Raw genomic sequence first — 60948 nt, forward strand, 5'->3', positions numbered from 1 at the left:
TTTATTAGATTACAGGCGCAGAAAAAGATATTCAAATACCGCAGGAAACAAAATGAAGTGCTTTTCGACTAAGTGGTTTTATTTATATGAGTTTTTAAAGTTTGTTGTCATTTAATTTGAATATTCTTATCTATCAGGCTCTCTGATCAAACATTTATTGTCCACAGCTTCGGATAACTGTAAACACAGCATTATGATGAGGCGAACACTGATTTCTGCTGGAAAAAATAACAACAATTTGCTTTAATTATCACACTTCACGTTACTTTTCTTGGCATCGCTGTAAATTAAGCTGCTTAATTAATGAAAATTATGTTTCTGTCAGATGCAGACTGTTCAGCCCGTTCCAAGAAGAAGAAAAAAAATCACCCGCTCGAGCATCAATTATAAATTCATCTGCTCTTAAGTGACTCGTGCTCGCGGTGTCCAGACAGCCGGTCTGCACGCGCCCCGGTGTAATGAGCGCGGCGGGTGCGCAGTCACGCTCGTGACCGCGAGAGAACGACCCTCAGAGCAACTCGATCCTCTCACAAACACCACTTATACCAGCTCTATCTATCTATCTATCTATCTATCTATCTATCTATCATATTCAGGCCTCGAGGCTCACAGTCAGTCACTCTTAAAATAATTAGATACAAAAAAAGTGGTTCAAAGTCTAATATCTCATTAAAACCTCTCTTTTTTTTGCTTTAAACGACCAAGTATCAGATTTTTATTTCCGATCATCTCAAACACACTCCGTTCACGTCCAATAATTCAACTCGAATTCATTTCGAATCTGAACAATTATTTGAAATCGATTTGAAACACAAAAGAAGGTCTGATATATCATATATCCAATCCACCTTATTTGTACATTGAATGTTCCAGTTATTTTTAGCTCGTTATGCTGCTTAATATTGCATTTCCTACCATATTATTTTAATATATTGTCGTAATTATAAACGCATGGTTTGAAGCGCAAACAGTTTTATCGTTTAGGCCTAATGCACTTTGTAATAATCAATAGAATAGAATAGAATAGAATTTGTTCTGCCACATTCAGTGTTTTTTAAGCCAAGTTTATAGCGCTTTTTTAATAGCTACACATCGCTTGAATGCACTGTATGTATATATATATATATATATAAATTAATGTGACAGAAAATGAATAATGTCGTGCTAGTCCATATTTTTAGCGCGTGTTTCTCAGACAGAAACACATAATTTAGGCCTAACAAAAAAAGATAAAATAATAGAAAACAGAAGAATTTACTATGTTTTTTTCCCCCTTCTGACTCTGATATTATATTGAAACATCATGAACTTTTTTCCTAAGAAATATAGAGAACCGGCGTAAAAAAATTTCCTTATTATTATTAATTATTCAGAGCGCGCTCTTAAAAATAAATGTTCCAAACGGGTGTGTGACGTAGAAGAACCTTTCAGTGATCATTTTTGTTTCTTAGTGTTAATGATAATAATATTTTTTGCACTAGCTATAAATAAAAAATCTTCTGTGGAATGGAATGTTAAAGGTTCTTTATTTTTTAGCGCGTAAACCCAGCATGTTTAATTAGTGAATGAGTGTTAATGAGGGGATCTGACCTTGCGGGAACACCAGTCGCATCTTCAGGTAGCTGCTGGTCAGGCGGATGATGGACGCTTTGTCCAGCTGAGACGTGATCGCGGACGGTAACGGCAGCATTTTGGCGAGCTCGTAGAACTCGCTGTTCTCCTTCTCCCTGCGCGTCCTCGCCGCTGTCTTCGATTTCTCCTTCATCGTGCCGTTTAATTGAGTTCAAATCCCTTTAAAAGTCTCGATACATCCAGCGAGAGAGACGCGGAGCTCACCGGACAGGTGTACAAGAGACGCGTGGACGCGCATCTGACCCGCGCAGGCCTCAGACAGCAGCGAAACTTTACGAATCTGCTTCCGTTTCCCCAAATCTAAACAGATGCAGATGGATAATATTCCGCGTGATTTATTTATTATCAGCCTACACAATTACACAAGATGTTACTACACCAAAATATTTAATTTAGCATTCTGTTATGATAATAAAAAATACTATAGCAGGCCTAAAAAAATAACACTATTATTCAACAGTAAAGCTCACAAAAACATTAATATTAACGTATAGCTACTCACCAGCTTTTGTTTGGGATCAATATTTCCACAACATTCTATTCTATTCTATTCTGTTCTGTTCTATTCTATTCTACAGCTTGGAATCTCCTCCGGTGATTGTTCATCATCAGGTACCGGGTGTATGTGTCTGAAACGGTCCCGTGCTGTCCGGTCCTACCGTCACTCACGCGCTCATTGGTCAGAGCTTCTGAAGGCGCGCGCGTGTGTGTGTGAGAGAGAAGACAAACTTGTGAACTCTCTAATCATCTGTGTCGACAGACAGACCAATTAAAGCCTTTAATACAAAACAAGTGTATAAAAATTAGAGTTTCGATTTCTATAATAGACCTTTAGATATTTCATAGTATAGCCTATATTTAATGTTTGTTTAAATGTAATGTAATCTATCTAGATTCGAATTAGATCTAGATTATGCGCATGCACATTTTGCCTCTGGAAAGCAATCAATTCATTTACAAAATAACGATAGAAATTTACTGCATTAGGATTTAAAAATGTTCGGATTTCATTTGCTCTGTGCAATTCTATGCATTTTTCAGACTTTTTTGAAATGAGAACAAAGGTCAGAATTCATAATAAATGAGGGGAAATAGAGAAAACTAAGGAGAAGAAGAAGGGTTTTCGTAAAATTAGGATTATATTGTGGACAGCACAGGCTGTTTTGGTTTAGGCTGGAGAAATGAATCCTGATAGAGAGAGAGAGAGAGAGAGAGAGAGAGAGAGAGAGAGAGAGAGAGAGAAAATCACGCGCAGCAGCTCCAGATCACGCTCGCGCTGACACTTTAACCTCACAGGAACTATTTATCACCAACAAAAGCCTTTTACTTTCACAAGAAAACATCAGGTTTTTCTTTTCCTTTTTTTCCCTGGACGTGCATGACAAAATCCCTCTCAGAACTGTTTTTACATGCAGGAAATGATCGGGATATTTTTGGAAAGTAACCTGACAAACACCTGGACGTGCAAAAATACTGCATATAAAAACACTGGGTTAAAAAAAAACATTTTGGCTTGTTTTCAGCCCAAGGGCTGGGTAAATATAGGACAGAACACATGTTGGGTTAATTTTACCCAGCTAATTGGGTTGTTTATTTAACCCAGTATAATGGGTTGATTCATTTTTACTATAATACTAGTTTTTTTATTTTTCTTTCATACATGAATTAATGTTTAGGGATTAACTTAAATCCTCTCAACTTTTTTTAAATACTCCACACAACCACTGGTTTACAAGATAATTCCTTTAATTTAGATCATATTGTATAGTATAGCATATTTTATATACTTTTTAATACATATACATACATATTCTGGGTAACACAAAAACTACCCAACCGCTGGGTTGTTACGTCCGACCCAGGGTCTGGGTAACACAAAAACTACCCAACCGCTGGGTTGTTACGTCCGACCCAGGGTCTGGGTAACACAAAAACTACCCAACCGCTGGGTTGTTACGTCCGACCCAGGGTCTGGGTAACACAAAAACTACCCAACCGCTGGGTTGTTACGTCCGACCCAGGGTCTGGGTAACACAAAAACTACCCAACCGCTGGGTTGTTACGTCCGACCCAGGATCTGGGTAACACAAAAACTACCCAACCGCTGGGTTGTTACGTCCGACCCAGGGTCTGGGTAACACAAAAACTACCCAACCGCTGGGTTGTTACGTCCGACCCAGGGTCTGGGTAACACAAAAACTACCCAACCGCTGGGTTGTTACGTCCGACCCAGGGTCTGGGTAACACAAAAACTACCCAAACGCTGAAAAAAATAACCCAAAAAAATGACCCAAAAGGCTCAACCCAGGACTTAGGTAGAAAAAATAACCCAAGATTTTTTAGAGTATATAAATAGATAATTATTAATATACTATTTATTTATTGTAGGCTAATTAATATCATGTTATTTATTTTTATAACTAATTATAGTTAGGCCTAATTAAAATGATCGCTTGTGGGAAAAATAAAACATTTGGTACTGCATATGAAGACTTAATTTAACATAAAACATAATTTAATATAATAATAATTCGTGGTGATTGTAAATATGTGTATTGTCGCTCGTGATGTTTTGCACACATTACACGCGTGTTTGAAAGGAGAGGGTTTGAAGATGTGGAAACAGCTCATAATCTGTCGATCATATTAATCATCACATTAATCTGTGTGTGTTTGATGGGAGCGCGGCCGCGCATACGCTCGTGTCATTAGCAGGCCGCGTGCGGTGGGCGAGAACGCGCACCCCCCAGAACGCGCCGCGGTTAACACAGAAACATGTGCGTCTTTTCATTTAAAGGCACATGTGATCCATTTCGGAGCATTTCTGCTGATTTCAGACCAGTGTTTAAGAGTGAACTTCGCGTATAGAAACATATTGTCCGTTTTTAGACGGCTGGGAAATGTGATGTAGTACCGGGGCTAGTTGTCACATGTTGTCTCAAGGTCTGATCTCAGTTAAAAATCCAATTACACAAATGCATGTTGTCTCCAGCATGTTTTTCCATAATCAAAACTAAAATCTTAATGTCAGATGTGTAGTATTTTCTAATTTCATCTAATCGATTAATTACAGTGTATGTTAGCTAAATATTTTTCAATACAAAGTCATGTAATTGCAGACTGACATTGTTTATATGGTGTGACAACATGCCCCATTTGCAAAAAGCCTGTGACAACTAGCCCCGGTCTCCTCACAGCATTATCAGTGATGTTCATTAACCCTTTATGAGCCACTCAGGCTGCAGATCTCACCGTTACCATGGTAATGCAGTGACCATTAATGTGTTCAGACCCTGAACCACAGACCAGAGAGAGAGAGAGAAATAAGAAGCGAGTGTGAGTTTCTCTGTGGCTTTGAGGGTGAAATGAGAGACATGCAGTCGATTACACTGAAGTTCAACATCAAGGCTGATCTAGGAATGTGAAATGTTACTGATATGAAAAGCTGGATTTGGTCTCTCTGAAGATCTAAAGATTGAAGTTAAACTCATTTTTCAGGACTTTCTCCTGGATAAAATCTCGGTTTCATTTGAGCTATAAGGCCTATAGTGAATGTCTAATGCAGTAAAAGCTTCTTTACCGTGTTCACTTCTCTTCACGGCTCATTAATTTGAGCTCGTAGATGAAATGCAGTGGATTTGATCATGGTTTGTTTCAGTTCGGACAGGTGTGTATCAGGTCTCACGGTGTCTAGACGTCAGAATGAACTCATATATGAAGGATCTCTGGTGTCGTGGTGTGTGTGAGCTCTGGTTATTTAACGCTCAGAGTTCAGAGAGGTTGTGTTGAGTTGCATTCGCAGCTGTTTGTGTGTTTATAAACTCTGTGTTTTCTGATTGGTTCATTTCAGGGCCTGTCAGTCACGGTATTGGGGCCGTGTGATTGGATGTTTGGAGAATGTGGGTGGAGTTTCAGGGTGTGCCACAAATGTGGTCAGTCATGTTGTTTATGTGGTCAGTCAGTTTTCTTCATGTTTTTTAGTGCATCATGTGACTAGATTGAATGTGTTTTTCTTCTAACTAGACATTCGTTTGCATCTCTGGCCGCCATGAAAAAAATCCCTGTTATTTTCAAAATGAATAACTATATATATTCATTCCACCACGTCCCTTCAGCATTGACTTCATGTCCTTTTATGACAGTAAAACTGAACTTTTTAAATGTAGTCTTTAGTCTGTTCTCAAAAATTGCGATATTTCATAACATGGTGCCCTTCAGTGTTATCATGCAATTTAATATTTGATAATTAATGTGATTATGTATTATGTGTTATTTTGTTCATTTTTAAGGTACATTACAAAACAAATTATTTTATAGATATTAAACATAATAATATAAAATATAATACATTTTTTAGTGCTGTCAAATCAATTAATCACGATTAATCACATCTAACAAGTTTGTGTGTATATGTATAGATATATATAATGTATATATGTATATATATGCACACATAGTATATTTACAAACTTTTGTTAGATGCGATTAATTGCAATTAATCGATTTGTTAGCACTTGAGTATGTGTTGAGGTTGAGTGTGTGTGTGTGCAAGTGTGTGTGTGCGAGTGTGTGTGTGTGTGTGTGCGCAAGTGTGTGTCTACCTGTGTGTGTGTGTGTGTGTGTGTGTGTGTGAGTGCAAGTGTGTGTGTGTGTATGTGCGTGCAAGTGTGCGTTTTTGTGATTTATGAGGACACAAATTTGTATAATGACATGGGTATTACACTGGTATTACGACGTAAATATGAAATATGTCCTCATATTTAAAAAAGCTTTAAAAACATACTAAACAATGTTTTATTAAAAATGTAAAAATGCAGACAGTTTCCTGTGATGGGTAGGTTTAGTGGTAGAGTTAGTGTAGGGGGAGAGAATGTACAGTTTGTACAGTATAAAAACCATTACGCCTATGGAGAGTCCTCACTAAGATAGCAAAACAAACCTGTGTGTGTGTGTGTGTGTGTGTGTGTGTGTGTGTGTGTGTGTGTGTGTGATTCAGGTGAAGGGTCACGCTGGCTCTCCTGTGTCTCCTCCATTAGTGAGTCTGAGGGTGTGAACTGAAATCATCCTGAGCGCGTTTATCAGCACACACGCTTTAAACAGGAGGTCATCACAGGGCATGCGCCGCAGGAAGTCACAGCGCACAGCCATTTCCTGTTTGAGCCCCAGATGATTGGTGATGCAGAGAGAGCTGCCCGGCATACAGGAGACTCATTAACAGAGAGAGAGAGAGAGAGAGACGAGCTGCGGCTTCTGCTGATAAAGATCATCCCAGCGAACAGTTTCTACTCTGACAGAAGTTATGAACAGTAACATTGATAGAACGTTCATTCAACGTTATCTGGTCTTTAATAATTTTATCGTAACGTTAATTAATTAATAATTAATTATTTTTTTAAACGTTTCAGTTGGACGTTCGTCTAACGTTTTTTAAATGTTTCTACTTGTTTCAGAACGTTCAGAGAACATTCAGAAGTAACGTTCACATAATGTTTGAAGAATGATACAATGGAATGTTCCATTAACGTTCCTATGAGCAAGAAAAAAAAGTTTTTAAAACATTTTTTAAAAAAACTTAACGTTCAGAAATAACGTTTTCTCCCACATATAGAGATCGATAAAGGGTGCTCGTGTGGACAAAGGCAAGCAGAAGCAGAAATATTCACAGTCAGAGATCAGTGCAGTGATTTTAACAGTCATGAATAATGAGTGTGAAACATAAAGCAGCGGCGCCCTCTAGTGGCCGCTCGCGGGAAACACAGAAACAATATCGACTATAAAGCTCTTGTAACGAATTGCTTTGAAATTAATATACATGACTTTGAAGGAATTTAATTATTTATTAATTATTAAATATAATAATATATAAAATAAATAATGTATAGCTGAATAATATTTATTAAAATATTTATATTCTTTTTTATTTATTATAATATATTTTTGAACATTGTTTATTGTTTGTTCAAGTCAGTTTTTACTGTATTTTTGAGGACATTTTGGTTTAAAACGTGAAAGTAACCTGTGAGACTGAAATGACATTTATATCTACTTTGCCTTATTATTGTGATCATTTATCTGTATAGTTATGGAAAATGCTGTAGTAGAAACATGTGTGTAATTCACCTGTTTGTCACATAGAGGGCGCCACAAACTTTCTCGATTCTGTGTGTGTTTGGCAGAGACAAATGAAGACTCTTCTGGGCATTATAATTAAAATCTGGCAATTTTCCTGATGAGTGTTTTGTAGCTGGTTAGTGTTTGTTTGTGCCTAAAAGTGCAGTCAGTCATATGACGTGCCAGTGTGTCTTTTTGGGCAGACAGAAGCAAACCCCGAGCCAACCGGCTGAAGGGGCCGCAGTGGCTGTCAGCGGGAACGGATGAGTTCCGAGCTCATTACGCTGCTGTCTGTCGAGAGCCAGCCGGAGATGAGAGCGGCCGTCAGCACGGAAACACATCCATCAATATCTCACGCGTCCATTTATAACTGCCACAGACAACACTGACCGAGCAAAACTGACACTCAACAACTCACACACACACGGTTTAACCCTTCACACGCTGAACTTATACACATTTCATTGAATTAGCATGACTGTGCACAAAACATCTTTTTTTAAATGCCGTAAAAACGTTTTTCTTGGATATGCGAACGTTAAAGAAACAATCCTTTTGATAATTCTTCTCCTTACTTTTGAACGTTCTGAAACAAGAAGTAACATTTAAAAAACAGATGAACATCCAACCATTGTTGCCAAGTCCGTGATTTTCCGGAATTTTTGCTGCGGGTTGTTTTTTTTTTTAGTCTGCGAGTTGGTTTTGGCCGTGATTGGGTGGGTTTTGAATAGCAATTGGACTGATTTTGTTACACAAACCTGGCAACCCTGCATCCAACTAAACTGTTTCAGAAAAAAAGTTTGTGCTAACATTTTAAAGACCAGAGAACTTTTAAAGGTAGGGTAGGCAATTTCACAGAGGCTAGCAATAGCAAGCTAGCTTTGAAATCAGAAGATCCCACCCCTTCAGAGCATCTCCAAAGCCACGCCTCCTTCAAAACACATGAACGCACACAGCAGAGTCTGCAAAGCATCACGAGATGAGAGATGCGTTAAATTACCTCATGTCTCAAAGCACATAGCATAAATGTAAACAACTTACAGGGTTCTTACTTGTACCACCTGACTGCTGCAGATTCATTTCGGCATAGTGTTGAAATAGAAATGCATAAATCCAGTCTGAAGAGCTCCAGGTAGAACATCACGGGTTGTAATTACGTAATTGGGGTTATGACATGGCATGAACAGAGCATACTCTCAGTTTCAAACAGTATAATAAAAAGTGTATATTAAAAAATTGCCTACCCTACCTTTAAGACATTTTCCCTTATATAGAATAATTTTGGAATTAAGTGCTCTTTAAAACTGAGGCAAGAACCCTAGAGTTCTATGTAGAAACTCATTGAACCTTTATAAGAGCAGTGAGGGATGTAGGAACGGGAAACAGGAGACAGAACGAACAGATCTGCGAGTTAATCCTCTTGAGAGCGGAGCAGAAATGAAGACGCCACTTCTGACCTGCGAAATCTCATTATCTGAGCCTCACCGGCACACCTTGAACTAAATACCTGAAGAGCACCTTCACGATCAGAGACGCGCCGCTCGGGGAATTCCGCGCGTTCGTTAAGGCCAAAACCACAGGAGTGAGTTTAAATCAATGAGCGCGGCGCCCAGGGACGACTTTAACGGTTCTTCCGGTTCTGGTAATTAGGCTGCGAGCGTCTCCATGGGAAAGCTGTCATTAGAATGACAACGAGAAAATACTTCCTCTAATTATAGGATCCAAAGCAGAGGCTGCCCGCTGTCGCCAAACCCCATCCGGCATTGGGCATTGTTTACAGGGATTCTGTTGATCACTTTCATATTGACAGAATGCTTAAAGAAATAATTAATATAAGATTCTGTCATCATTTACTCACCCTCGTGTTGTTTCGAACCTGCAGTGCAGCACAAAGCAGATGTTTAGCAGCATGTTTAACCCAGCTAACAGGGTTCTCTCAAGGTTATGAACAAACGTTCTTCCAGTAACGTTAATAGAACGTTCGTTTAAAGTTATCTGGTCTTTGATAATGTTCTCAGAATGTTCTGGCAAGGTTCTCTCAATGTTATGAGCAAACGTTCTTCCAGTAACGTTAATAGAACGTTCGTTCAACGTTATCTGGTCTTTGATAATGTTCTCAGAATGTTCTGGCAAGGTTTTCTCAACATTATGAACAAACGTCGTTATCTGGTCTTTGATAATGTTCTCAGAATGTTCTGGCAAGGTTTTCTCAACATTATGAACAAACGTTCTTCCAGTAACTTTATAAGAACCTTTGTTAAACGTTATCTGGTCTTTAATAATGTTCTCAGAACGTTGTGGCAAGGTTTTCTCAACGTTATGAACAAACGTTCTTCCAGTAACGTTAATAGAACGTTCTTTTAAAGTTATCTGATCTTTAATAATGTTCTCTAAATGTCAGAACAATACATCATTCAGGGTGAGTTTTTTTCTGAAACGTTTTGGTTGCATGTTCATCTAACATTTTTTAAGTCACTGATTTCTCCTTCACTCTTAAATCTTGTTCACATTCTGATTCAGATTCAAAAAGGCCTGGTTGAATCAGGTTTCAGATTGTTTTTTATTTCCAGCTTGATGTTTGTGGTCACTATAAACTGAAGAAAGACATGAGTGTGAGTAAACGATGACAGAATTTTCTTTATCTGTGTGGACTGATGTGCTGCTTCACAAACAAACAGATGATCAGTCATGAAAGAAAGGCGTGTCGGTAACGGCGGCACACGCTCTCCTGCGTACAGATCATTGTTTTCTCTCTCTGATTGGGTGTCGTGCTGCCGGGGTTTCCGTGGTAACAGCTGTCCATTTGTGGAGTCTCGTCACAGGGTTCCGGCGGCCGGATTTGATTGATTGCTTGTCAAGATGTGAAATGGATGTTGAGTGGAGGAACACCTGCAAAAATGACCAACTCTCTCTCTCTCTCTCTCTCTCTCTGTTTCAGTGTTTCAGTGTTGGCCAGAGAGAGAGAGACACGGTTATAATACAAAAAATAAACAGATCAACAAACAAGTACAAATATTACATAATAAAATATAATATTTCCTTTAATACACAGGAGAATTGATCACCATGTAAGCTAACTATTTTTTAGGGTTTATTTTAATCTCTGTAATTCAGTTCAGTTGAATTTCAATTTAATTTCAATGTGGAAAAGTGAACTAACAATTATGCCAATAGAGTAAAAGGGTAAAATCCTCTCTTCATCTTCATTTTATCATGTTTTGAATGTTTTATCATTCTTTGTTAAACCAGCCTTGCTGCTCACCAAACTACTTATACTGTATATACTTGAACTCCATTGAGTGAAGTCACCTGACCTTTGCCCTCTGGTTCAAGGTCAGAAGGTCGCAGTAGTGTGCGCTGTTCCTTTTCATGCAGTACGCATCGGTTTTGCGTGTTTTAATTTGTGCTCTCTCTCTCTCTCTCTGTGTGTGTGTGTGTGTGGAGAGAAATAGCACATATAGAGCTGAATATTCAAAGTCAGCAGCTTTACAGAGAGAGAGATAGAGATAAAGAAAGAGAGCGCAGGATGATGAATGACTGTAGGTCTGCTTGTCATCTCTGTCCTGGAGTCAAGGGCTGAGCGAGTGTGTGTGTGTGTGTGTGTGTGTGTGTGTGTGATATATCCGCTCCGCTGTGGGCACAGACACATTTTAACACTAATGAATGACAGCACAGGGCCTTCGCTGCCAATGAAATGGAGTCACGCTCTTCAAGGGCCAAACCGTGAATCTGCAGCGCTGTGTCCTCGTGTCACACAGTGTTTCAGACACGTTCACTGAGAGAGAAGATCCAGCGTGTAAACATGAGAAATGTGTGTAAAACAAACTGAATTAAATTACTATCAGAAGTGTACTGTACTCAACGCTACAGAAGCTCTCTTCCACCACATCACGCTTTGGTTAATCATAATTATGACATAAAAGTTGGAATTATGTCAAAGACAAAATTGACATAATATGACAACAATTTCATAAAAATAACTTTTTATATAATAATTATTAGTAGTCATATAGTTTTTCATATAATTTCAACTCAAAATGTCAATTTTTACATCATAATTATAACTTCGACTTTTTATGTCATAATGTTGACTTTTTTGTCAATTTTGATTAAATGTCAATTTAAACTTATGTCATAATTATAACGTCATAATTTTGTCATTTTATGTCATAATTATGACTTAATATGTCATCATTTAGACTTATTTCATAATTATGACTTAGTATGTCATAATTTTGACTTTTTGTCAATTTTGACTTGTAATCATAACTTAGTTGTCATCATTTCAACTTTCTGTTATAATTTTGACTTTTTATGTCATAATTTTGACTTTTTGTCATAATATCAACTTTAAATGTCAATTTCAAGTTGTCAATTATAACTTGGTAGTCATAATTTTGTCGTTTTATGTCATAATTAAGACTTAATATGTCATAATTTTGACTTTTTGTCCATTTTGACTTAGTATGTCAAGTTTGTCTTGTCATAATTATATCTTAGTCATAATTTTAACATTTCATGTCATAATCGTAACTTTTCATGTCATAATTTCGACTTGTCATAATCATAACTTCTAGTCATAATTTCTACTTTTTTCATCATTTTGATTTAGTATTTCATAATTTTGATTTTTTTGTCATAATTTGGACTTTGAATGTCAATTTCGACTTGTCATAATCATAACTTAATAGTCATAATTTCAACATTTTATGTCATAATCCTAACTATTCATGTCATAATTTTGACTTTTTGTCATAATTTTTTACTTTAAATGCCAATTTATTTAGACTTTTTATGTCATAATTTCAGAACATTCAGAAATAATGTTTACATAATTTAACGGGAACGTTAAGAAAACGTTCTTACAGCATGTTCCTTAGCTGCGGTACCGTATACTCATATATAAAGTAGTTTGAGCTGTAGGCCGGCTCAGATCACATGACTCTGGTTGTGACTGTGATCAGTGCTGGAGTCTTCTACTCTGCTCTCTTGTTATTGACAGCACGAGTGTCTTTATATTCAGATATTCTCTGAACTGTGTCAGTTTGAGTTTCACTGACACTGAGAGCTGATAATGTTGTTCTCTGTGAAGCAGGTCATCGTGAGTCTGTTTCTTCCTCCTGCTGTGTTCTGAGCTCCTCTTCCTCAGTTATTATCTCTCACTCTGCATTCATACACACACCTCACACAGTCATACGGCACACGCGTGTGTCCTTGAGCCGTCCACAGCTCAGTGAGGGACATTCGGCCCTCGTGAAGGTGGAACAGTGTTAGATTCATCAGAAAAACTGTTCTACTGAATACTGGAGATCTAATAAGATAAATCAATACAAATACATAGTAAATAAATTCATAACTTTTATTTATAATATAATACATTTATTATACACAAAATATTCAACATAAAAAAATAAAATAATAAATAAATAACTTTTATTCATAGCTTCATGGCCTTCATTATATACAAAATATTCAACAAAAAGAAAATGAGCAAAACTACACACACACACACACACACACACACACACACACAGCCTATATAGTGTTATAATCATTTATAATATATAGGGTTTGTTTTTTAATTTAAAGAAATTAATTAAAAAGGAAATTTAGCTCCACACTTTAATGTGTGAAACAGTGACTAGGAAAGTTTTCCAAGAAAGAGTGTTTTTCCTTAATTCCTCAATCAAAACATGTTCTATTTGTTTTTTTGCAGCCCTTGTGTGTTTGTGTTCCCTCCGGTGTGTTTGTGTGCGTGTTTGCCTGTGAATTATGGATAAAAGCATCTGTCAAATCAAAAAACATAAATGAGACTCTAATTATAGAACACTAATTTCCTAGATAACTCTTTTGTGTTCTCGTTAGCGCTACTAAACGTCATTTTCTCAAGGGTTTCTCTTTGAAATGTGTCCTCATGCAGAAGGTTCTCGGTTCTGATGATTAATCCTCTCAGAGAGAGTCGGGTCAGAACCGCAGCTAAATTCTTCTCCATTTTGGGGTTCAGATACAATGCGGAGAGCTTTTCTCTGCCTTAAGACGCTCACAAAAGGGTTTATGAAAATCGTAATTACTGCAATAAGCCCTCGGGGAGCTCGGCAGGATCTTTATTCCAGTGAGTTTGAGTGTGTGAGTACTGCAGATACGGAATTTTCATTAAGTCTTGAACATGAGAGCGGAAAGACGCCCAAGCGCACACTTTACATTAAGAGTCTTGATTTGTTCTAACGCGCGTTATAGGCTATTAATGCACGCCTTTATTGCGTCGTGTTTTAGAAGATGTTTGAAACAGATGACGCTCAGAAACACAGATAGAGGCAGAAAACAGAGGGTTTGTGAAGCGCCTCAGTCGCGCTAGCTGCCAACTCGCTTTGCTACAAGCTGTTAGCGGTTTGCAGTCCAAGCTGTTCTGATCGTTCTCACTCTCTACATGGTGCTTCCCAGAGGAACGTTTCACTGCTCAGAGGCTGCTCTTTAAAAGCTCGAAGTCACCATGAAATCAAAACTGACAATTGTTGTTTTTTATGGAATATTAGAGTAACCTGCCTCATAATCTTCCCTGACATCTCTTCTCTGTAACGAGGGCGGGGCAACCTGTCACTCACATGAGATCCGCCAATAGCAAGCCACAACCATCCAATCAATTCCCCACAGACATAATCAAGCCCCGCCCTACATTTGTTCTTGTTCGCGAGGCCGTTTTACTCGGATATACGGCAGAAAGGGAAGAATCAACTTCCGTTTCATGCCGACTTTTATGGAGATTTCAGTTATGTTAATGTGTAAATAAATAAAAATAGATTAAAATGCAGATTTGATATCAATAAATGTGTGATAAATCGTTGTTTGCCAACATTTAAGCTAATGAATGATGTTCGCAGTAGAACTGTTTACTCTGATTACTGTTATTGGAGTGTGTATTCCGGTTGCCGCAGGAGAAGCAATCAAGATATTAAAGAGATATGTGATTTTTTTTTTTTTTTTTGGGGCACTTTGATGTTGTACAATATACTCAAAGTTTCATGAGAAACTCGTTGTTTTGATCCATATTTAATTATCAGATCTAAGTCGTTTGATCCTAAAAGCAGAACTGAAGCTCTTAATTGGTGAATTATGACCATTGGCTATCAAAGAGAACAAGCTGAAATTTGGCGTTTTCCTCGTGTTATGTTTGGTCTCAGTGGCGCAGCAGGTGCGATCTGATCTCCATGGCTGTTTTTGGGTGTTAAATTAATCATTTCCTCCAGAGAACAGCAGTCTGAGACATCCACATCTGTTGGTGCACTCAGGTGTCTGATACGAGATCTGCGCCAAATCTAGACAGCGTTTTAAAGGTGCAGTAATAACCAAAACAAACACGCCTCTATCCAATAGGCTCACACCCCTATCTTGATAGCTCCGCCCCCAAATTCACAAACAGGCTTTGCAGCGCAGGTACCTCCCCCATCATGAGTGGACACGCTCCTTACAGCTAATTGGCTACAAGTGTGTTTTGGTGCTCGGTCTGATCCACTTTCAACAGAGTTTCTCAGAAATTGCTTTCTGCACCTTTAAGACATCACATTCACACTCAAGACGTAAAGGCGTTTTAGCTAAATTCTAAGCAAGCATCATATTTATCCATTTAGAAGGCAATCCCAGAATGCATTATGCTCATTTGAGAGAAATGTTTAAATGTAAATATTTCATTCAGTTATTTAATTAAAAAGGATAACTTTACCCAATATGTGTGTGATTTGTGTAATTTTATGTTTATTAGAGTATAACGCACACAGAGTTGTTGTATGATGGCTTTATTCCACGTTACACTCAGCTTGTTCAGCAGGACGGTAATGAAAGCTCCGTTAAAGGACAGATGCGCTGAGAATCATGTTTGTGTGTCATTCTCTCGCTCACACCAAATTAGTGTCCTGTTACCATGGTATCCGCATCACTGAGTCAAACACACTGAGAAAGAGGGAGAAGAAGAGCATGACAGTGAAGTTGAGTGAAATTCTGTGGGAATCACAGATCAGATGTCTTTAATATCTCTCAATTATTTCTCCCAGACAGTAACCCAGTGAACAGGGAACATTGTGGCAAGGTTCTCTCAACGTAATGAACAAACGTTCTTCCAGTAACGTTAATAGAATGTTCATTCAATGTTATCTGGTCTTTAATAACGTTCTGAAAACGTTAGCACAAAAACATTATTTATACATGGGACATTTTCTGAAATGTTTCAGTTGGACGTTCGTCTAACGTTTTTGAAATGTTTCTACTTGTTTCAGAAAGTTCAGAGAACATTCAAAAGTAACGTTCACATAATGTTTGAAGAATGATACAATGTTAATGTTCTCTTAAAGCCCGGAACACACCAAGCCGACGGTCAGGCTGTCGGGCAGTTTTTGTTCGTCGGCTGACTAAGTTTTCTCAGTGTATTCCGCACTGTCGGTTGAAGTTGGTCCTCGTCTGCTTTTTTTCGGCCGATTCGACATGTTGAATCGCGGTCGGAGCTCGTCTGTCCGTCGGGCCATCTGATCATTCTGATTGGCTGTGCAGCTACTGCCACCTGCTGGTACGGAAAGGCATTTCATCTTACGCAGGCACAGACCGGACGTGCTACTTGGCCGTCGGGTGTCGAGCGTCGGTTTGGTGTGTCAGGGCAACTTTGGACACAGATGCTGCCGACATGAGCCAACCCCGCAGTCTGCTTTCGTCGCCACTAGTTCGTCGGCGTCGGCTTGGTGTGTTCCAGGCTTAATGTTCAAGAAAAAGCGTTTTTAAAACAATTAAAAAACTGGACAGGAACATGAAGTGTAGCCGAATGAATCGGTTGAATGAATGATTCAGTGATTCACTCATAAAGATTTGTCCCATTTGTCATTTGTTGCCACCTACTGGTGTATTAATGTAACCTGCATGAAATAAATTTTATTTGCAGATAATGACATTAGAAACCAGAACGAGTTACGGAATGAATCAGTGCTTCTGAACAAATGGGTTGAATGAATGATTCAATGACTCATTCACTTGTATCTTTCCCGAATGAATCAGTGTAGCAGAATGAATGATCCAGTGATTCACTCATAAAGATTTGTCACCACCTACTGGTATATCGATGAGTCTGTGTGTGTGTGTGTGTGTGTATATAGTATAGCCATATGGAGCTGTACACTTGTGTATGTGTGTGTGTGTGTGTGTGTGTGTGAGTGTGTGGATTTTTTCCCTTTCAGTCGACCCATAACACCCTCTCTGCCTATTTCCATAATTATGCTAATGCCACAGATGGTGTGTGTCTCAAACAGTCAATTTCTCTGTTTACTGAAGGATTTGTGTGTGTGTGTGTGTGTGTTTGCAGTTATTTGAGTGACAAACTTCATCATCTGCATCTTCACACTGTCAATCCCTCAGGGACCTCCTGTAGATCAGTGTGTGTGTGTGTGTGTGTGTGTGTGTGTGTGACACCCTTCAGAAGCAAAATTAGAATTTATGGGTTGCGTCTTTTACAGTGTATGTTTCAGTTGGACGTTTTTTAAATGTTTCTACTTGTTTCAGAACATTCAGAAGTAACATTCACGTGATGTTTGAAAAATGATACAATGGAATGTTCCATTAACGTTCGAAATAAAGGTTTTTAAAACATTTAAATAATGGACGTTTTTAGAATGTTAGCAAAACGTTCTTGTAACGTTCATGGTGTCACAGTGACATCACATTAAAGTCGTGAAGAATAGATTTCTTAGGTCATGTGATAATAAATAAATAAAGATGAGGATGAGCGTCATGGAGCGGCGGGTCTCTGTCCACGGTGCTGAATCACACTGAAGACCCATTTCAGTCAAACATCATTTTCTTAGTGTGAAGAACATTTGAATTATCTAAAGAACCTTTTGTGATGGAAAGATTAAACGTTCTTCACGGAACCACCGATAAAGGAGCTTTGTTTGACCGTGGTGTTCGACACTTGTTGGCACTTTCGTTCAGTGAAGTGATATTCTGGGTCTGTCTGACGCGTTCGCTCAGGTATGTGACGCGCTCGCGAGCAGCAGCAGCGTCTGAATGAACGCGCCCCCGCCCGCGCGCAGACTCGCAGTCTCCGTGAGATGCCCGTTAGATTCGGTGCGGCAGTGCAGTATCGCGCTCGCGCTCGGGCTCGCTGATGATATCGACCCCACTCATGCGTGGATTTCCCGCTCGCATCCTCGCGCACACACGGATCCGTGGACCGGAGACTCCCGCGCGGACCGGGGACGGTCATGCCGTGATGGTGTCACGCGCACGGACGCGCCAGCCGTGTTTGTGAAGCCGGAGATGATGATGATGATGATGATGGTGGTGGTGGTGATGGTGGTGGTGAGGAGCGGAGCTCTCCTCCGGTTACCGGGGCTCGTGATCAGGCTGACTGTGCTGATGTTTGTCGCCGGTTCGAGCGGGATGCCGCACGTGCTCAGATTCGGTGAGAGTTGATCGATTATTTATTGATGACGTGGAGTCCTTGTGATTGATTCATTGACTCATGAGTACATCTGCATATCTCAGTTTCATGCAGTATTTGACATCAGGCCTCAGAATAACATCTGTCAACTCACTGACATCGTGTTAAACATCAATAATCATAAAGTTTGATGTTGTGAAACGCGTCACGGTGATTATATGAGCTCAAAAGAGTGGAATGCTTTGCAAAATAACCATCACTGTTTCATATGCTTGTGATATAATGTCCATTTTGAGATTATTGGCATTGGCAGAACACAATGTCCACTTTATTTAGTGTTAGTCACTTCCACAATCAATAGTTTAGTAGATTTTTGCTCTTTCCAGTGTTCATATGAATAAATATGATTGCATTGTGTTCATGTAGTGATCATTACTGTGTTTTTCTTTCTTGCATTTGAATCTGCATGTCAGAATCACTGTGCTCTGACCGTATATTATGATCACTACTGTATTTGTCGTCACTCAATCTCACATGATAAACGGCTGAAAATGATGTACAGTCTGCCAAAAAATCTGTGATCCTCATTTCAGGCTCGTCTTCATCAGTCTTCGGCGTCAGAAGGCTTCATTAGTGTGATTCGGTCAGTGTGTGTGTGTGTTTTGAGGGTCTCGTTCTCAGTGAAGCCACAGGCGGATCTCATCAGACTCTCTGAACATTCGGCCTGTGTGTGTGTCTGTTTAAGAGTCAGTCCGCATCCGCTCAACTATGAGCCTCTATGGCAACACAGATGCGCTTCTACCACCGGCGCGGCCGGAGCGCTGCTGCATGAGGCCTCTGTGTGTGTGTGTGTGTGTGAAGCACATCTTTGTTCATCCATCAGCTTCATATCCAGATCTTCTCGTGTCTCCCGGCAGGATTCACAGAGAGACGTCCGCTCGCTTACGCAGAGAATCAGGGTGTTTCTGATTCTTCAGCTGGTGTATATGTTCTAAGAACGTTTTGCTAATGTTCTTTAAACGTTTAAAATGTCCATTTTCAAAATGTTTCTTCTTGGATATGTGAACACTCCATTGTATCATTCTTCAAACATTATGGGAACGTTACTTTTGAATATTCTCTGAAACAAGTAGAAACATTTAAAAAACGTTGGACGAACATTCAGCTACAATGTTCCAGAAAAAGTGTTCCATGATCGATGTATAAATAATGTTTTTGTGCTAACGTTTTGAGAACATTATTAAAGACCAGATAACATTCAATGAACGTTCTATTAATGTTACTGGAAGAACATTTGTTTGACGTTCTGGTGAGGTTCTCTTCAAGTTACAAAGTTATGAAAATGTTACTTCTAAATGTTCTCTGGACGTCCAACGTTGTTTCTTGGTTATGTGAACGTTAAGGAAACATTCCATTGTATCTTTCTTCAAACATTATGGGAATGTTACTTATGAATGTTCTCTGAACATTTAAAAAACGTTAGACGAACGTCCAACTAAAACGTTTCAGAAAAAGTGTTCCATGAACGATGTATAAATAATGTTTTTGTGCTAATGTTTTGAGAACATTATTAAAGACAATGAGATAACAAACTTGAACAAACAAACGTTTGTTCATAACACTGAGAAAACCTTGACAGAACATTAAGAGAATGTTCCTTGTTGGCATCAAACATTTTGATCCTGCACTACAGTGGCTGTTTGGTTCATATGATTCTTCCTCTGATTGAAAAATAAGCTTCTGTTAAACCATTTCGGGATGAATATATAAATATCCATCAGTCCACCTTCTATACAGGTTTTCCTTTGTTGGGGAAAACATTAAATATTGTCTGAAGAATAGTGAGATGTAATGTTTGTAGTCAGTGTGTGATGATCATGCATCTCTGCACACGTATGTTGTGTGTGTAAAATGTGTAATTTCTGGGTGTTTAGGAGGTCAGGCTGTAATATATTGCTGTTTGTTGTGTGTTGGAGCTGTATTCTTGTGTTTTGTGTGTGTGTTAGTCATTATTAGCTGTTTGTCCAGCTTGAGTCAGAGCTCATCTGGAATTCACCACACTCTTTCTCTTTCTCTCTCTCTCTCTCGGTTTATGAATGCATCACAGTGTGTGTCAGTCTGAAGTGACTGTGATGTAGACACACACTGGCCGTCTGTAATCAAACAGAAACAACTCGACACATTTACAGATCCACTTTATCTGCTTGTAGAGAATTCAGTGACATTTTGACTCGTCACTTATGAATACTGAGGCACGAGCTCGTTATTGACTGAAAGAAGATGATGGAGAAAATGAACGAGTACATTGGTTTAAACTGTTGCAGGGGCGTTTCTCTGTGGTTGCTAAGGTGTTGCCATGACGACATGGTGTTGCAAGGGTGATTCTATGTGGTTGCTAAGGTCTTTTTGTATTTGTACATTTTCTGAAGGAAATGTGAGTTCTGTTTACCTGTGCAAGTTCATTGGTATGACGACAGGGTGTTGCAAGAGCATTGTTCTATGGTTGCTAAGGTGTTGCCATGACAATAGGGTGTTGCAAGGCTGTTGCTATGTGGTTGCTAGGGTGTTTTGTATTTGTACATTTTCTGAAGGAAATGTGAGTTCTGTTTACCTGTGCAGGTTCATTGGCATGACAACAGGGTGTTGCATTGGCATTGCTCTGTTGTTGCTAAGGTGTTGCCATGACAATAGGGTGTTGCAAGGATGTTGCTATGTAGTTGCTAAGGTGTTTTTGTACTTGTACATTTTCTGAAGGAAATGTAAGTTCTGTTTACATGTGCAAGTTCATTGGCGTGATGACAGGGTGTTGCAAGGGCATTGCTCTGTGGTTGCTAAGGTGTTGCCATGACCATAGGGTGTTGCTATGTGTTTGCCAAGGTGTTTTTGTATTTGTACATTTTCTAAAGGAAATGTGAGTTCCGTTTGCCTGTGTAAGTTCATTGGCATGACGACAGGGTGTTCCAAGGGCATTGCTCTATGGTTGCTAAGGTGTTGCCATGACAATAGGGTGTTGCAATGTGGTTGCTAGGGTGTTTTGTATTTGTACATTTTCTGAAGGAAATGTGAGTTCTGTTTACCTGTGCAGGTCCATTGGCATGACAACAGGGTGTTGCAAGGGCATTGCTCTGTGGTTGCTAAGGTGTTGCCATGACGATAGGGTGTTGCTATGTGGTTGCTAAGGTGTTTTTGTATTTGTACATTTTCTGAAAGGAAATGTGAGTTCTGTTTACACGTGCAGGTTCATTTGCATGCCGACATGTTGTTGTAAGGGCATTGCTCTGTGATTGCTAAGGTGTTGCCATGACGATAGGGTGTTTTTGTATTTGTACATTTTCTGAAGGAAATCTGAATTCTGTTTACCTGTGCAAGTTCTTTGGCATGACAATAGGGTGTTGCTATGTGGTTGCTAAGGTGTTTCCATAATGACAGGGTGTTGCAAGGACATTGCTCTGTGGTTACTAAGGTGTTGCCATGACGATATGGTGTTGCAAGTGTGTTGCTATGCGTTGCTAAGGTGTTTTTGTATTTGTACATTTTCTGAAGGAAATGTGAATTCTGTTTACCTGTGCAAGTTCTTTGGCATGACAATAGGGTGTTGCTATGCGGTTGCTAAGGTGTTGCTACGACGATAGGGTGTTGCTATGCAGTTGCTAAGGTGTTGCCATGACAAAAGTGTTTCAAGAATGTTACTATGTGGTTGCTAAGGTGTTGCCATGATGACAGGGTGTTGCAAGGGCATTGCTCTGTGGTTGCTACGGTGTTGCCATGATGATATGGTGTTGCAAGTGTGTTGCTATGCGTCGCTAAGGTGTTTTTGTATTTGTACATTTTCTGAAGGAAATGTGAATTCTGTTTACCTGTGCAAATATTTGTGCTGTTTATATTTCAGTCACATTTTGCCATCCAAATAAGAGAAACATAAACACTGCTATCAAATAAGAAATGCTATCGTATTTATATAATTTATATATTATAACTTTTTTTTTTTTTTGTATGTATGTATATAACTATTATTTTCACACCATTAAATTAAATCATATGGGCTTAATTTATATTAATTTTTATAATTATTTTATTCTTTAATTTTTAATAATTTTTATTATCATGTTATATATGATTCCAAGTAAATAAATGATGTATTAGGCTCAGGCTGTAAGTGACATGAACTGGTGTGTTTTTCAGATGTGTCACTGCTGTCACTGCATGTTGCCGTTTATTGGCTTCACATGTCAAATCAAGTCAGTTTTATGTGCACATCACATTTTAACACACTGCATTTCAAAGCAAATAATGGCGTAACAAACGAAAGGAGATGTTCAGATGTAATGAGGAAGGAACAGGAGGGTCGCTGCTTTTTCAGGACAAAACTTGCAATAAACCTCGTTTAAATGGGATCAAACAGACTCAAACCTCCGTGTCAAACATCAGAAATGGGCTCAACTATTTTCTCCAGCAGCAAATTGCACCTTTCACGGTTTAAAAATATAACCACAGCTTTCAAGAGCAAAGAAGAAATCTATTCGCTATTAGCATGCGTGGCACACATGAGTCAGAGAGAGAGAGAGAGAGAGAGAGAGAGAGAGAGAGAGAGAGCGATCTGGTGGAGGGAAGATGGATTGATCGGGTGTTTCAGGGGCCGCAGCTCGCGAAGGTCTCGTCTCATTCATACACACACACACACACACACACACACACAGACAGGAACACACACATCTGCACACACGCATTAACTCCAAAAACATATTTGACTTTATGCATGTTTAGATATGTTTGTGATTAATTTTCATGTATGTAAATGGTGAGACATGTATGTGCATTTCAGTTCATTCACGTCAGAGGAACGCAGTGCTTCTGACGACTTTATTCATTAAAAATGTTAGCGTCTCTGTTGTTGGAAACAGCCTCAGCCTTGAGCGACGCGAGGCCGAGTAAATAATGACAGAACGTTTGCTTTTTCTGTGAAACATTCCTTTAATAGACCCGTGAGATCAGCGGCTGTGATACAGAGAGAGTTTGATGGATCGTGTTCTGAACCCTGGGAGCGCCGCAGGTCAAAGGTCAAGTGAGGCAACTAGATAAAGCTTCCCAGAGAGAGAGGTTGGTTTCTGTTAGATGATTGAGTCAGTGGTTGAATGTGTCGAGACGCTCAAAAGGTCACAAATGAAACAGAACGCTGCGTTTGATGGAAGTCAATGGGGACCAGCAACCGTTTCCTCTCAACGTTACAACAACGTCATAAAGACGTTCCAACAACGTTTCTCTCAACATCATGAAAACGCATATCAAATATTAATAATAATGTTATAGGAGCGTTCGATAAATGTTATCCTTCGTGGAGTTAGACTAGTTTCAAGCATTAATATGTTTTTATTTTTATGTTTGAATTTTACCTTGTGAAGCACTTTGAGCTGTATTTTATGCATGAAAAGTGCCATACAAATAAATGTAAGAATATTTTCATATTTTTCTTTGCTTGGTTTTACCTAGTGTTATTTTAGTCTTTATTACAGTTCTATTGATATTTTAAACTTTTTTGTTTTTTGTTTCATGTTAATATTACTTTCATTTTTAGTCATTTCATCATGTGTACGTTGTCATTTTATTATTTTTTTGTTTTCTTAAAATAGGCTATTGATATTTAGGTTTAATTTATTTCTATTTCAGTTTTAGTTTTTATTTATTTCCAGTTAATAATTTCAGTGCTTCAACTTCAATTTCAGTTTATTGCCAAGGCAACGTTTCTATTTTTCATTTAGTTTAAGTTTTTAAACTAATATTTCATTTTATTTTATTTCAGCTTTATTACAATTAACAGAAATGTTTTTAGTAGTTTTAGTCAATTATAGTAATCCTGGTTTTGCCGTAAACCATGAGATGAGACAGTACACAAGTTGATAAAAAATTAAAGATACAATGTTTATGTTAAAGATTTATTATTTTTATTTTGTTTCATATTTTAATTTATTTTTTTATTTTAATTACATTTATTTTTATTTTCTTATTTATTTTCAAATTAAATTTATTTTCATTTTATTTTTTTATTTTTATTACGTTTTCAATTTATTTTTTATTCAATTTAATTTTTTAATTAATTGATTTTTTATTTTAATTAAATGTATTTTTAAATTATTTTCTTATTTATTTTTAAATTTGTTTTTATTGTAATTTAATTTGTTTTTATTTTGTTATTTTTTATTTAATTAAAAATGATTTCATTTTTTATTATATTTAATTTTTTTAAAAAATAATTATTTTTTATTTTTATTTTTTATTTCAATTTAATTCATTTTATTTCATTTTTTATTTGAATTATTTGAATTTATTTGAATTTTATTTTTTATTTCAATTTTATTTTTATTATATTTTTTAATTTATTTTTTATTTTATTTCATTTTCTAAAAAAAAAATATTTTTTTATTTTTATTTATTTTATTTTATTTTAATTTATTTCATTTTTATTTTATTTTATTTGAATTTTTTTTTTTTTTTTTACATTATTTTCTATTAACATTCGTTAAATGGAAAAGAGCTGAATTACTCCTTTAACTCCCTACAGTACAGTGTCGGTTCACTCAGCCGTAATCAGGACTCTTAATATTCCAACCATTGATCAAAACTAACATTTCATCAATAGTAATATTTTTAATAGCCTTTGATCAGGCAGCGGAGGCAGAAGTCGGCAGCTGAGAATTTAACAAGTTTCTTTTTGTGAAGGAACATCATCCATCAGCCCAGAGGAGCCGTCCTTCACGCACACGTGTTTGTAAGCAGAAGATGTCTGTCATGATGTGTTTGTCAAACAGATGTGATGTTCACACAGTCAGGAGACCTTCAGAAGCCAATCGATATCTCCAGAGTCTCGACGATTTCTCTCAGCCTTCCTCTTCATCCGCTCTGAAATCCTCACTAAACAGATCCGGACTGAAAAAGAAACACGACGGCAGGTCAGCGAGGTCACGATGGCCTAAATGTAGGATTTATGTGTTTGAAATACATCCGTTTGGATTACACAGTTTTAACATAAACTAATAAACTCAACGTGATGCCCATCTGTCAATCATACATCGATGAAGCATCATTAACCTTACGAGAGCGTGAACGCCGAGCGCTCTGAGAGACGAGATGCTTCTCCTCGACAGCAGTGAGATGAAACAGAGCCTCAGATGTTCTCGAGTCTGAGGAGTAAGTGCAGATGAAATGCGACTGTAATATCCTCTGAAAACTGATCTGAGAGCTGCTGCTTTGTGCTGAATAAAAGCGCTCCCCTTCCCCCCGAGCAAAGGCTTGACATTTTACCTTTGGAGGCGGATAACATCTCCAGCTCACGGCACAACTGAGGCCTGTTTTTAGCACCACAAAGACTGAAGTAGGATAACAGATTTATCATAATTACACAGCGATGGAAGACGAGGGAGAGAGAGAGAGAGAGAGAGAGATTGTGCTAAACTCAGGTGGAAAATTCCTGAAAGTCTTTCCGTTACAGTAGTTTTTCCTCCTGAGAACAAACGTCTGATAATTATGCAGAATACGGCAGCAGAAATCATCTTAATGTAACTTTTATTCATCATGTCTGAATCACCTGCTGTTTTTGTGAATCAGTGGATGTACACTTTTGGGAAAATTAGGATTTTTTAATGTTTTTGAAAGAAAGAAGTCTCTTCTGCTCACCAAGGCTGCTTTATTTAATCAAAAATACAGTAAAAACAGTGAAATATTATTCCAATGTAAAACAGCAGTTTTCTATGTGAATATATAGTAAAGTGTAATTTATTCCTGTGATCAAAGCTGAATTTTCAGCATCATTACTCCAGTCTTCAGTGTCACATGATCCTTCAGAAATCATTCTAATATTATGATTTGCTGCTCAAGAAACATTTATGATTATTATCAATGTTATCAAACCACAAAAAAACACTATCTTCATCCTCATCAACTGCATCTAATGATTTAGCAGTTCAAACTTGCTTTTGTTTCAGTTGTGAAACGTTTGTGTGGATTTATTTACAATCAGAGACACCTGATTTGATATTTTGTGATTTAATTAAGGAAGTGTCCGGATAGTTTTTGGCACCGCAGTGACTCTAAATGTGATCCGTAGTTTGATTAAGATGTTTTATGAACAGCAGAAGCAGGTCACCATCTGTTTCCTGCTGGTGTCGCTTTCAGTCACACAGAGACATAAAGAGAGAGATTATCATGTTTACTAAAACTACATTTCTGTTATAAAGTATAGAACACAGCTCTAATCTGATAAAGGCATGAAGATATTAAGATATAAACATTAACATGATTTTCTGTAAAGCTGCTTTGAAAAATGTGTTGTGAAAAACACAAAATAAGTGCATTTGAAAATTTAAATTTAAACAAAAATTGTAATGTTTTAATGGGATGATTTTGTTTTTATCAACTGATTATCGTTTCAGATGTGCTTCAATTAGGGATGCACCGATGTACAATAATCTGTATCGGCCGATAAAAACAATTATTTTAACTATTTTATTGTGTAGAAACAGCCGATGATCAGGGCCGATTATATCCTGTCGATCAAAAAGGGTGGAAAACGTGTCAGACTTTAACTCTCATACTGTGTGTGAAGAAAATCTCTCTTGTGCTGAATTTAGGGCTGTCGAAGTTAACACGACGACAACGAATTAACTGTTAAATATCTCAATTTGACCCTCTGAATCACCCGTAGTTCAAGCCAGGGTTGCCAGTTCCGCAGTTTTTCCCTAAATTAAACATTATTTGTAGTGTCTCCCATCCAATAATCGCAAAAACCTTGGTGCTTTGTTACTTCTGTTAAGAAACAAATTCTCAGCTTTAAAATTATGTCCATTTTAGCACGCAATTCAAACAATAAATGGCGTTTTGGCGCTCTTAAATGTGACGTCACAGGTCGCTTTGCCGCCTCAGTTAAAGCAGCAGCGCGAGTCTTTTCCTTTTTCCTTTAATACAAGATAATATAGCAGGAAAACGCATAAAAAGGTATGTTGAAAGATACAGAACAACTTACTGAAAGGAATCAGGTCTCATATAATCGCTCAATCTGTGTTTTAACCGCGGAAAGATGTCAATAAAACAGCAACGTCACCATCGTCTTATTTACCTCAGGAAAGTTCGTTAGTGAGGCGGGGCTTAGCTATAAAAACACTAGAGATTAGCTTATTTACTGTTAATTATATTTTTGTATGTTTGTTTGAATAAATTTGCCATGTTTATGAAAACTACCTTATGTGCAGCTGAGTTGTAAACAAACAATTCAGTTTTTATTTAAGTGTGATTATTATATCTGAAAATAAATAGAAGTTGAATATGGCTTCTGTTGTTAATTGTAACCTCTAATATTATAGTAATGTGCCAAATAAGTATAATTTACTTTATTAGTTGTGAGGGATTTTTTTCCTTAAAGGGATAGTTCACCCCAAAATGAAAATTATCCCATGATTTAATCACCCTCAAGCCATCCTACGTGTATATGACTATCTTCTTTCAGACGAACACAATCGGAGATATATTTTAAAATATCCTTAATCCTCCTAGGTTTATAATGGTAGTGAATGGCTGCTTAAATTTTTAAGACAAAAAAATACGACTTCAGGGTAAACTTCCGTGACATAGTACACAATTGCCATGACGTTCTATACTATAACGCGTAGTACGTCATGTCATTGTGTACTATGTCGCGGAAGTTAACACTTTTTGGACGTATGTCGAATGCGTATGGCTGTTGCGCCGGAAGTTCGTTATTTTGCTTTATAAAGTTTTAAATAAGGATACTTGTCTTACACAAATGCATCAGTTCGCTTCAGAAGGCCTTTATTAACCCACTGGAGTCGTATGGATTCATTTTTTTATGGATGGATGCATTTTTTTTTTTTTGTCTTCAAAACGTGGCCCCCCCATTCACAACCATTATAAACCTTGGAGGACTAAGGATATTTTTTAAATATGTCTCTGATTGTGTTCGTCTGAAAGAAGATAGTCATAAGAGAAATGATTCAGTGCCTCTAAACGGCGTGTGTGTCATTAACAGTTTCACACGGAGCTGTATGTGATCTCACATTCACACATTAACACCTCAAATTCAGCAGCAGAAGATAATGATCCACTCAGACTGACAGAGAGCAGAAACAAGCTTTGTGTTGCACTTATCGCCATTGTTTTGATTATGGATTTGTGTGCGTTCATGCAAATGGAGGCAGGAGAGAGCGATAAAGAGACCGATATTGGCGATATTCCGTAACTCATTGCATAATTCATTTCCACAATAATTCACCCCCTCATGGACGATCACAGTCCATTACATTCAGATATGGTCAGATGAGATGCATTTTGTTTTATTTATTTATTTTACATTCTTTTAGCAGACGCTTTTATGCAGAGTCAAGTCAGCTTTGTTTGTCCAGCGCTTTATACAACACAGAGTGTTTCAAAGCAGCTTCACGATCATAAACAGAAAAAATAACAGAATAAATGATGCAAACTTCATTATCAAATATGAGACAAATTCAAATTCTGCTGTAAAGCAGCTCTACAGGAGACAATAGCTTCAATGTTGATTCAGTTCAATAACTGCAAAATTCGTCAGTTATAAAATTCGAATAAACTATAAAGCATCATATGTTGAAATGTCATTCAGTTCATATTATAAATAAAATATAATAAATTATTGACTTATTTTAAATTATTAACTTGTTTTAATGACCAAAAACATAATATTTATCTAATATCTATCTCACATTTTGTGTCACTACATGATTTTCCCCTTAATGGAAAAGGACAATTATTTTTTTTTAATTTTATTTTATTATTAATGAATGAATGAATTAAATGTATATTTTTATTTATTTGTTTATGTTTATATGTTTTCTGTTTATTGCTGTAAAATAATTCAATCACATTTTTATTCATTTTTTTAGTTATTTTACTACTTCAAGATGAACTAAATTAAATGGGAAATGTTGCCTGAAATAAAAAAAAATAAGTTTTCTATATTTTATTTTATTGTATTTCAGTTAATGTTTATTTTAATATCATTAACTGAAACTAAAACTGAAATAAAAATAAATTAAACCTAAATAGCAATATTTTAAAAAAAAACAAAAAAAAACTAATAAAATGACAAAAGCACATAATGAAATGACTAAAAATTAAACTAAAATTAACATGAAAACTAAAAATATAAAAATAAAAGCTAATTTGAAATATTCAGTGTAAGCGTGTGTGAAACACTGCAGAGTATCAGTGAAGGTGCAGATGTTTGACTGACGGCGCACTGGGAGTTTCCTCATTAATTCGATGTTTCGGTGTCCAGATGCTGTTTTCGCTCTCTGACGCTGGTGTGTGTAAGCGAGAAGCATGAAGATGAGCCTGTCTGTCTCTGTCTGTCTGTCTGCAGGTGGGATCTTCGAGTCGATAGAGAGCGGCCCGTCTGGACCAGAAGAACTGGCCTTTAAATTCGCGCTGAACACCATCAACAGGAACCGAACGCTTCTGCCCAACACAACCCTCACGTACGACATCCAGAGAATCAACGTCTTCGACAGTTTCGAGGCGTCCAGGAAAGGTGGGAGAGCTTTCTTCTCACCTCAAACGTGTTTAAACGCTCATGTACTTTCCTTTTTTCCTTCCCAGGCTGCCCTATTTTCTGCGCTTTGTCATTTCAAACCCGAAGCTTCGGCACTGGCCTCATTTGTAATTTTAATGACCCTTTTTTCTCAGGCTGCTTTCAGACGCGACGGTTACGGTGGAATGGAAAGTGAAATTGGGCTCAATTTAGAGAAATAGCATGTGAGGTGCTTTTGCTGTCAAAGAACATCCCGTTTAAAACGGAGACTGAGATGAAATGGACAAACAGAAGCGCCTCATTTGAATATGTGCATTAGTGACCTCGACCGCTGTGAAAACTGTTTTTTACCAAAAAATCCAATCGAAGGAGAGGGAGAAGCGTCTCTTTTCTGTGTCTGCTGTTACCATTCAGACAGTATGTTGGAATAAATTCTGCCATCATTTACTCACCAAACCCAAACACAACATCTGTCAAACTCTACAAAGAACAGAAAATTCACCTCAGAATTATATGATCTCTTTGTGTGAGAAACAGACACAAATTTAAAGAACGTTCTGGTTTCAGCACAACTTCACCTGAAACATTAATAAGTAATAAAACACATTAAATGTCAGTAAACAATATATAATACATAAAATAAAATACACACTTTTCAAAATAAAGCCTAAAAATTATGTATTTACTGTAACATGTAAAAATTATGTATTTAATGTACATATTTGTAAATAAAAATCAATAAAATAAAATGTTATGTATATATATATATATATATTTATATATGTATTTAAACAGGAATGTAAATATTTGTAAATGAAAATGTAAACATTTGTAAATAAAACCCAAAATGTAAATAATAATCAAATCATGTTAGTATTTATAAATAATAATCAAGAATCTGAATATTTGTAAATTAAAATAATAATGTAAATAATTATAAATAAAATAAAAATGTAAATATTTATAAATAATGAAGAATGTAAACATTTGTAAATAAAATGTAAATATTTGTAAATAACAATCAAGAATATAAATATTTGTAAATAAGAATGTAATATTTGTAAATTAAAAAATCTAAATACTTGTAAATGAGAAATCAAGAATGTAAATATTTGTAAATAAAAATATAAATGTAAATATTTACAAATAACAATCAAGAATGTAAATATTTGGAAATAAAATGTAAATAGTTGTAAATAATAATAATGCAAATATTTGTACATAAAAGTGTAAATATTTGCAAATAAGAAATCAAGAATGTAAATATTTGGAAATAAACCCAAAATGTAAATAATAATCAAATCATGTAAATATTTGTAAATAATAAATAAGAATCTGAACATTTGTAAATAAAAAATGTAAATATTTGAAAATAAAAATAAAATGTAAAAATTTGTAAATAATACTCAAGAATGTAAATAATAACCAAGAATGTAAATAAAAAGTAAATATTTGTAAATAATCAAGAATGTAAATATTTGTAAAAAAAAAAAAAAAAAAAAAAGGCAAATATTTGTAAATAAAACACAATGTAAATAGTAATCAAATCATGTGAATATTTGTAAATAATAATAAAAAATGTTAATAATTATACATAAGTATCAAGAATGTAAATATATTTTCTGGCGAGCAGCGTTTGATTGGTCCTGTTTTCTTTTCTGCTGTCCAATCACCAGCCTGCGAGCAGCTCTCCCTGGGCGTGGCAGCGATCTTCGGCCCCTCCCACAGCTCGTCAGCCAATGCGGTGCAGTCGATCTCCAACGCTCTGGGCGTCCCTCACATTCAGACCCGCTGGAAGCATCAGGTGTCGGATAACAGAGACTCGTATTATGTCAGTCTGTATCCGGACTTCTCCTCGCTCAGCCGGGCCATACTGGACCTCGTGCACTTCTTCAGGTGGAAGATGGTCACGGTGGTGTACGACGACAGCACCGGTGAGTATATCGACCAATCACATTCACCGCTGATGAGCCCACTGGGAAACTAGGGAATACTACATCAGTGTGCTGCATACTACTTTTTAATAATAGTTCGTGAAACGGTACACAGTATGCTATTCTGCATTCGTCCAGAAATACATATGCTTCTTCATATTTTTTTTATATTTTTTTAATTTTTATTTCTTCTAAATGTTTTTAATCCAGCTTAGTGTAAATCATTTGGGTAATTTTAATATATAAATATATATATATATATATATATAAACAGGAATGTAAATATTTATAAATGAAAATGTAAACATTTGTAAATAAAACCCAAAATGTAAATAATAATTATTTACAAATATTTACATGATTTGATTATTATTTACATTTTGGGTTTTATTTACAAATATTTGCATTTTTTGTTTTTATTTACAAATATTTACATTCTTGATTTCTTATTTGCAAATATTTACATTCTTGATTTCTTATTTGCAAATATTTACATTTTTATATATATATATATATATATATAAACTTTTTAAATACATATTTGTCACTCAGGAAGGCTGTTTAAAATTACTATTGAGGACAAAAAAAATACAAATAAAAAGTTCAAGAATTTTTAAATAAAAATCAAGAATGTAAATATTTGTAAATCAAAATGTAAAAAATTGTAAACAAAAATTGTAAATAAAAATAAAAAGTTTAAACATTTAAAAAAAATATATATAAATAGTTTTGTGTATATTATTCGGATTATTTCTACTTAAAAAAAAAAAAAAAAAAAAAGAATGTTGTCACTCTGAAAATGTTTAAAATTATTATTCAGGACAAAATTATTCCAAATATCACAGGACCTAAAATACACATTTTCCCTTATTTTTAAATATTTTTTAATTTTTATTTCTTCTAAATATTTTTTAATTCAGCGTAGTGTAAATTATATGGATTATTTGTACTTTTTTAAAAATATATTTGTCATTCAGGAAGGCTGTTTAAAATTACTGTTGAGGACAAAAATATTACAAATAAAAAAAATTCAAGAATTTATAAATAAAAATCAAAAATATAAATATTTGTAAATAAAAATGTAATAATTGGTAAATAAAAATAAAGAGTTTAAATATTTGGGGAAAAAATAAAAAATATAAATAGTTTTGTGTATATTATTTGGATTATTTGTACTTTTCAAAAAATTAATTTTGTCACAGCAAATATTTTAAATTATTATTGAGGACAAAAATAATATACAGGACCTAAAATACACATTTTCCCTTATTTTTTAAATATTTTTTTTATTTCTATTTCTTCTAAGTATTTTTAATACAGCTTAGTGTAAATTATTTGGATTATTTATACTTTTTTAAAAATATATTTATCACTCAGAAAGACCGTTTAAAATTAATATTGAGGACAAAAATATTACAAATATTACAGGACCTAAAATACACATTTTCCCGTATACATATATGTAAATTTTAACCTAAAATCTCCATGTTAAATAAATAAAAAGAAAACAGTTCACACAGAACTCCATTTGTCAACTACCTAGTAGGTCATCTGGGTGTTTTATGCATATAGAAAATTAGCATAATGTGCACCAGTGAATAATTCATTAGACTGATTAAACCAAGTATAGAGTATGATTAGTACACAACCTTAAAAATAGAGCAGGTGTTGTTCGGTTTATTTGAGAAGAATAACGTTCATGATTATAAACGATCTGCTCATTTGCTTACAGTCGTATCAGCGGCGCTACAGATATCACTCACTCGCGCCAAACGCCTCATGAGCCACACCGCGGCGTTTTAGTCATTAGTCTTTTCTAATTAATAGAAAGAATTTTATTACGTTCTCCGAGCATTTTGCCTGTAATCACGCAAATTGAATCAAACCGGGAGCTGGAATCATTTGTTTTAATTACGCATTCAGCCGCGGCTCCCGCTGTTGGCAAATCAAACGGGCCCCGGCGTGTGTAAACATGAGCGCCGGCCACCGAGTCGCTGGGATTCAGACTCGATTCAGTGTTTATTAGTGACCCCGAGGCGTCGAGCCGCGGCTCAGCATCAAACACGTATTTTTAGAAAACATTGGCAGGCGTCTGCGGTCGCTCCGCGCGAGAGCTCGATGTGTGAAAGGAGATTAGCCTGTTCTTGTGTGCGGAGACGCCACTCGTGCTCAGAAATACACGCGGCGTGGGCTGAGCAGCATCTCTGTGTTTCTGGAGGTTCAGACGCAGAGTGTGTGTGGAGAGCGGTTGCGGCTGTGTGCTGATGATGTGCTGCTTCACATTAGGGTCAGACTCACTCGTGCTGCTCGCCGTCAACAGTGAACAAAAAGTGTTCTTTTAATGAAATGGATGGACTGCATTTTAATTCAATAATGTTTTTTCTTTAATATTTTGTATTTCGAGGGCATTTCATTGTGCTAAAGAATATTCACCCCTAAATTATGCACCATTTATTTCTATATAAAGTAATAAAAATATAAAAAACATATATAAAAACATTTATATTTTCCCCCAATTTATGCAGTATTTAATTTGTGTGTGTGTGTGTGTGTGTGTGTGTGTGTGTGTGTGTGTGCATGTGTGTGTGTGTGTGTGAGAGAGTGTGTGTGTGAGAGTGTGTGTGTGTGTGTGTGTGTGTGTGTGTGAGAGTGAGTGAATGTGTGTGTGTGTGTGTGTTCTGAAGGCTTGATCTATTATTTTTTACTGCATCTTCTGCTAATGTCCTCAATCTCACCTAGAGTAGTAAAGGAGGCAGTTGCCAGGCGACCATTAGTTACCCGTTGTTAAGGTCACATGAAGCCTCTGCGCAGCCCCTCCCTCTGAGTATCCCAGGATGCTCTGCTGCAATGAGACGAGTCCCAGCGGAGCAACATCATGTCCACACATGTGATCAGATCACTTTATACCTGCCCAAGAAACACACACACAGAGATCGTGACAAATGTTACTGTGCAGTGGAGTGTGTGTGTGTGTGTGTGTGTGTGTGTGTGTGATTCAGGACCGTTTATGTCTGACAGACTGTGAAGACAATTGCAGCTGATAAAATTTAAAATTTAATTAATTTTATTAATATTCATTTAAATATATAAATATTCAATAAATATGAAATGTGGTGTTTAAATGTGCTTAATATTCACGAAAATAATGTCACAATGCAAAAAAAGCTTTAATTTATTTATGCAAAATATAATTTCACATTTTTTTCTTTATATTTGAGAGTGAAATGTGAGATGGAGATGTTTTGGTGAGATTCACCCACACAGCGTCAATCATCACACACACCTACATCTGACGAGCTGTCTGTCTCTTTCTGTCTCTCTTTTACACACACACACACACACACACACCTGACCCGAACACTCCTACACACACTCGTCTCGTCTCGTCTGAACGTGTAGGTGAGATTCTCTTCAGCCTGTTTCCTCAGTGTCTCATTCATTCACAGCTCTAGCTGAACCATCTCAAAGATTGTGTCTCATCATGTTATTTTAGTGTGTATGATGTGGGCGGTCACATGTTAATGAGCTCGCGGTGATGTCATAACCAGGCTGATCAGGACACATCAAACTTCTTTTGTTTGATTCAGATCCATTTTCCATGATCTGATCTCTTAAATATCATGCATGTTTCTTAAATAACATTCATTTCTCTTAAATAAACATGCATGTTTCTTAAATAACATGCGTTTCTCTTAAATAAACATGCATGTTTCTTAAATAACATACGTTTCTTTTAAATAAACATGCGTTTTATTAAATAACATGCATTTCTCTTAAATAAATATGCATGTTTCTTAAATAACATTCATTTCCCCTAAACATGCATGTTTCTTAAATAACATTCATTTCCCCTAAACATGCATGTTTCTTAAATAAACATGCGTTTTATTAAATAACATGCGTTTCTCTTAAATAAACATGCATGTTTCTTAAATAAACATGCGTTTTATTAAATAACATGCGTTTCTCTTAAATAAACATGCATGTTTCTTAAATAACATACGTTTGTTTTAAATAAACATGCATGTTTCTTAAATAACATGAATTTCTCTTAAATCTACATGCATGTTTCTTAAATAACATACGTTTCTTTTAAATAAACATGCGTTTTATTAAATAACATGCATTTCTCTTAAATAAATATGCATGTTTCTTAAATAACATGCGTTTCTCTTAAATAAACATGCATGTTTCTTAAATAACATTCATTTCCCCTAAACATGCATGTTTCTTAAATAAACATGCGTTTTATTAAATAACATGCATTTCTCTTAAATAAACATGCATGTTTCTTAAATAACATGCGTTTCTCTTAAATAAACATGCATGTTTCTTAAATAACATTCATTTCTCTTAAATAAATATGCATGTTTCTTAAATAACATTCATTTCTCTTAAATAAACATGCATGTTTCTTAAATAACATGCGTTTCTCTTAAATAAACATGCATGTTTCTTAAATAACATACATTTCTTTTAAATAAACATGCGTTTTATTAAATAACATGCATTTCTCTTAAATAAATATGCATGTTTCTTAAATAACATGCGTTTCTCTTAAATAAACATGCATGTTTCTTAAATAACATGCGTTTCTCTTAAATAAACATGTGTGTTATTAAATAACATGCATTTCTCTTAAATAAACATGCATGTTTCTTAAATAACATGCGTTTCTCTTAAATAAACATGTGTTTTATTAAATAACATGCATTTCTCTTAAATAAACATGCATGTTTCTTAAATAACATGCGTTTCTCTTAAATAAACATGCATGTTTCTTAAATAACATGCGTTTCTCTTAAATAAACATGCATGTTTCTTAAATAACATGCGTTTCTTTTAAATAAACATGCATGTTTCTTAAATAACATTCCTTTCCCCTAAGTAAACATGCATGTTTCTTAAATAAACATGCGTTTTATTAAATAACATGCATTTCTCTTAAATAAACATGCATGTTTCTTAAATAAACATGCGTTTTGTTAAATAACATGCATTTCTCTTAAATAAACATGCATGTTTCTTAAATAAACATGCGTTTTATTAAATAACATGCATTTCTCTTAAATAAACATGCATGTTTCTTAAATAAACATGCGTTTTGTTAAATAACATGCATTTCTCTTAAATAAACATGCATGTTTCTTAAATAACATGCGTTTCTCTTAAATAACATGCATGTTTCTTAAATAACAAGAATTTCCCTTAAATAAACATGCATGTTTCTTAAATAAACATGCGTTTTGTTAAATAACATGCATTTCTCTTAAATAAACATGCATGTTTCTTAAATAACATGCATTTCTCTTAAATAACATGCATGTTTCTTAAATAAACCTTCTGCACTAATCCACAGCGCGTCTGCTAGCCAGCAGTGAAGTAAAGTGTAAATCTCTAGATTGTTCTGCGGTGCAGAGGCGCTTTTTTGTGTGCATTGTGTGTTTGTGGGACATGCTGTCAGATATCGATCTGTTGTAGTGCTCTGTCAGCGTTCTGCTGTCGTGTCCCTGCAGGTCTCATCCGCCTGCAGGAGCTCATTAAAGCTCCATCCAGATACAACATCCGCCTGAAGATCCGACAGCTCGCCGCAGACACCAAGGACGCCAAACCGCTGCTCAAAGAGATGAAGAAAGCCAAGGAGTTCCACGTTATCTTCGACTGCAGTCACGAGATGGCCGCATGGATACTCAAACAGGTGACCGTCTGTCTCACGGTTCATCCCACCTGCAGATGACTGCGGATACGTTTCTGATAAGTTCTGCTCAGAAAATTGAAAATACAGCCAATTTTTTTGTTATGACAGCATCATTTTCATGACAGTTAAGCTCATTTCCCTCTCTGTAACCAGATGTTTTACTTTTCGATTTTGTTTGTAATTCTCATTATTCTCAGTGTTGTTCCTCGTTAGATTCTCGTTACTGTAATACAGTCAGAAACTTCTCAGCTCTTTCTCAATGTGAGGAATTCTTTCAGCCCGGATCATTCTTCTCATTTTCAGAGCCGTTTAATTCACGTCTCCAGTATGAACGATGATTGTTCATCTCCTCCAATCATATTTCACATGTTAAATCTCAGTGTTAGAAATTCTATTAGTGTGACATTATTACAAAAGCCTCAAACCAAAATGGGAATGTAATTAAACGAGGCGTTTTGGCCGCAGGGCTTTAAGATCTCTGATTAAAGATGCAGCGCTGATGAAGCGTCTCTCACTTATTAAAACCGCTGCGCACTGAAGGAGGTCTTTCTGAGGAGCTGATCATCTGCTCAGCCTTTTGTGTTTTCTGATCTGATTCCAATTATGAACCTTCCCAGTGAACAGGGAACGTTCTGGCAAGGTTCTCTCGACGTTATGAACAAATGTTCTTTCAGTAACATTAATAGAACGTTCCTTCAACGTTATCTGATCTTTAATAATGTTCTCAGAACATTCTGGCAAGGTTCTCTCAATGTTATGAACAAACGTTGTTTCAGTAACATTAATAGAACATTCGTTCAACATTATCTGATCTTTAATAATGTTCTCAGAACGTTCTGGCAAGGTTCTCTCAACGTTATGCACAAACGTTCTTCCAGTAACCTTAATAGAACGTTCCTTCAACATTATCTGATCTTTAATAATGTTCTCAGAACGTTCTGGCAAGGTTCTCTCAATGTTATGAACAAACGTTGTTTCAGTAACATTAATAGAACATTCGTTCAACATTATCTGATCTTTAATAATGTTCTCAGCACGTTCTGGCAAGGTTCTCTCAACGTTATGAACAAACGTTCTTCCAGTAACCTTAATAGAACGTTTGTTCAAAGTTATCTGGTCTTTAATAACGTTCTCAAATTGTTAGAACATAAACATTATATATACATTGTACTTGTAAATTAAAATGTTTTTAAATGTTTCTACTTGTTTCAGAACATTCAGAGAACATTCAAATGTAACGTTCCCATAATGCTTGAAGAAAGATATAATACAATGTTAACGTTTGTATAACCAAGAAACGTTTCAAAAACGTTAAAAATGGTTGTTTTAAACATTCAGAAACAATGTTTCCATAACTTAATAAAAACGTTAGCAAAACGTTCTTAGAACATATTTTTGTTAGCTGGATTTATATGAGGGTGAATCTCGACAGTAATGTGAGAAAATAATGATATATTATTTAAATGGTAAAGTATTTAGAGATCATAGTAGTATTTGTTGTGCTGAATTTAATTTATGGTAATTTAAATAATTAATCATTATATTGCAGTTATGAGAATCTAAAGAAAAATGAGAGTTATAAAAAATCTCAAAGTTTGTGGTGCTTGATTCTCCGGAAAATGTCATAAAAATCTGTAAAATGTTATTTTTTGTTTTGTTTTCTTTTGTATTTGGTGAAATATGAACCATTCATGTTTGTGTTATTTTATCTTTTTATTTCCACAGGCTCTTTCAATGGGAATGGTGACAGAATACTATCATTACATCTTTACAACTCTGGTGAGACAAATATACACTCACTCACACACACAAACACACACACACACACACACACACACACACACACACACACACAGACACAGTGTATTGTTCATAGAAGGGAATATTGAATTTTTCATTTCAGAATCTGACTTAAAGCTCCATTTTCAGGTGACCTGGTGTCGTTTTGATTCATGTTAAAATCGTAGATGTAATTCTTGTTTTTGTGAGTCACGGCCGTATCGACAAGAATCTGATGGAGTCTAAAAGCACTCGAGTCTTTGCTGGAGAGTTTTGAAAGAGGAACTTTGAACCCATCTCAGATTCGGCTGCCGTCAGAAGCCCTCTGGAGTTTTGATCCGTCCAAACAAAAAGAGTCTCAGATCCGCCTGATTCGTCCTGTGTGACTCATGAAGCTTTGATTCACTGACCGTCTGTCTGAACTCTGAGAGAGAGACCGCAGCGCACTGCAAAACACACGCTCTTACTCTGTGGTCCTGTGAGGCTTATATGGATATAGTATTATGTTATTTTATTTCAGCTTTAACAGAAATGTTTTTAATAGCTTTAATTTTAGTTAAACAGACATTGATTATGAGTTTGTGTCCGCAGGATCTGTTTGCTCTGGATATGGAGCCGTATCGGTTCAGCGGAGTGAACATGACCGGTTTCCGCATCTTGAACACGGAGAGTCCGCAGGTGTCGTCCATCATTGAGAAATGGTCTATGGAGCGACTGCAGGCGCCGCCCAAACCCGACTCGGGCCTGCTGGACGGATTCATGACGGTGTGTGTGTGTGTTCGTTACACTGCTGTGTGTGTGTGTGAATCCTGAAGAGCGAGTGATGCTTCCTGTTTGAAAGATCTTTATCCGTCTTTGTGCTTACTTCTTGCTTTCATTCTGTTCTGCTTTCTCAGACAGACTCAGAGTGTGTGTGTGTGTGTGTGTCTCTAGTGTGAAGTGTTTGATTGGTTCAGAGAAGGCTTCCTCACTCACAGATCGTGAACAAACAGACGACGGCTCGAGAAACACAGTTTAAAGAGGCAGAAACTACAAGCTGCTAAACCTGAGTGTGTGTGAGTGTGAGTGCATGTGTGTTTGAGTGAGTGTGTGTGTGTGTGTGTGTGTGTGTGTGTGTGTGTGTGTCAGCAGTTTCACATAAAATCAATCAGTGATTCAGAGAAGTTTATTGCGTTTGGAATGTTAACCGTTTCTCCGAGCTGGAAAAGCCCAGAGTCGTTCGGATATTGAGCGAATCTCCCAGAGGATTCTGCTCTCAAACTCGACTCAGATCTGCACTAAATCATCTCGCCGGCTGAACTATTATTAATATCAGAAGATAAAGGACTCGGCTAAATAATAAATAACCGATCTGAGGCTGGAGACGTGAGCTGATGAAGCGCTTCATTAGAATTACGGATGTTTATGACTTTCTCTCGGAGAAATCTTCGTCTGGCCTCATTTGCATGAGTAAAGCTGCTCTTCAGATGTAATCAGACGGACGGATAATGGAATTCATTAGCAGGAGGACTATTACTTATCCTTCAGGATGAGTTCAGTGTGTGCGGCTGTACTTCATTTGTGGTGTGTTGCTTGACGTTTAAAAACAAAGAGATGAAATAACTGATGTGAGATCAGATGATAAATCTATAATGATGTGTTAACCCTATAAAGCCTGCTGTATTATATTTCATACACACATTTCTAAAGGCTCAACATGATCAAAACTGATCATACTACATACTTAACTCTCTATATGAGCCATAAAACCTGATGCATCAAATATGATACTCTACATAATTTTTTTTATTTCATATTTTGTCTAAATGTTCAATAAACGGCTCTATTTGTTATTTCATCTGTCAGACTTCACAGGGTTAAATGATGTCAGTTCTGATGCTGGAGTGTTCTGCTGTTGCTATGGTGACACTCTTCCGTCTGTTTGCCGCCAAATGAAAAAACACAATCTGGCAACTTTTGAAAACGCATTCCTGATGAGATATGCTGATGAGTTAAAACTGATTTGAATATTTTTATTAAGTGTAAACTTTAATTAGGTGTGTGTGTTTCATTTTCCTCAGAGTGTGTGTGTGTTTATACAGTAAATAAGCACTGAAACTCAAGAGAGAGAGAGAATTTCCTCTTTCACCTGCTGTCTCTCTCTCTATCATCTTGACAACCGTTGCTGCCAGTGAGGCGGGGTTGCCGTGGAAACGGTTGCTCGTGTGGTGAATCTCTGTTGCTAGCGTGCGGCAGGAGGGCTGTGATGGGACGAGGGTTGCCACAGCGATTTCAGTCCATTTGGCAGAGTGTGTGCTGTGATTTATGGCTGCAGAGAGAGAGATTGGTTATAATTAAACACTAGTGATGAAGAGCTCATCATCATCATCATGATCATCTGTCAGAGATCAGCTCGACACGCAAACACACACACGGCTGATTCTAACATGTCACACACATGCAGATGTCACAACACTGTAGGATCATCTCCAGTTCTTCTGTCTGAGCTGGAAGCCATCATTAGCTCAGTAACACACACACACACACACACACACACACACACGCGTTTGTTTTTGTGAATTGTGGGGACATTCCATAGGTGTAATAGTTTTTATACTGTACAAACCGTATTTTACTCTACCCCTAAACTTACCCATCACAGGAAACTGTGCACATTTTTACTTTCTCACAAAAACTCATTCTGTATGATTTATAAGCCTTTTGAACAATGGGAACATGGAGTAATGTCCTCATAAGGCACCCTCTCCTTGTAATACCTGTCATACCCATGTCATTATACAAATTTGTGTCCTGATATGTCACAAAAACACGCGCACACACACACACACTCAAACACACACACGTTATCCACAAGACCAGTAATGAGAGCAGCAGCATCCTCTTAATAACAGTGTGTGTGTTTAGATTGTCATTCACTCGATCTATTTGTGAGCCTGAAGGATCTCTCACACTAATTGGGACGAGTGTGTGTGTGTGTGTGTGTGTGTGTGTGTGTGTGTGTGTGTGTGTGTGTGTGTGTTTACATGTTTTCATCTCCTTTTGAGTTGAAATTTCTCCAGATGTCCCCACAAGACCAGTAAAATCTGACAGAACCTTTTTGTGTGGACATCATCATAAAACATGCACAAACACACACACGCACACACACTCATTCACTCACACACTCACTCACTCTCACACACTCATTTACTCACTCTTACACACACTCATTCACTCACTCACTCACTCACTCACTCACTCACACACACACACACACACTCATTCACTCTCACACTCATTCACTCACTTACACACACACACACACACACACACACACAGGCACTCACTCACACTCACTCATTCACTCACTCACTCACTCACACACTTCACATACTCATTCACTCACTCATTCACACACACACTCACTCACCCACACACTCACTCATTCACTCACACACTTAATCATTCACTCACTCACTCACTCACTCACACACACACACACACACACACACACTCAATCATTCACTCACAAACACACACTCACTCATTCACTCACACACACACACACACACACACACACACACACACTCACTCACTCACTCATTCATTCACTCTCACACTCACACTCGCACACACACTCACAGTTTGTAGAAATTCTGCCCAGCCACCAAGAATATAGTGTGTGTCTGTGTGTGTGTGTGTGTGTGTGTGTGTGTGTAAGCGAGAGAAACACATTTTATTACCTGTAAGACAAACACAGATGCCCTTTCCAGCAGGGAGACGTCTGTCTGTGGTTTCTGTAAGACTCTCTCACTCTCTCAGGGGTTCGTTTGATCGATTTATTCAGTGGTAAACAAGCGTCCTCTTGTGTTTCCTGTGACTGAGTCGACCTGAGAGACGTGACGGCCGATCTGCAGCGTCTGATGGAGTTTTATTTAGTCTGAGCATTGCCTGCCTGTGAGGGATAAAAGTGAAAATACATGTATTGACATTGACTGTGAGTGTGTGAGTGTTTCCAAACACAATGACGTCTTTATCACATTTAAATAACTGGATTCACGACTGTTCTGAGTGTCACTGCGGTAAATGTGCTGCTGTCGTTTTGTGATGCTCTCAGTGTGTGTTGGGTGTGTGAATGTCATCAGACAGACATTTCACCCTGACTATTATATTCATCTGCAGAATAATAGCACAATAACACTGTTGTCATGTTCTTAAAGGACTCGAATGGTAAGGAATTACATTGTCCTTGATCTTTTGTCATCAGAGCTCACTTTACGTTTCAGACCTCAAAAATTTCACCAAACGTTTGTAGTGCCTCCCATCCAATAATCGCAAAGTATAATAATCGTAAAATATAATAATTATTATTATATCTGAAAATAAATAGCAGTGGAATATAATAGTTTGTGTTCTGTTGTTAATTGTAACCTCTAATATTACAGTAATATATCAAATGAGTATAGTTTACAGTATTAGTTAGAAAATCAAACTATTGGTATTGGCAGATATCATTCTGAATAATTGGCTATCGTATCAGCAGATATCATTCTGAATAATCGGCTATCGTATCGGCAGATATCATTCTGAATAATCGGCTGTCAGTATCAGCAGATATCATTCTGAATAATCGTCTATCGTATCGGCAGATATCATTCTGAATAATCGGCTATCGTATTGGCAGATATCATTCTGAATAATCGTCTATCGTATCGGCAGATATCATTCTGAATAATCGGCTATCGTATTGGCAGATATCATTCTGAATAATCGGCTATCGGTATCAGCTGATATCATTCTGAATAATCGTCTATCATATCGGCAGATATCATTCTGAATAATCGGCTATTGGTATCAGCAGATATCATTCTGAATAATCGGCTATTGGTATCGGCAGATATCATTCTGAATAATCGGCTATCGTATCAGCAGATATCATTCTGAATAATCGGCTGTCGGTATCAGCAGATATCATTCTGAATAATCGGCTATCGTATCGGCAGATATCATTCTGAATAATCGGCTGTCAGTATCGGCAAATATCATTCTGAATAATCGTCTATCGTATCGGCAGATATCATTCTGAATAATTGGCTATCGTATCAGCAGATATCATTCTGAATAATCGGCTATCGTATCGGCAGATATCATTCTGAATAATCGGCTGTCAGTATCAGCAGATATCATTCTGAATAATCGTCTATCGTATCGGCAGATATCATTCTGAATAATCGTCTATCGTATTGGCAGATATCATTCTGAATAATCGGCTATCGGTATCAGCTGATATCATTCTGAATAATCGTCTATCATATCGGCAGATATCATTCTGAATAATCGGCTATCGTATCAGCAGATATCATTCTGAATAATCGGCTATTGGTATCGGCAGATATCATTCTGAATAATCGGCTATCGTATCAGCAGATATCATTCTGAATAATCGGCTGTCGGTATCAGCAGATATCATTCTGAATAATCGGCTATCGTATCGGCAGATATCATTCTGAATAATCGGCTGTCAGTATCGGCAAATATCATTCTGAATAATCGGCTGTCTGTATCGGCAGATATCATTCTGAATAATCGGCTATCGTATCGGCAGATATCATTCTGAATAATCGGCTGTCGGTATCAGCAGATATCATTCTGAATAATCGGCTATCGTATCGGCAGATATCATTCTGAATAATCGGCTGTCGGTATTGGCAAATATCATTCTGAATAATTGGCTATCGTATCGGCAGATATCATTCTGAATAATCGGCTGTTGGTATCGGCAGATATCATTCTGAATAATCGGCTGTCGGTATCGGCAGATATCATTCTAAATAATCGGCTATCGTATTGGCAGATATCATTCTGAATAATTGGCTGTCGGTATTGGCAAATATCATTCTGAATAATCGGCTGTCGGTATCGGCAGATATCATTCTGAATAATTGGCTATCGTATCGGCAGATATCATTCTGAATAATTGGCTATCGTATCGGCAGATATCATTCTGAATAATCGGCTGTCAGTATCGGCAAATATCATTCTGAATAATCGGCTATCGTATCGGCAGATATCATTCTGAATAATCGGCTGTCGGTATCGGCAGATATCATTCTGAATAATCGGCTGTCGGTATCGGCAGATATCATTCTGAATAATCGGCTATCTTATCAGCAGATATCATTCTGAATAATCGGCTGTCGGTATCGGCAGATATCATTCTGAATAATCGGCTGTCGGTATCAGCAGATATCATTCTGAATAATCGGCTATCGTATCGGCAGATATCATTCTGAATAATTGGCTGTCGGTATTGGCAAATATCATTCTGAATAATTGGCTATCGTATCGGCAGATATCATTCTGAATAATCGGCTGTTGGTATCGGCAGATATCATTCTGAATAATCGGCTGTCGGTATCGGCAGATATCATTCTGAATAATTGGCTATCGTATCGGCAGATATCATTCTGAATAATCGGCTGTCGGTATCGGCAAATATCATTCTGAATAATCGGCTATCGTATCGGCAGATATCATTCTGAATAATCGGCTGTCGGTATCGGCAGATATCATTCTGAATAATCGGCTGTCGGTATCGGCAGATATCATTCTGAATAATCGCTATCTTATCAGCAGATATCATTCTGAATAATCGGCTGTCGGTATCGGCAGATATCATTCTGAATAATCGGCTGTCAGTATCGGCAAATATCATTCTGAATAATCGGCTATCGTATCGGCAGATATCATTCTGAATAATCGGCTGTCAGTATCGGCAAATATCATTCTGAATAATCGGCTATCGTATCGGCAGATATCATTCTGAATAATCGGCTGTCGGTATCGGCAGATATCATTCTGAATAATCGGCTGTCGGTATCGGCAGATATCATTCTGAATAATCGCTATCTTATCAGCAGATATCATTCTGAATAATCGGCTGTCGGTATCGGCAGATATCATTCTGAATAATCGGCTGTCGGTATCAGCAGATATCATTCTGAATAATCGGCTATCGTATCGGCAGATATCATTCTGAATAATCGGCTGTCGGTATTGGCAAATATCATTCTGAATAATTGGCTATCGTATCGGCAGATATCATTCTGAATAATCGGCTGTCGGTATCGGCAGATATCATTCTGAATAATCGGCTATCGTATTGGCAGATATCATTCTGAATAATTGGCTGTCGGTATCGGCAGATATCATTCTGAATAATCGGCTATCGTATTGGCAAATATCATTCTGAATAATCGGCTGTCGGTATCGGCAGATATCATTCTGAATAATCGGCTGTCGGTATCAGCAGATATCATTCTGAATAATCGGCTATCGTATCGGCAGATATCATTCTGAATAATCGGCTGTCGGTATTGGCAAATATCATTCTGAATAATTGGCTATCGTATCGGCAGATATCATTCTGAATAATCGGCTGTCGGTATCGGCAGATATCATTCTAAATAATCGGCTATCGTATTGGCAGATATCATTCTGAATAATCGGCTATCGTATTGGCAGATATCATTCTGAATAATCAGCTGTTGGTATCGGCAGATATCATTCTAAATAATCGGCTATCGTATTGGCAGATATCATTCTAAATAATCGGCTATCGTATTGGCAGATATAATTCTGAATAATTGGCTATCGTATTGGCAGATATCATTCTGAATAATCGGCTGTTGGTATCGGCAGATATCATTCTAAATAATCGGCTATCGTATTGGCAGATATCATTCTGAATAATTGGCTATCGTATCGGCAGATATCATTCTGAATAATCGGCTGTCGGTATCGGCAGATATCATTCTGAATAATCGGCTATCGTATCGGCAGATATCATTCTGAATAATCGGCTGTCGGTATCGGCAGATATCATTATGAATAATCGGCTGTCGGTATCGGCAGATATCATTCCGAATAATCGGCTATCGAATCGGCAGATATCATTCTAAATAATCGGCTATCGTATTGGCAGATATAATTCTGAATAATTGGCTATCGGTATCGACAGATATCATTCTGAACAATCAAGAACTGCTTTTTTTACCCAAAAGTTGGCAAAAACATTGTTGCGATGAGATGTATGAGATCAGGCCATCAGATGTCTGTGTACAACAGGTGCTCAGGTACAGACACAATCACAGCTGGTCTATGATTAATGATGCGTCTGTTTGAGCTCAAGGACAGAAAACCACAGATACAAACACAGCGAATGAAGAGACTGAAGGACTGAGACTCTCTGTCTGTGATCAGATGTTAGAGTGTGTGTGTGTGTTTCAGACGGACGCCGCTCTCATGTACGACGCGGTTCATGTGGTCGCTGTGGCCGTCCAGCAGTCGCCGCAGATCACCGTCAGCTCACTGCAGTGCAACAGACACAAACCCTGGCGCTTCGGAGGACGATTCATCAGCCTCATCAAAGAGGTACAAACATGCACACATATCAGGAACTGACACTGTTACAAACATCTGTGTTATTTCAAAGAGAGCTGAAATTATGAGTTTAGATCTAATTAAAGTGGAGTGTTTGTGTGAATCTTCATGCACATGTCTCAGTTCAGTCAGTGTCAGCGGGAAGAGTGTGTGTTTGCAGTCGTGTGTGTCATTATCTCAGACAGAAATCACTGCAGGTGTGTTTGTTTGTATGTTGATATCGAGGTGTTTGTTCGGCTCAATCATGTTCAGATTCAGAGAGTGTTTTGTGTGTCTCTCCTCAGATCTTTGGTCTCATCGCTGGTAATTTGTGAAAATGACACGTCGTACCTGCAGTCTTCTCTCTGTCTTTGAAGTGAAGAACAATGCGTCGTTCACAGAAACAGAGACTCGTTTCACTCACAGGCCCGAGAAATACACACGCCAATAAAACAATAAGATTCACACAGAAAGAGTGAAATTTCACCTTAACTTATTGACCGAATTATAAAAAATAAAAAACCTAAAATTATTCAGATACACTCCAGATGCATCTCACATTTATATCTAAAGATATAAATAGAAAAAATGAGGTAAATTCATGATAAAACTATTAATTTTAAATTATTTGTAATTTGACTTAATATTTAATTATTAATTGAATTATCCAGTTATATGACATATGACAGTAAAATGATTAATCTGAAATGTTCAATAATTTATTTAATGAGTTTAATTTATTAATTAATTTCTAAAATAATATTAAAATTGAAATAAAATGTGTGTGTATATATATTCATATATAGATTTAGATTTATTTAATGAGTTTAATTTATTAATGTTTTTATTGTTATTAATTAATATTATATATACAGTGTGTGTGTGTGTGTGTGTATATATATATATATATTTAATTAGTTTAATTTAATAGTAATTTGAGTTTAATTTATTGTGTTTTTAAAATATTATTAATTAATATTATATATATAATTTATTAATGTATTTTTAAAATATTATTAATTAATATTATATATATATATTTAATGAGTTTAATTTATAAATTAGCTTTTAAAAAATATTATTAAGGAATATTAATTAATTAATGTTATATTAATTAAGATAATATTTATCATTTATTTATTAGTTTTACAACTGAAGTTTTCTTTCCTGTATTGTTGTATTTCCTGTTGAAAGTAAAAAAAATATTAAATGACACGGCAAAAAATTACCTTTAAAAAAAAAAAAAGCGTTTAGATACACAGCTTGACAAAACAGAGAGAGTAATTTTAAATGCACACATGTGCTAAAAGTATATTTTGTCATCTTTTTGGGAACACTGGAACAGAAATGATCTCACAGCTACAGAATAAAAGCCACAAAACTCCCTGATGAATCTGGATAATTTGATTCTCTTCAGGCTCTTCAGTGGAATAATGTGTTTGCAGTTCATGTTTAATCATTTCAGATGAGAATCTTCTGCTGTGGATTGCGTCAGTAAACCCTCGACATCTCTGATGCTTGTGAACGTGTGTGTGTGTGTGTGTAAATGTGTTAAAGCCTGTGTGGTGTGTGTTTGTCTCCTCAGGCATCATGGGACGGACTGACGGGGCGAATCCTCTTCAACAAAACCAACGGCTTGAGGACAGACTTTGACCTGGACGTGATCAGTCTCAAAGAGAACGGACTCGAGAAGGTGTGTGTGTGTGTGTGTGTGTGTACTTCATGCACGACTAAGTGTATATGAGTTCATTCATGCATGTGTGTGTGTGTGTGTGTGTTTCTTGCACAGATCGGGACGTGGGATCCTCCGCGTGGACTGAACATGACAGAGAATCACAAGAGTAAAAACACCAACATCACAGACTCGCTGTCCAACAAATCACTGCGTGTGTCCACCATACTGGTAAACACACACACACACACACACACCTACTCTTTTTTCCATGTTCATCTTTCATCTTTAGTGTGTAATGTTGCTGTTTGAGCATGAAAAATTTGCAGTTAAACTAAAAATGACCCTTTTGGATGATCTAATATTTTTCTGCTTTGATTTTTAACTCATTTTGAAAAAATCCACAAACTAATAAACACGATGATGTTTTGCTTCTTCCGTCTGTGTGTTCAGGAGGAGCCGTACGTCATGTTTAAGAAGTCGGATAAACCCCTGTACGGAAACGACCGCTTCGAGGGATTCTGTGTGGATCTGCTTCGGGAGCTTTCGGGAATCTTGGGCTTCCGCTACGAGATCCGGTTAGTGGAGGACGGGAAATACGGGGCGTTCGAGGAGAGCACCGGCCAGTGGAACGGCATGATCCGCGAGCTCATGGATCACGTGAGTAAAACTGTTATATATTACAGTTTTTATTAATATTCTGAATTTGCTTTTATTTTTAGATTTTCAGTTATCATTTAAATTTTAAATACATTTTTTCAGTAGTTTTGTTGTGTTTTTGTCATTTTTATTATTAGTAAAAATAATAAAATATAATACTTATATTTAGGTTTAATTTGTATTTATTTTAGTTTTAGTTTTTATTTATTTCCTGTTAATTAATTTTAGTCCTTCAGTTGCCAACTCATTTATTTTAAGTTTTTCATCTAATATTTCTATATTATATATTATTTAAGCTTTATTTTAATTAACAAAATTAATTGTTTTTGTCATTATTACTTTTTTTTTCTTTAAATATTTTATATTTAGGTTTAATTAACATTTATTTTAGTTGTAGCCTTATTTTAATTAACAAATTATTATTATTATTATTTTTAAATATTTCTATTTAGGTTTAATTAATTTATTTTTTTTTAAGTTAGTTTTTATTAATTTCCAGTTAGTAATTTTAGTGCTTCAGTTCACTTTATTTCAAATTTTTTAATTTAGTTTAAGTTTTTCATCTAATATTTATAAGCATGAATTGCTTTCTCAGAAGTATTTTTAAATTTTAAATAATTTTATTTTTACATTTTTTTTTAATAAATCTTATTTCAGTTTTATTTCAATGAACACTAAAGTTTTTACACTAAAGTTTTAGTTAATAACAGTGAGCGCTTGTCATCGCAGTCATATGAGAAACAACATGTCACTAGTGTGAGAGAAACTCTGAAGCTATTTTGCTTGGAAAAGAAGCCGAGATCCGTCTGGAGATTCTGGGAGCGCCGCCCGCGTGTCTCCGGAGGTCTTATTAACGGACGCTGTAGTCTGAGCTTGTTCGTGTGTAAGAACCGGAGCTGACGGCGAGCGAGGGACATGCTCAACATGAATTAATGATCAGATTCTCCAGCGCCGCAAGCCGCGCGACACGTTCGGTTTGATCCCGCGCACTGATTTTAAATTCGCTGGCCTTTACGTTCATAATCCACATTTGAAACCTGTGCTGACTCTCTCAGTCTGACCCTTGTCTTGTGTTCTTGCCATTTTGACCAGGAAAGGATTTTCTTGCTAAAAAAGTGTTTGGGTGTGTTTTAAACACTGTTAACTGTTCAAAGCAGGACGTCATTGGTCTGTTGTGTTGGTGATTGACAGAAAGCAGACCTGGCCGTGGCGCCGCTGACCATCACGTACGTCCGAGAGAAGGTGATTGACTTCTCCAAACCCTTCATGACCCTGGGCATCAGCATCCTGTACCGCAAACCCAACGGCACCAACCCCGGCGTCTTCTCCTTCCTCAACCCTCTGTCCCCTGATATCTGGATGTATATTCTACTGGCTTGCTTGGGTGTCAGTTGTGTGCTGTTTGTCATAGCCAGGTAACATGTGACCCTCGCGTCAGTGTTTGACCACACGTCTGTTTCCATCCTCATTCATCCTCACTCTCAGGAAACGGGGCTGTTTGTGTCTCAAATTCTCTGCAGTTTAATAAAAACATGAGATTTCTTTAGCCTAACTTGCGAAATATTATTGCATCACACCACATTATTTACAACCAATATTGTTATATTTAGTGGCAAGCATAATATATATATATATATATATATATATATATATATGTATAGTAATTTATTTACAGCCAAAGTTGCTGTTTTTAGTGACAAAAAAAATAAAATAAATATAAAACATAAATATAAATGCATCACACCACATTAATTACAGCCAATATTGCTATATTTAGTGTCAAGGAAAAAATATTTATTTATTTATTTATTTATTTATTTACAGCCAATGTAATTGTTTTTAGTGCCAAGAAACATAAAATAAATATAAAATACCAATATAATTGCACCACAACACATTATTTACAGCCAATATTTTTATATTTACTGCCAAGAAAATTAAAATAAATATAAAATATATATAAAATTGCATCTCACCACATTATTTCCAGCCAATTATTATATTTAATGGCATGAAAAATAACAAAATATATAAAAATAACACAAATTCTGCATTTTCTATATATATATATATACATTTAGAGAGGCATGATGTTTAATTACAGTACAAGCAAGTTGTCACTCTGCTCATGTAAACTGGTTGATGTTCTGAGGAAGACAATAAACTTTACTTTAATCCAGAGTGAAATAATGAGATGACGTTCAGAATCGTGTTTATTCTCTGTACCGGAGACACGAACGGCAGCGTTTCCTGTGACTGAGCGTCAGCTCCTCGTGTCTCTGTCGTTGATGTTCTGTTAAACCCTCTGGATATCCTATAATCACTTGCTCACTTACTTTCCACCTTCATCCTCTCTCATAAGCATCTCTCTCGCTGTAATATCTCTCTCAGCGTTTATGGCCACATCTCACAGCGGTCTCGTGACACTAATGAAATCAGTTTCCTGATCGCCGGCGATCGAGCGCTGATCTAAAGACCTCTGGGACGCTGATGTCGTTTGAAACGCCCCGCAGGTTTTTACGCTCGGCGTCGATGTTTAATGTTACTGGTGAGACGATACGAAAGAAAAGCCACGACTGTCACCTAAGTTAGTTTGGAATATGCACAGTGTGTTTGTGAGGCATTCTGGGTAAGTTTCCTCCTGTGGCCTGATGATTTCAGCTTTATTTGTGTTGTTGAACTGGAAGTCATTGAGTTTCCGCTCAGCTCTGTAATTGTAATATTGACGTTTTCAACTGCTGTATTGATTAGAAAAGCCCCAATTCACCTCTAAACACACACAAGAGTTTCTCCAGATCCCAAACACACATACAGACGTTCTGAAGCTTCACACACACACACACGCCGTCGGGACGGACAGGATCTGTGTGTGTGTATGAAGAGTCACATAGAAAAAATCCACAATAATTATTTCATGTCATAACTTTGTTTTAAATCATTCAGAACTTTAATGTTGCTTTAAGTTAAAAAGGTTATTTGAGGAATCAGTGGTTCTTTCATGGCGTCACTGAAAAATGGAAAAAATATATAAAATATCAATATAATAAATGCACCACAACATTATTAACAGTTAATATTCTTACATTAATAAATACATGAACCTGAACACTGTCTTTACCACTCACTGTTCACACACACACACACACACACACACACACACAGTCATACATAAACACTCATACACACACACACACACACAGGCTGTTTTATTATTCTGAACACTCTGAGCACTTGTGTGATGATAGTTCTGCTGTGACCTTACCTGCCAGAACTATCACACACACACACACACACTCACTCACACACATACACACACACTACAACAAACACACTCACTCACTCACACACACACACACACACACACACACACACACCATATGCAGACACACACACTACAACACACACTCACACACACACCATATGCAGACACTCACACACACACACACACACACACTACAACACACACCACATGAAGACACACACATACACTACAACAAAAACTCTCACACACACACTACAACAAACACACACACACACACACACTACAACACACACCACATGCAGACACACACACATACACTACAACAAAAACACACACACCACATGCGCACACACGCTACAACACACACCACATGCTGACATTCACACACACACACTACATGCAGACTCACACACACACACTACAACAAACACACACTCTCACACACACTCAATCACACACATACACACACACTACAACAAACACACACTCTCACACACACTCAGTCACACACACACACACACACACTACATGTAGTCTCACATACACACACACTACAACACACAGTAAAACACACACTCACACACAAAGACATACAGAAAGAAACATGTTTCAGATCAGTGCATGATTGACAAAAAACAGCGTCAGTAGATCAGAAAATAAACTATTACTGTCGTTCTGCTCTGTGAGGTTTTTGTGGCTATTAATCAGCTGATATCTGTCCAGAATATGTTAGTTTTAGTGTTCAGCTGGTGACAAAGATGAAAATGTGCCACAAATGCTGCACAATCAATCATCTGTCTTTCAGGCAAGACTCTACAGGTGTCTTAATTATTCATATTTAAAGGTTTTTACAAAGAGGATTTTGGATATAAATCAGAAAATACTGTCAAAAGACAAAATACAGATATGAATAAAACACTGTAGTGTCTTAATGTTTGGTGTGTGTGTGTTGATATGAGGTTGTGTGTGTGCTGTGACAGTAAATACTTCAGTTTGTACACTCAGGTTCAGTCCGTACGAGTGGTATAACCCTCACCCCTGCAACCCCGACTCAGACGTGGTGGAGAATAACTTCACGCTGCTCAACAGCTTCTGGTTTGGTGTCGGAGCGCTCATGCGGCAAGGTGAGTCCCTCAGCGCCACAGCGCCTCCTGCTGGAGCAGAGCTGCTACTGCTCACTGCACACCAGAGCTTAATGAAATAATCATGTTCTCTGAACAAACCACTGTTCCAGCTTATATTTGATCTGTTTACATGCATGTCATGTGACCATTACCCGTCATCAGAGAACATGTGAATGTGTTTCAAATTATTGAAATATGAACTTAAAATCCCAAGGGAAGAAAATATTTTGACAAAAAACGTTTGTTCTCTCGTCAGGGTCGGAGCTCATGCCGAAGGCTCTGTCCACCAGGATCGTCGGAGGAATCTGGTGGTTTTTCACGCTCATCATCATTTCCTCCTACACCGCAAACCTGGCCGCCTTCCTGACTGTGGAGCGCATGGAGTCGCCCATCGACTCGGCGGATGATCTGGCCAAGCAAACCAAGATCCTCTATGGCTTGGTGGAGGACGGCGCCACCATGACTTTCTTTAAGGTACTGCAGGTGGAGATTCACATTGATTTCTGTAGCGCTTCATACAGTACAGAGTGTTTCAGAGCAGCTTTAAACAGGAAAATAATGTTATAATGTTGCAAAATTCATCAATTATGAAACAAATTCAATTTCAGGTGTAAAGCAGCTCTACAACTCAACTCAATTCAGTTCAATGTTAATTCAATTTTGATTAATTTCAGATGAATATTAGTGTCAATGTTGCAAAATTCATCAATTATGAATCAAATTCAATTCAGCTATAAAGCAGCTCTACAGAACAAAAAGAGTCATTCAGCTCAATTCAGTTCAATGTTGATTCAGTTCAGTTAAATTTTGATTAATTTGAACTTGAATATCAGTGTCAATGTTGTAAAATTCATCAATTATTAAATTAAATTTCCAGTGTAAAGCATCTCTACAGAAGACAATGTCATTATTCAACTCAATTCAGTTCAATTTTTATTCAATTCATTTAAATAACAGTGTTCATTTTGCAAAATTAATCAATTATGAAAAAATTTGATACAATTTGGTTAAATTTGATTAATTTGAACTTGAATATCAGTGTCAATGTTGCAAAATTATTCAATTATGAAACAAATTCAATTTCCAGTGTAAAGCATTTCTACAGAAGACAAGTGTAATTATTCAACACAGTTCTGTTCAATGTTGATTCAATTTAGTTCAATAACAGTAATAATGTTGCAAAATTTATCAATTATGAAACATTTAATTCAGCTTTAAAGCAGCTCTACAAAACAAAAAGAGTCATTCAGCTCAATTCAGTTCAATGCTGATTCAATTCAGTTAAATTTTGATTAATTTGAGTTGAATATCAGTGTCAATGTTGTAAAATTCATCAATTATAAAACAAATTCAGTTTCAGGTGTAAAGCAGCTCTACAAAAGGAAATAGTGTTAGAATTCAACTTAATTCATTGCAATTTTTAATCAATTTATTTCAATAACAGTGTTTGTTGCAAATTTCGTCAATTATGAAAAATTCAATTCAGCTATAAAGCAGCTCCACAAAACAAAAAGAGTCATTCAGCTCAATTCATTTCAATATGTAAAATTCATCAATTATTAAACAAATTCAATTTCATTATTCAACTCAATTCAGTTTGGTTTTTATTCAGAAGACAATAGTTCATTATTCAACAAAATTCATTGAAGTTTTTATTCAATTTAGTTCAATAACAGTTTTAATGTTGCAAAATTTATCAACTATGAAACATTCAATTCATCTATAAAGCATATTGTCATTCAGCTCAATTTAGTTCAAAGCTGATTCAATTCAGTTAAATTTTTATTCATTTGAGTTGAATAGAGTCAATTTTGCAAAATTCATCAATTATGAAAAATTCAGTTTCAGGTGTAAAGCAGCTCTACAGAAGACACTATTGTCATTATTCAACTCAATTCAGTTTGGTTTTTATTCAGAAAGACAATAGTTCATTATTCAACTCAATTAAGTTCAATGCTGATTCAATTTAGTTCAATAACAGTAATAATGTTGCAAAATTTATCAATTATGAAACATTTAATTTAGCTTTAAAGCAGCTCTACCAAACAAAAAGAGTCATTCAGCTCAATTCAGTTCAATGCTGATTCAATTCAGTTACATTTTGATTAATTTGAGTTGAATATCAGTGTCAATGTTGTAAAATTCATTATGAACTTCAGCAGCTCTACAGAAGACAATAGCATCATTATGGATAATATTTCTGAATATTAACGGTTTCAGTGTAATGTTCATCTCTGTGTCTCTGCTTCTGCAGAAAACCAAGATCTCCACGTACGATAAGATGTGGGAGTTCATGAACAGCCGTCGTCAGTCAGTGATAGTGAAGAGCGTGGAGGAGGGAATCCATCGAGTGCTGACGTCCGATTACGCCTTCCTGATGGAGTCCACGGCCATCGAGTTCGTCACCCAGCGCAACTGTAACCTCACGCAGGTCGGAGGCCTCATCGACTCCAAGGCGTACGGCGTGGGAACGCCCATGGGTAAAACAGACTTAACTAGTTTCATTTCCCATGATTCTCCTGTTCGACAGCAGATGATCTGAGCGCTCTTGATGAGAGGCTTTATATAAACATTAATATCTGTAAGGAGTTGTGTGGGGGTGGAGAAAATAGAAAAGGAAATATTTATCCATCTTTATCTGTGCAAATCCTCTTCCCACTCCCATCTGGGTAATCCTGTTAAGCGCACACATGCTTCAGACTCGTACGACACGCAAACTCGCTCCAGAATCTGTGTTCGCAGGCTAATAGGCGTTGAATGGCGTCTGGCAGCCGAGCGCTGGGTGTTCGAGATTCACGCGCTTTGATCTGACGCGTCCCGCTGCGGATTGAGGCTTTACATCTGACTCACTGCCGCTCGTTCTGCGGGACAAAATAAACATTCCTGGAATAACATCAGTGCTTTCATAAAATAATACTTCTCATGTAATGATGTTTGAAGCGTGGAGACGGAAATGAGGACTGAAGTACAGGATGTTCAGCATTTGTGTCATTATGTTGATTAGCTCTGAAAATCATTTAGACTCAGCCCTTATTTTATTTATTTATTTATTTATATTTATGTTTGTGTATTTATTGGTTTTGTGTTTATTTTTGTGAATTTATTTACCTGATCATTTATTTATTTATTTAATTGTGTGTGTACTTTTTAATATTTATTTATTGTAATTACTTGTTTTATATATTTTTTAGTTACTTGTTTTTAATATTTATTTATTATTTGTGTATTTGTTTTTTTATATTTGTTTATTTATTTATGTATTTACTTGTTTTATATTAATTAATTATTTAGTTATTCATGTGTTTGTGTATTTACTTGTTTTTATATTTTTTTTATTTATTTATTTGTCGTTTTACCTGTTTTATATCTAATTAATTAATGAATTGTGTATGTACTTGTTTTTTATATTTATTTATTTGTTTTTTTTTTAATTAGTGTTTGTTTGTGTATTTATTGTTATTGTGTTTATTATTTTGTGTATTTATTTACCTCTATTTATTTAATCATTGTATACTTGTTTTTTGTTTATTTTTTAGTTACTTATTTTTAAATTTTGATTTATTTATTTGCATATTTGTTTTTATATTTATTTATTTACTTTATATTAATTCATTAATCTATTTATTTATGTGTTTATGTATTTACTTTTTTATATTTATTTATTTTTATTTATTTATTTGACTATTTGCCTGTATTATATTTAATTAATTGTGTATGTACTTGTTTTTTATATTTATTTTAGTTACTTTTTATTTATTTATTTGTTGTGTATATTTTATATTTGCTTATTTTTATTTGTGTTTTTACTTTTTTATTTATTTAACATAATAAAGAGAACTGACAATTGTAGTGAACATGACAACACAAAAAAAATGTTATAAATACATTTTTTTTAGGTACAGACTAAAATTTAAGTCATTATTCACTGAAAATAAAACAAAATAACTTTAATAAAGAGTATAGTTCATCAGCATTCACAACACTAAAAGGGATGATTTAGATTTTACCACTAAAATAACATTTTTAAAGAATAAAAATGATTTAATTCTTTAAATTTCATATTTTAAAATGTTTTTTAAGGATTGGCTCCGGAATGTTTTTGATTATTAAAACTATAAATAACCATTAGAGAAGATTCTGAATAAGTTCTAATAGTTTTGTCACGCAGAGCCTGATTTTTCCTGAAACTTCAAACGGTTTTAAACTCACAGTAGGTCAGTTCCAGCCGAATTTCAGCCCTCTTCCGTCTCCCTCCGCAGGCTCCCCGTATCGAGACAAGATCACCATCGCCATCCTGCAGCTGCAGGAGGAGGGCAAGCTGCACATGATGAAGGAGAAGTGGTGGAGAGGGAACGGCTGTCCGGAGGAGGAGAGTAAAGAGGCCAGTGCGCTCGGCGTGCAGAACATCGGCGGCATCTTCATCGTCCTGGCCGCCGGGCTGGTGCTGTCCGTGTTCGTGGCCGTCGGCGAGGTGCTGTACAAATCCAAGCAGAACGCTCAGATCGAGAAGGTATCGGCCAACACTTACTTTATTTATTAATAAAAGTCATGGTTACAGAAATTTAAATACACATTATTTTAAAAGTATAACCAATAACATGGGCTTGATCGGAAAAGAAGGTTTGAAGTGTTGATCTTCTCTCTGTCCTAGCGTTCGTTCTGCAGCGCGATGGTGGACGAGCTCAGGGTGTCTCTGAAATGCCAGCGGCGGCGGAAACAGAAACCTCAACCGCCCGCCATCGTCAAAACAGAGGAGGTTATTAACATGCATACCTTTAACGACAGGAGGCTCCCGGGGAAAGAGACCATGGCCTGAACGGACTTAAAGCCTCGAAATCCTGCGGGACTCTCCTGTAACTCTCGTCCAAACGACGGACACAAAGATGTTTCCTGTGGAAATCCGGATACGTGAGCGATTCAGAACCACATCCCCTCACAGAGCAGCATTCGATTATCGGCTTGTATCTTGAGTCCCAAACACCAGAGACGTCCGTCTCTCTGACGTTCGGCGATGCGTTGTGTTCTCATTCTATGTTGCTTCTCTCTGTTTTCTCTGTGAAAGACACGTAGGATGCTGTGAAACTAAGTAAATGTTTTAAACGGATCAGTTTTGATGCTCACATCACTGCAGAGAAATGATCATATGCTGCCTTTATTGCTGCCTTCAAGAGCGCCTGATACTGACAGGTTCCCAGAACGTTCTCGGAACGTTAGTTTATGGTTATAAAAACTAAAAATAACCATTATAGAAAGTTCTTATTGTCACACAAAAACCTCCCTGCAACGTTTTTAGAACATTTGTCACACAAACTAGAACCTTTAAGAGAACATAACCAAAAAAACAACGTTCTAGAAATGTTCTTGTAACCATTATATAACGTTCTGTATGAGTTCTTAGTAGGGTTGTCTCACAAAAAACCTTCCTGCAACGTTCTGAGAACGTTCCTGGAACGTTAGTTTTTGGTTATAAAACTTAAAAATAACCATTAGAGAAAGTTCTTATTAGTTTTGTCACATGAAAACCTCCCTGTGATGTTTTTAGAATGTTTGTCACACAAACTAGAACCTTTAAGAGAACATAACCAAAACGTTCTGGGAATGTTCCTGTAACCATTATATAACGTTCTGTATGCATTCTTATTAGTTTTGTCACAAAAATCTCCCTGCAATGTTCTGAGAACATTTGTTATACAAAATACAACCTTGAAAGAACGTTCCATGAATGTTAGGAATTGGTAAAAACAAAAATAACCAAACGGGAACGTTCTTTGTTTGCTGACCCTTGGGTTTTACATTTTATTTACGTAAAAATATTTGTCTTCTAAGGAAGTAAATTTAATGATTGTCAAGTCTTAATTATGATCTGATGTTTGTGATAGAAATAAATGCTTTAAGCAATTACTTTATTTTTCTCTTGCTGACAAATACAGGAAGCTTTTTAGCACTAATGCAACAAAATGAAGAGCGAGAGGGGCTAAAACTGGAAAACAAAATGCAAACCGTTGTAAACAAAGAAATTAATTAAAGCCAATTCAAAGTATCTTATGTCTCTAAACCAAGGATGTCGAAGAAAATCCTGCTTTAATACATCATTGTGACGGCATTCATCACTGCAGCATGACTTGAAGGCACCAATAAAATCCATGAAACAATGTCCGTCAGTTGTATGTCACGGGCTGCATCCGAAATCGCATACTTAGTAGGCGAAAAACAGTGTGTGACAAAACAAGTATGTCTGAATTCACAGTACTCACAAAGTCCCTGGATGACCTACTACTTCCGGTGTAGTCAGAAATCGAGTCCCCCCAGGCATATCGGGTCTCCTTTAGGACCCCGAGTGATCCTAATTGGCTCAACTGAGATTTAACGGGTAGTATTTTTAGTGCCTGATTAAAATCATGTTATGATTTATATAGCTTAAAATGCGTTAATTTAAAATGTCTTTTAAATCACATGGTTCCTACACTAATATATAACTAAAGCTATAGGTTGTGTAATCAAGCATTTCTCGTTCTTACTGTTTTTTAGTTAGCTTATGTACTAGCATAGCATACATCTACCCGATTAGCCTGCTAGCGTAGCTTATATTATATGAGATATGTTTTTTGCTTCCAATATCTGCTTCCAGTTTGTTTTTAATATGCAATACATAGGTGTTTATTTTATATTTCAAGCATGTTGTTTGTGCACTTAATG

The 60948-nt window shown here is 36.5% G+C and overlaps 2 protein-coding genes and 2 long non-coding RNA genes across 6 annotated transcripts in view; 1 reads left to right on the forward strand and 3 right to left on the reverse strand.

The window, feature by feature from the left end:
- Positions 1-2298, reverse strand: part of sim1b (SIM bHLH transcription factor 1b) — a 13329-nt gene extending 11031 nt beyond the window's left edge. For 2 of the 3 annotated variants that reach the window (XM_051892406.1, XM_051892405.1), the window contains exons 1-2: positions 2135-2298; positions 1591-1932 (exon numbers count right to left, since the gene is read on the reverse strand). In XM_051892406.1, coding sequence (XP_051748366.1) covers positions 1591-1765 — 175 coding nt within the window. In that variant the 5' untranslated portion in view covers positions 1766-1932; positions 2135-2298. Of the gene's footprint in view, positions 1-1590; positions 1933-2134 lie in introns of those variants that run through there. The other variant, XM_051892407.1, reaches the window with a different exon arrangement.
- A 15470-nt stretch (positions 2299-17768) lies between these two features.
- Positions 17769-60373, forward strand: LOC127510943 (glutamate receptor ionotropic, kainate 2). Its single transcript, XM_051891125.1, has 16 exons — positions 17769-18178; positions 29556-29723; positions 31400-31657; positions 37174-37355; positions 39081-39134; positions 39726-39899; positions 47403-47546; positions 49120-49227; positions 49324-49437; positions 49660-49866; positions 51058-51281; positions 54134-54252; positions 54509-54726; positions 56507-56732; positions 58512-58762; positions 58904-60373. The coding sequence occupies exons 1-16, from the start codon at positions 17782-17784 to the stop codon at positions 59066-59068; spliced, it is 3009 nt and encodes a 1002-aa protein (XP_051747085.1). The 5' UTR covers positions 17769-17781; the 3' UTR covers positions 59069-60373.
- Positions 24730-26193, reverse strand: LOC127510946 (uncharacterized). Its single transcript, XR_007929791.1, has 3 exons — positions 25454-26193; positions 25246-25332; positions 24730-25078 (listed from the first exon to the last, which is right to left on the reverse strand). It is a non-coding gene; the product is annotated as an uncharacterized LOC127510946 (long non-coding RNA).
- Positions 56727-59175, reverse strand: LOC127510945 (uncharacterized). The gene is made up of 3 exons (XR_007929790.1): positions 59026-59175; positions 58462-58726; positions 56727-57113 (listed from the first exon to the last, which is right to left on the reverse strand). It is a non-coding gene; the product is annotated as an uncharacterized LOC127510945 (long non-coding RNA).
- Positions 60374-60948: the final 575 nt, after the last annotated feature.

This window comes from Ctenopharyngodon idella, chromosome 4, assembly GCF_019924925.1.
Source record: "Ctenopharyngodon idella isolate HZGC_01 chromosome 4, HZGC01, whole genome shotgun sequence".
In the NCBI taxonomy this organism is placed as follows: Eukaryota; Metazoa; Chordata; class Actinopteri; order Cypriniformes; family Xenocyprididae; genus Ctenopharyngodon; species Ctenopharyngodon idella.

Excerpts from the sequence above, each read along its gene's own strand:
- LOC127510943 (XM_051891125.1), top strand. The coding sequence starts at position 17,782 with ATGAACGCGCCCCCGCCCGCGCGCAGACTCGCAGTCTCCGTGAGATGC. Across the intron at positions 47,547-49,119 it reads TCATCAGCCTCATCAAAGAG|GCATCATGGGACGGACTGAC; the intron begins GTACAAACATGC and ends TTGTCTCCTCAG. Across the intron at positions 49,438-49,659 it reads TGCGTGTGTCCACCATACTG|GAGGAGCCGTACGTCATGTT; the intron begins GTAAACACACAC and ends CTGTGTGTTCAG.